Below are 72,089 nucleotides of genomic sequence, written 5' to 3' on the forward strand. Positions count from 1 at the left end.
TTTTGTGATTACTTTGTCTTGCCATAACCTTTTTAACGTAGCCTTGAGTTGTCATGTGGCATTCTTTGTTCTTGCTGACCGGGTAAAACAGGCTTGGGGCTTGTTTGTGAGTTCTAGATGGTATCCGTTTGACACAATAGCCACCGCCCATTTGTCTTGTACTTTTTGAGCCCATCCTGCATTGAATCCCATCAATCTTTCACCTAGCTAAGGCAGTTGGACTCTCACACCTTCATGCCTTGCTTTTATCAGCTTTGGGTTCTCTTTTGAACCCTTGGAAATTGGCTTCTGGCTTTCCATTGTCTGCTGTTGTATTTTCCTGGCCTGTATTGCTTTGCATCCCGAAATGAGCTGTGTTGATTTTTGCCTTGAAATCTTTTATCCCTTCTTTCTTGCGGTAAGAATGGAGATCTTTACCAGCTTTCACGCTATTTAAGCTCTTGTGCATGCACATTACCTTTCCACTGTTGGTAAAGGTCCCGCAGCAGTTTTTTGCGCATGCACCAGAAGAGGCCAGCATTGCGACTTACTACGCTGCTGTGGCAATGGATGGCCAAGGGCTCGCCAGCCCCTCTGGAGACACACACAAGCCCCAGCTCGGTCCTGGAGCCTCAACGCGGGAGATGTTAAACGTTGGCACAGTAAGTGGGGAGTGCAGGAAAAGAAGATGGCGGCTGAGGGGAGCCGAATTTATTATATACTAGTTCTGGTTTCCATCCACATGACAGGAGGGATTAACCCTATTGTGCCCACTGCCATGTGGAAGGAACTGGAAAGAGTTCTATCTTTTGCTTCCATACTTCTTCCTGTTACAGTTAAGAGTTGTATTTCTGGTCAGGTGATAATCTGAGGCAGCAAACAGACCATCATGAAATGGTGGTTCAAGGTAAGAGATGTAAAAGGGCAATATTTACTTAAATATATATTCCAGCTTGTTAAAATTCTTTAATATGCCACTTAATTTGATATAAATTATCTATTGCTGAAAGGGGACATTTTGCATAACCTTCATATTCACATATATGATTAATCTTTCCTCAAACAATGTAATGATGCAGAAAAAAAAAGTTTTGAATGCATTTTACCTGCTAAAAGTGTCATTACATCAGAGCTGCATTGAGAACCTCTCGGGTCAGAAGCTAGGCTGAAATGAAAGATGGGCGTGTCTGTTCATTCTCTCACAGGAAATGGTAACAAGACTGACTGACAGGCTGAACTCTACTGCAGCTTGGAAAACCACTCCCATCTCCCTGCCTGTGTGTCTGTTTCTAGTCTGCAGATAGCTGTCCTATGCTGCTGCCTGATTTTTATATTTGGATTTGTGGATTCTGGCTCACTTACAAAGATATACTAGTTGTTTTATGTATTCTTAGCCATATTAACCTTATCATCCATAACAGATTTCATTTTGTCACATAAATCTTTTCCATATGAAATCCCAAGAAGGACAGAGTAAAATGCCTCTACATTAATTCAATCTGTGTGTATGACAAAGCATAATGACTACCTTTAGATCTAAATATAGAAAACCAGATATTTTCGGAAAGTACACATTGCCACAAATCTAAATTGGGTATGCATGTCTTTGTACTACAAAGTACCAAGTCGTAAAACCATTCCTAAATTTGGAGATTTTGGTAATATTTCCAAAAATCACTGAACAGTTTGATGCCCAATATGTATAGGCATACTCAAGAACGTGGCATATAGGGGCCCCAAAACGAAGACCCCCATATGGTCTGTCATTTCAGGTGCTGCAAAATCAACACATTTACATTGTTTTGGGGGCGGCAAATGTAGAAAAAAGTAAGTTCACCCCAGAAAAACATATTTTTAAGTACACATTCCCACGAATCTAAATTGGGTATGCATGTCTTTCTACTCCAAAGTACCAAGCCGCAAACCATTCCTAAATTTAGTGATTTTTGGTGACATTTCCAAAAATCACCTCAAAATTTCTAACCTGCAGCATCGTATTACCCACATACTTTTAGGTATCAAGAGAAATCACCCCAAATATGAAAGCTTAGGGTCCTCTGAACAGTTTGATGCCCAATATGTATAGGTGTACCCAAGCATGTGGCATATAGGGGCCCCAAAAGGAAGACCCCCATATGGTCTGTCATTTCACGTACTGCAAAATCAACACATTTACATAGTTTTTGGGGGGCAAAGGTAGAAAAAAGTAAGTTCACCCCAGAAAACCATATATTTTTGGAAAGCACACATTCCACTGAATCCAAATTAGGTATGCATGTCTTTCTACTCCAAAGTACCAGTCACCACCTGATTACTGAATAACCGGTTGTTTGATTGTTATGATGCATACACACTCACATATTCTCACACACTTGCACACTCACACATACAAACTCACACACTTGCACACATATCCACTCACACATACAAACTCACTTCCTCACATACCTACTCACACACTCACACATACAAACTCACACACTTGCACACATATCCACTCACACATACAAACTCACTTCCTCACATTCCTTACATCCCCACTTGCACACATACACACTCACACATACACACATAGCCACTCACACATACCCACTCACACACACACATAGCCACTCACACACATACCCACTCACACATACCCACTCACACATACACACATAGCCACTCACACACATACCCACTCACACACTTGCACAGATACCCACTCACACATACCCACTCACACACTTGCACAGATACCCACTCACACATACCCACTCACACACTTGCACAGATACCCACTCACACATACCCACTTGCACACATACCCACTCACACATAGCCACTCACACACTTGCACACATACACCTTCACACATACCCACTCACACATACCCACACACTTGCACACATACCCACGCACACATACCCACTTGCACACTCACACATACACACTTGCGCACACATTCCCACTTGCATACATACCCACTCACACCTACCCACTTGCACACATACCCACTCACACACATACCCACTCATACATACACACTTACCCACTCACACATACACACTTTCACACATACCCACTCACATATACCGACTTGCATACATACCCACTCACACCTACCCACTTGCACAAATACCCACTCACACATACACACTTGCACACATACCCACTCACACATACCCACTCACACACACCCACTCACACATAACCACTCACGCTTACCCACTTGCACACATACCCACTCACGCTTACCCACTTGCACACATACCCACTCACACACATACCAACTCACAAACTTGCACAGATACCCACTCACACATACACACTTGCACACATACCCACTCACACACACCCACTTGCACACATACCCACTCACACACACCCACTTGTACACATAACCACTCACACATACCCACTTGCATACATACCCACTCACACATACACACTTACCCACAAACACATACCCACTCACACACATACCCACTCACACATACACACTTGCACACATACCCACTCACACCTACCCACTTGCATACATACCCACTCACACCTACCCACTCGCACACATACCCACTCACACACAATACGATGCACAAGGGCTGCCCATCGTATTGTGTGTGTATTGTATTATCCAGGGGATAAGACCTTCAACAAACACTGTGTATGTATCCGGAAACACTGTATAAGGAAACTCCTGTCATTGACATAATTGCTGCGGTTGAAGACCCTGTCAGCGCTGCCACAAAGCCCTTTCCCCGCACCTTTGCTAAATGAAACTCCTGTAATTGACATAATTGCGGCGGTTGCAGGGTCAGCGCTGCCACAAACCTCTTTATCTGCACCTTTGTCTTTAACATCCGTTATTAGTACAAGTTGGTTGTCCCACGGACCAGGGAGATGGAGGAGCAGTGCAAACGGGAGCAGCGCTGTATGTGTGTGCAGCAGCACGGCAGGGAACTTGGAACCACCATCGGATCTTTAGCCCGCGACCCCAGTGACAGCATTCACACTTGCAGGCAGGGTAGTAGCGCAGCATGGGAATGTCCTGCCCCAGCACTTGCCCAAGTCTCCCTGCAACTCGCCATTCACTTATACTTGCAGGCAGTTTAGCAGCACAGTAGCACGGCAGGGAACATTGAAACGGATCCGCAAATGGGTCTCTAGCCTGCGACCCCGGTGACAAGGAGAAGACATATGCGGCGGTATATATGATGTATATATATAAAAAGTTCTGCTCCCTGCTCTATGGGAATGCCCTGCCCCAGCACTTCCCCATTCTCCCTGCAACTCACCCTTCAGTCACACTTGCAGGCAGGGTTAAATTATGCTGGATAGTATTCAGTATGTGCACAGCAGACGTCCTCGCTCGCTCGCTCCTGTTGCTGTCTGCACGTGCGCAGGAGAAGCAGCACAGGAACGAGCACAAGCTGCCCTGAGAAGGACCCCAGCGTGATTGACGTGGTGCCGAGATTAGCTCGATAAACAGCGCCTCCCCCTATACACGCCCACTCCTTCTCAGTGGCTGCTGCTTGCAGAGAAAAAGCCAGTGAAAGAAAGAGACGGCTGACGGCCGCCCGGCCAGACTGTACTGATACCAGCACAGGAAATGAAGAGAAAGGGAGGAGCGAGATAAGAAAATCAACGATAACACAGAAACTCTAATCAAAAAGTATCTCAAACACAACGTTTTATTCAATTTTATTACAAAAGGGTTAGATTAAGCCTAAGTTGAAAATGATGGTATATGTCCCCTTCAAGTATTTATTTTGGTATAGTTTTCCTTTAAGTGTGTCTTTTGTGACCAATTATTTTGTTTGTGAAAATGGGTTTTGTGAATATTTCTATGTTTTGCAAATGTTTCTTCAAGTTTTTGTTATGTAATTTATCTTTGTTTTGTGTGTGTCTCCTCAGATTTGTTTTGGTTTGCTGTGAGTGGGTTTTATCTAAATGTAGCTGTGTGTTGTGGGTTGTGCTTGAGAGCCCACATCCCCCACTCAGCACACAACCTGTTCCCGTGCCCTGAATTTACATTGTAACGCTGTGGGTGGAAGGGAGGACTGGGGTTTCCATAGTTAGACCCCTGGTTTTATTTATTTTTTTCACAAGAAAAAAATGGATCAGCACCTATGGCAACAGAGAAAATAGACAACAAAACGGAAATATGGTGCAGTACGTTCAAGTTATTCAAATGGCACCATGTGCTGGAAAAGATAAATCTCTTGCGTGTTAGTTCCCCTTTAAAGAGCCTGTCACCCCTCCTAAGCTTGTTTCAAAAGCCACCAACAACTTTGGCTAAAGTGCCTACTAACAAGATGGTAGTTTTACGTTTTGCACGTAGTATCGAATAGTGTTCTTCCCCTTCTCTGCACAGCTCCTTTATGCTAAAATATAGCAATACAAATATCCCATAGTGTAATACTGTTTTATTCATACAATTAAAATTCTTTAAACCATTACACTCACATTTATCTCCATGAGCATAGTCACCAAATGTATGTTTCTAGCAGGTTTCCCCAATTCAGTTCCAAAAGAAAAATGAAAAGATTTTGCCGATGTCTTTCTCTCCCTCGTGGCTCACCACTGCAGCTCACCATGACGTCACCTCCGCCTGAAGCATGCCGGTGAACCAATCAGCTTCCTCATATGCATAGTTCTGTTTTTTCTGCGTTCCAGCAATGCACTAAATATCTTTTTAAGTCCAGGTTCCTTCAGTTGAGCGGGTTACCATGACAACCGGGTGATCGTATGTAAGTATATATGTATATTTTTGTTTGTAAAGCGCTCCTCGAGGGCAAAGCACTGTACAGCAAAACAATAAATAAGTAGTAACAGACAAGGGGTCATTGGAATAAAAAGTAACAATAAGTGCATTATTAGAAATACAATTCACATAAAAAATATAGTCACAATACAGATTGCATAGTAACATAGTAAGTAAGGTTGAAAAAAGACACACGTCCATCAAGTTCAACCTTTTTTTTTATCTGCCTAACTGCCAGTTGATCCAGAGGAAGGCAAAAAACCCATCTGAAGCCTCACCAATTTGCCTCAGAGGGGGAAAAATTCCTTCCTGACTCGAAAATGGCAATCGGACTAGTCCCTGGATCAACTTGTGCTATGAGCTATCTTCCATAAACCTTTATTCCCTCACTTGCTAAAAAGCCATCCAATCCCTTCTTAAAGCTATGTATCAGCCTGTACAACTGATTCAGGGAGAGAATTCCACATCTTCACAGCTCTCACTGTAAAAAACTACTTCCAAATATTTAGGCGGAACCTCTTTTCTTCTAATCGGAATGGGTGACCTTGTGTCAGCTGGAAAGACCTACTGGTAAATAAAGCATTAGAGAGATTATTATATGATCCCTTTATATATTTATACATAGTTATCACATCACCCCTTAAGGTGCCTCTTCTCCAGTGTGAACATCCCCAAATTTGGCCAGTCTTTCCTCATAGCTAAGATTTTCCATACCTTTCACCAGCTTAGTTGCCCTTCTCTGTACCCTCTCTAATACAATAATGACCTGTTTGAGTGATGGAGACCAAAACTGTACAGCATATTCTAGATGGGGCCTTACAAGTGATCTATACAGTGGAAGAATGACCCCCTCCTCCTGTGACTCTATGCCCCTTTTAATACAGCTCAAGACCTTATTTGCCCTTGATGCTGCTGACTGGCATTGCTTGCTACAGCCAAGTTTATCATCTACAAGGACTACAAGGTCCTTTTCCATAATGGATTTGCCTAGTGCAGTAACATTAAGGGTATAAGTGGCTTGGATATTTTTACATCCCAGGTGCATGACTTTACATTTATCAACATTGAATCTCATTTGCCACTTAGCTGCCCAGATTGCCAGTTTGTCAAGATCGTGTTGCAAGGATGCCACATCCTGGATGGAATTAATTGGACTGGATAATTTTGTGTCATCTGCAAAAACTGATACATTACTTACAACACCCTCACCTAAGTCATTAATGAACAAGTTAAATAAAAGTGGACCTAATACCATGACATGGGGGACCCCACTAAGAACCTTACTCCAAGTAGAGAATGTACCATTAAAGGGGACCCGTCACCCAAAAAAATGATTCAAAATCCTATTTTATCATATTAGCCAAGAAAAATGAATTTTAATTACACTATATAAATTATTTGAATCTTGTTTCCTTCAGTCTGGGAATTCAAAATGATAGAAAGCAGGCAGCAGCCATTTTGTGGACACTGTTATTAAAGGAATTGTTCAGTGTAAAAATAAAAACTGGCTATATAGATAGGCTGTGCAAAATAAAACATGTTTCTAATATAGTTAGTTAGCCAAAAATTTAATGTATAAAGGCTGGAGTGATTTGATGTATAACATGTCAGTCTGAACACTACTTCCAGCTTTTCAACTCTCTTGGTTTACACTGACTGGTTACCCTGGCTACCAGGCAGTAACCAATCAGAGACTTGAGGGTGGGCCACATGGGTCATTTCTGTTGCTTTTGAATCTGAGCTGAATGCTCAGGATCAATTGCAAACTCACTGAACAGAAATGTACAATGTGGCCCCCCTTCAAGTCGCTGACTAGCTCAGAGTTATAGAGCTGAAAAGCAGGAAGTTGGATTCTGGCTGTTTTATTAGACATCTGATCACTCCAGCCTTTATATATTACATTTTTGCCTAACTAACTATATTAGAAACATTTTTTATTTTGCACAGCCTATCTATTTACACAGTTTTTATTTTCACACTGAACTGTTCCTTTAAGACAAGCCTTGTATCATCTCAGAATCTTATTTGTGCACCAGAATGGGGGACCAGATGTCCATCCCCATGCCCTGGCTACACAATTAAATGGTAAAGAGAACGGGGGAATGTGTGGAGAGCAGTGACATCTAGGAAGTGCTGAATGGAAAGTGAAAGTAATTGTCTGCCCCGCCTCTATGCCCATGGCATAGAGGAGGGGCAGACAATAATTGATTGACAGCTGAGATTTTTAAATGAGCTTACAACAGCTATGAATGATTTAATAAAAAATAGAAATTGGATTTCATGTTTAATTTGAAAAGGACTTTTATTATACAGATTTTTGTGTCTGGGTGACAGGTCCCCTTTAACAACCACACTCTGTACCCGATCCTGTAGCCAGTTTCCTATCCATTAAGTGCTCAGTGTCAAGGGAACAAAAGGCTAGAGGACCCTGCCCCGTAGGGCTTACAGTCTTAATGGGAGGGTAACATACAGATAATTCAGAGGTGTATTAAGGTGCTGTGGGTAACAGTTTGTTACACTGTTATATAAGTTCCAGTTCAGGTGTTATCCAGGTAGTCTTTGAGTTTTGTTTTAAAAACACTGAAGGAGGATTCTCTCCTGAGAGATTCAGGAATGGCATTCCTAATGTAAGGAGTCAGAAGAGAAAAGGGTTTGATACGGGAAACAGCAGTAGTAGTGGGGGGTACAACCAAGCGGTTGCTCTGAGAGGAGCAGAGGTTTTGGGCAGGAACATATAGAGAAACAAGAGATGAGATGTAGTTGTAGGTGCAGAGGAATGAAGGGCTTTGAAGGTTATGAGGAGGAAATTATGTTATTCTTTGTTTTATAGGAAGCCATGATAAGGACTTCAGCATCGGAGGGGCCTGTACTCTTTTTGGAGGAGGATAATTATGGCAGCAGTGTTTAATACAGACTGTAGAGGGGAGAGATGGGAGTTAGGGAGGCCAGTTATAGGAAGGTTACAGTAATCTAGTCTTGATAGGATGAGAGCATGCATGAGCGTCTTGGATGTATCAGGTGAAAGGAAGGGATGGATTTTGGCAATATTGCGATCAGAGAAGGAGAGAGAGGAGTCAAAGATTACCCCCAGACAGCATGCTGAGTTGACAGGATTAATGAGCATGCCATCAATAGAGATAGTAAATAGGGGAGAAGGACCAGGCTTAGGTGGAAAGATGATAAGTTCGTATCACTAAATGAACATATTGGAGTGTCTTCTTAAGGGTAGGGACACACTGGGCGATTTGGGGAGTTTTAGTCGCCTGGCGACTAATCGCCGCGACTTTTCTCCCCGAATGCCTCCCCTCGCTCTGCGCCTGGCTAAAATGAAAAATCGCCTGCGCTAATCACACGCGGCGATTCGTTTTCCGAAGTCGCCCGAAGTTTCCTCGTGAGGCAACGAAATTTCGGAAAACGAAAAATACACTAAAGAAAAGGAAGAAAAATGCACTACATATGCACCAGGGATTCAAGCAATACAAAATATTTTAACTAAACATTGGAATGTTTTAGAAGGAGGTTTACAACTAAAAGGTAAACTCCCAAAAATACCTCAGGTAATCTACAAAAGGGCAAGAAATTTAGGACAAATATTAGTTCAGAACTATATACCTGTGGTGTTTATACAAATGGCCTGTAGATGTCACTGTGCACATGAGTTGTGCTGTACATGCATAGTACTTTCTATACAGCTTTGGGTGTTAGAGTAAAGCTACTGTTGATGTGTAATGGCTGCATGAACCTGCTAATAAAGCACTCTACTCATCCTCGGCTACCAAAACACAACAAATTGGTGACAAGATGTCTCTTCTACCGCTGCAGCAGCCTGCACCTTTTCTCCCAAACCCTGGTGAGCCTACAATACCTTTTACTGCTTGAATCCGTATTTTTGAAAATTACATTATTGCTACTGACCAAGGGGAGATTTCTGCTACTAGAAAGCGTGCTTTACTTATTCACTGCCTGGGAGCAGAGGGACAGTGTATATTCTATACATTACCATTACCTGATGAGACTTATGAAACTGCTTACTGCTACAAAGAACTTTTTCGTGCCAAGAGTAAATGTGGTTGCTGAAAGATATAAATTTGGCCAACGTGGACAGCGTAATGGCGTATCCACAGAATAATTTGTAGCAGCTGGTTGTTACCTGTGAGTTTTGGAATCTAACAGATGAAATGCTAAGAGACCAAATAGTGGAAAAACGAATTCACCTCGAATTAGAGAGAGACTGCTCCTAGAGCAGGATTTAACTCTTGCAAAGGCTATTACAGTTGCTAGCCAAAAAGAAACAGCAGTGGCAGAGGCTAAAACTCTCAGTCAGGGAACTGCTGGGAATGTACAGACTGTGCATTCAGCACTGTGGCCTAATAATGCACAGTCACAGGCAAAATAAAGTGCTAAGGAAAGGGATTCACTGCAAAACTGTGCAGCAAATACAAACAAAAAAGACTGCTTTCGCTGTGGTTCAACACAACACACTGCACATTATGCTAAATTTCCTGCAAAAGCTGTACAGTACCGCAAATGCAAAAAAGTAGAACATTTTGCTAAGATCTGCCATCGTTTTGCTAAAGATGTTAAAGAAGTCACTACTACAAATGTCACAGTATTAAGTGTGGATAAAGCGGACACATTTATTCCAGACAAGTTTATATGCACTGTCAGTGTCAATACTGCTTCTGCTGACAAGGGGCACTCCATTAACCTGATGCTTGATACAGGTTCAGCTGTTTCTATACTACCAAAGGATATTTTCTTGAAATACTTTGCAAAAGATCTGCTTGTTGCACCTGCCCTGAGACTGGTCAGTTACTTAAATGACCAATCCCTGTGCTTGGTTGCTTGCCAGTGACTGTACAATTTGAATCAAATACTGCTGCTATACTTGGAAGGGATCTCTTTGCTGCATTAAACCTACAATTAGTTGATGGTCTCATTACTACAGCACAAGTGTCTGCCACACAGCCAGTGTGTCTAAAATTTCTCCACAAAGCAACACTTCACTGGGTTGTGCAAAGAACTTTGTACACAAAGTTAAGTTGAGATCAGATGTAAAACCAGTACGCCAGAAATTAAGGCGATTGCCCTACTATATAAGGGAAAAGAAAGAAAGAAAGAAAAGAAACTGGTAGAGCAAGATGTGATTGAAAAATCAGAATCCTCCGAATGGGTTTCACCAATTGTTGTAACAATGAAGAAAACTGGAGGTATTCGAATGTGTGTTGATATTTGTGAACCTAATAAAGCAGTGGTTATGGATAATCATCCTTTGCCACACATAGAGGAAATATTTTCAGAACTCAGAGGAGCAAAATTATTTTCTTCTCTGGATCTTCAGAGTGCTTATCTTCAAGTATTACTGCATGAGGAAAGTAGAGACCTCACTGCATTTATCACCCATGATGGTTTGTTTCGGTTCAAGTGTGTATCTTATGGACTGGCTTCAGCACCGAGTTGTTTTCAAAGACTAATGTCTTCTATACTCCATGGCATACCTGGTGTAGAATGCTACTTAATAATATAATTGTCTACGCTTCAACTATTGATCTTCATGACAAGTACCTAAAAAATGTTCTGAAATGCATTGATTCTGCAGGACTGAAACTGAACCTTTCCAAATGCCACTTCAGACAAGCTCAGCTCTGGGTCATATAATTTCACAATATGAATTACTGCCTGACCATGTCACGCTGTTACACAAGCACCTACTCCATCTGATTTCCAGACTTTACGAGCTTTCTTAGGTCTTACTTCATGGTATTCTAAGTTTATTCCCAACTATACTTCAGTTGTAGAGCCACCAAGACCATTACTACGTGGAACTTTAAGTCTGGTGTGGTCAGAGACTGCTCAACATAGCTTTGAAATAGTGAAACAGCTAATTGTGAACAGTCCAGCCGCTAGCTTTATTTGATCCTACACTACCCACTATGGTTACTACCAGATGCTTCAGACTATGATTTTGGTGCAGTTCTCACACAGATCCATGCTGATCATATAGAGAAAACTGTTGCATTTGCATCCAGAACACTTACAGATGCAGAACGTAAGTATTCAACTGTTGAAAAAGAAGCTCTAGCATGTGTTTGGGCAACAGAAAAATAGAGAACCTACCTATGGGGTAGACTAGAGAATTTACCTTATGCACTTTAACTAGCCCTTTAACTACACTGCTTACAACAAAGGGACTAGGAAGAGCTGGAATGTTTATAGCTAGATGGTCAGCAAGGCTACTGAATTTCAATTACAAAATGCAATACAAACCAGGTTTGAAAAATGTTGTTTGTCACATTTACCTTTACCTGCAGCATTGGATACACTGGTTGAGGGCATAGAAGTTGTAGCATTGACTGCTTTAGTATCATCTACAGTTAAGCTGGCCATAGATGCAAAGATCCGATCGTACGAATCAACGTACGATCGGACTTTCCCATCTCCCGACCCTCCACTAACCATTCAGATCAAAGTCTTTACCATTCCGATCAAATAAGAACAGATCACCCAATGTTCTGCCCCTGACAGCAATCGTACGATACTTATGTCTGACAACACTAGTGACAGTCTCCCTCTGAAAATCGTACGATCGGCAATACACGCAGAGATATTATCGGCAGGCGACAGAAATTTTCTAACCTGTCCGATCGACCAAACGACCGATCTCCAAAGGACGAAAAATGTCGGGACTCTCCACACACGGTCCGAAAATCGTACGAATCCACGATTCGTACGATCGGATCTTTGTGTCTATGGCCAGCTTTACAGCTGCTGATTTTAAGAAATCTTGCCTCATGTCCAATTCAAGTAACTACGGGACAAATGGCCAAATGCTGAGAAGAAACTCAGTCCTGATCTTCAACCTTACTACAGGATTAGACATGAACTGTCCTTAGTAGATGGCTATGTTGTCCATGGAGCTCGCCACTTATTAGTACCAGAGACCTTGCGAGAAAAGCTCATACAACTTGCACATGAGAGTCATCAATCATACGTACAAGAACTATACTGGTGGCCAGCAATGGATGCCGATGCGGTAACTGCCATTCATTCTTGTGTTACTTGTCAGAATCATGAAAAAACAGCTATCACACATACACCACCACTTCAGCCAGTACCATTCCCTGATTCAGCATGGGAAAAACCTTCTATTGATATTGTGGGTCCTTTTATAGATGCTCCTATAGACTGCAGATTTGCTATAACCTTGGTAAACTATTACAGAAAATGGCCTGAAATTGCATGGTTTCTCATGTAACATCAGCTACAGTAATAAAATGTCTGTCTACCGTGTTCAGCAGAGAAGGCAATCCAAAAGAGTTAATATCAAACAACAGACCCCAGTTTGTCTCATCTGAGTTTGAATTCTTTCTGAGAGAGAGGAATATTGTGCATAAGAAATCTTCAGTGTATTAACCACAAGCAAATGGAGAAATTGAGTGATTCAAAAGTAGCCTGAAAGAAGCACTACAGACAGCAAATCTTTCTGGGAAGTCTTGGAAAGTATTTACAACAGAGTTCCTACAAAGCAAAACCTTTTTGGTTCAATAGAAATGTTGGCGTTGAGGTGGGTAAGAAAAGACGTGCTTTTAAGGCTTTAAAGTTAACTGGGACAGCTGAATCATTTATAAGGTACAAGGAGGCCAATAAATCATGCAAAGAAGCTATACTCATATTTTTCATCTGTCTACATAAATGAGGAACCAGTTAATGAAGGTTTCCTTCTTAATAGTCCCAATGCTAGTAATACAACTAATGATGCATGGTTCACAAATGAGGAAATTAAAAAGAGACTAGAACATGTTAAGATAAACAAAGGTCCGGTGCCAGATGGTATTCATCCCAGGGTACTTAGCAAGCTTAGCTCTGTGATTGACAAACCTCTTTACTTAATTCCTCAGGATTCATTGAGGTCTGGCATAGTGCCAAGAGACTGACGAATTGCTAATGTGGTGCCTCTATTCAAAAAAGATCCTGTTCTCAGCCTCAAAACTATAGGCCAGTTAGTCTGACGTCAGTAGTAGGAAAGCTTTTCGAAGGGTTAACAAAGGATAAGATACTGGACTTTATAGCAAATCATGAGTGTGTGCCAGCATGGTTTTATGCATAATAAATCTTGCCAGACTAACTTAATTTCTTTTTATGAGAAGGTAAACAGGGACCTCGATTCTGGGATGGCAGTGAATGTAATTTACTTAGACTTTGCTAATGCATTTGATACAGTGCCACACAAAAGATTACTGGTTAGATTATGGAATGTTGGCCTGGAACATGGTATTTGTACCTGGATAGAGAACTGGCTAAACGATAGACTACAAAGAGTGGTAGTAAATGGAACATTTTCTAATTGGACCAGTGTTGTTAGTGGAGTACCACAGGGCTCTGTACTAGGTCCCTTGCTTTTCAACTTGTTTATTTATGACCTAGAGGTGGGCATTGAAAGAACTGTTTCTATTTTTGCAGATGATACTAAATTGTACAGAACTATAGGTTTCATGCAGGATGCTGCCACTTTGCAGAGTGATTTGTCTAAGTTGGGAAACTGGGCAGCAAACTGGAAAATGAGGTTCAATGTTGATAAATGCAAATGTAGGGATATGTAGAATAGCCACCCCTAGTGTTATTGTCAGGCAGTCCCTCCATGTTATGGACACCTAATTTGGTCCTAAAATACAGTTGGGAGGGGTACTGTTTGCTCTTTCTGCTCTAAGCTAGGCCCCTGCTACTTCTAACAGTGACCAGCAGATGGCACTGTGCTGGGATATAAAAGGCTCTGAAGCCATGCTTTGAGTCGTCCATTTTGTGTTAGTCCTGGTCTGAGTAAGCAGACAGGACCCCTGTGGAACCTAAACTTAAATAGAGTCTAGTCAGTATAGTTTATATCTTTAATAGGTCACTCTAGGAGTGACAGACAGTTAGATTATTTAGTTGAGCAGTTTGAGGCTCCTACGAGGATTGTAGTGGGATTAGGATCCCAGGGTACTCATTGCCCAGAAGTAGGGACTAAGTGTACAGACCTAGGGTAGATAGATTCCCCTCAGGTTCCACTTAGGGAAAAGGCTGAAAGCTGGGTGTACCTCCTCAAAGCTGCATGTATTGTTCCTATCTCTGAGGAGAATCATACTGACCAAAGGTGTTGTGAGTACTGCCTATTCAATGTCTTGTATGACCCTGCAATGTTCTCATTTATGTACACTCCACTGAGGATTGTATACTGTGCTCAATAAATCAGTTATTTGGTTAAGTTATAAGAACCACTGGCGCCCAATTCTTTGCACCCGGATTACTGTTACAGTTGCACTACACCCGGCTTCCACCTCGATGCGAAGGCTCACTCCCTAAGATTTAAGGTCTCATCCGGAGCATATGTACTAGGAGTGAAGCCCATAATAGAGTAAGGTGCACTCAATTTACTATAGCGCTACACAAGGTTATTCACTTTGGCAAAAATAAAGTTCTGTCTTGCATAAAAAAGGGTATTAACTCAAGGGATGAAAACATAATTATGCCTCTTTATAGGTCCCTGGTGAGGCCTAATCTGGAGTATGCAGTGCAGTTTTAGGCTTCAGTCCTTAAGAGGGATATAAATGAGCTGGAGAGAGTGCAGAGATGTGCAACTAAACTGGTTAGAGGGATGGAAGACTTAAATTATGAGGGTAGACTGTCAAGGTTGTGGTTTTCTCTTGAAAAAAAAAAGAGCTTGCGGGGGGACATGATTACACATTACAAGTACATTAGAGGACATTATAGACAAATAGCAGGGGTCCTTTTTACCCATAAAGTGGATCACCGTACCAGAGGCCACCCCTTTAGACTAGAAGAAAAGAAATTTAATTTGAAGCAACATAGGTTGTTCTTCACAGTCAGGACAGTGAGGTTGTGGAATGCACTGCCGGGTGATGTTGTGATGGCTGATTCAGTTAATGCTTTTAAGAAGCATTATGTATGTAACTAACTACATTACTACAGAGCAATGCGCCATGCAACAACCCAATCATCTCCAGCTGAATTATTACATGGCAGACAGATGCCCACTAAGTTACATGTTGCAGACACAAAATACTGTGCTACTGCTGACATTGTCAAACGTCAACAAGCCAAATGCAAGGTTGACAGAAATCGTGGTGCAAGAGGAGTGCACTTTCAGCCTGGATCTTTAGTCAGAATTAAGAAACCAGGAATACTGAAACAAGGACAATCTAAATTTACAACACCACTTAAAGGACCAGTTACATTACATTTTTTTTTTCAAAATTCGTTAGTATAGAACGAAAAATAATCAAGGCAAATAAAACTTTTAAATTGCAAAGCCTTTATTAAGAGATACTTACCAAAACTCCACTTCCTGTCCTCTTCTAAAACGGCGACCATCCATGCAGCGGTGTTCAACTCCTCCCTGGCTATTCTAGTGACAGTATGTGAAGGAGACAGAGGTCCGCTCTGCAGCGCTTTCCCTATTCCCAGCAGTCGGACTTTGACTCCAGCCTTTCCTCCTCCGGCAAGGAAGAAGAAGAGGAGGAGGAGGGCAGCCTCTGCCTCTCCAGCGGCAAGTGTTGTCTGCAGGCGCACCGATCTGCTGAAGAATATCCCCAGGACTACGGTGCACAAGCGCATGGACAAACCCCTTGTTCCCGTGATATGCCCACCTGAGTGTGCTTGGGGCTGGCAGTCCCCGCTGCTGCAGGAGAAGGCGGCGATTTTAGACTCCAGTAGCGCCGAACCACTTGCTACCCGTCGATGCGCTACGATTGTGGGCTGTGAGCCGGTAGCACTCCTGGCTCAAAGGCGGAGCGGAATGCCACGGTTTGCAGGAGCTGTGCACTTGGAGAGTGCACTTGGCCGCATGGAAAGCCTTGTGTTTGCGCAGCTCCTCCACGTCACACTGATCCATGCGCTTGGGGATATTCTTCAGCAGATCGGTGCGCCTGCAGACAACACTTGCCGCTGGAGAGGCAGCGGCTGCCCTCCTCCTCTTCTTCTTCCTCCCCGGACGAGGAAAGGCTGGATTCAAAGTCCGACTGCTGGGAATAGGGGAAGCGCTGCAGAGAGAATAGCCAGGGAGGAGAAGTTGAACACTGCTGCATGGATGGTCGTCTTTCGCCGTTTTAGAAGAGGACAGGAAGTGGAGTTTTGGTAAGTTCTCTTAATAAAAGCTTTGCAATCTAAAAGTTTTATTTGCCTTGGTGTTGATTTTTCGTTCTATACTAACGAATTTTGGAAAAAAAATGTTTTAATGTTACTGGTCCTTTAAAGTGAGACGCCAGAGCCACATATATGAACTGTCTGATGGACACATAAGGAATGCAAGTCTTCTTGCTCCTGCTAGATATGACTTTGGAGAACCTCCATTTGATGAAGGACATTTTCCTACTCCTGATGCCAACTGCAATAGGCCTGAAGAAATTGAACCTATAAGGCGTACTGAGAAAATCAGTAAACTACCTGCATCGACCAAGGACTATGTGATGTGAAGAATATATATTATTGCTTTAAGATGCATTGTTGTTGTTTATTACATTTGCCCAAATGCTTTCCTACCATAGGGGGAATATGTGGTGTTTATACAAATGGCCTGTAGGTGCACATGAGTTGTGCTGTGCATGCACAGTACTTTCTATACAGCTTGGGGTGTTAGAGTAAAGCTACTTTTTATGTGTAATGGCTGCATGAATCTGCTAATAAGGCACTGTTATACTCTACTCATCCTCGGCTACCAAAACACAATACCCTCTGAAAAAACGAAAAATAAGAAACAAAAGGAAGAATGGAAAGGTTTTATCCATGTGCCTTGTGCAAGGCCTGTAGATATGCTGAAAAAAGAAGAACTTTAAATCTAATGTTACGAATAAGGTATACAACATCGAACATTGCATTAAATGTACTACTAAAAATGTTGTGTATTGCCTGGAATGCCCCTTTGGTTTACAGTATATAGGGAAAACAAATAGTCTAAGGGAAAGAATTAAAAGCATGTTAGAAACATAGAAAAGGGACGGGAAAACCATAGTGTATCAAATTATTTTAAACACTTAAAATTTTGGGGCATTATAGAGATAGCAACAAATTGGAGAGGTAGGGATAGGATTAAAAGAACATTACAGGAGAAAGTAAGTGTATTTATAACATGCAAACCCTGGCTCCACAAGGACTTAATATAGATATGAATTTACGGGCATTTTTATAACTTATTGCACATAAGATCTATTTAATAATATTTATATAGTTAATGTACTTAAAGCACCAAAACATATTGTATAGCACACCAGCACTTTAAGGCATGTGATTACACACACGGAAAAATAAAAAAATATTTTAAGAGAATTCATCATTAATTTTAAGTATATCACAAATAAATTGTAATAAATAACTAGATTTTTTAAAATCTTTTTATAACTTTTTAATAAAAAAATTAATTATTCTAATAATAAATTAATAGAGAAAAACATGAATTAATTAAAATTTGAGCACTTTACTAGTAATAACGTAATGAGGAATACTATCTAAAGGATTAAAATTATTGCCCCAATATAGAGTAACATTTGTGAAAATAGTGTTTGAGGAAATGATCTATGGGGAATTAACAGCCCCAGGATCCTGCAAAATGACAAACGTCTGCTGGTGTATATATAAAAATGAGAATTTATATTTATAAATGTACCCCGGGACTTTGTGCAATGGAAGGTGACAATGTGCAATAATGACAAGGAAGGACTTTGGTAAACACTCCAATATGTTCTTTTAGTGATACGATCGCCCGGTTGCCATGGTAACCTGCACAACTGAAGGAACCCGGAAGTAAAAAGATATTGAGCGCATTGCTGGAACACAAAAAAAACCCCAGAAGCCAGAACGGTTGACAAGGCAACCGAGAGCGATCTGCTTTTTAAAGGGATACTGTCATGGGAAATTTTTTTTTCCAAAATGAATCAGTTAATAGTGCTGCTCCAGCAGACTTCTGCACTGAAATCCATTTTTCAAAAGAGCAAACAGATTTTTTTATATTCAATTTTGAAATCTGACATGGGGCTAGACATAATGTCAATTTCCCAGCTGCCCCAAGTCATGAGGTTTTATTTTGCCGTTGGATTGAGGGCTGCATCTGCACATTGATATGGTTCTTGTTCCAATGGCCTGCAGAGCTTCAATTATGATCCAATCATTGGCCCAAATACCAAACAATTCAATCAGTCTGATATTTCCCACTTGAAGATCTTCATAAGTATGGCCAGCTTACCTTTAGCTACAGCGGCAGTTGCTAGACAAGTACTCTCTGGAACAAACAAAGAACATTTTAGATTTCTGTATGTACAGTTTATTTGTTCTAACTTTGCCACTTTCCCATTTATATTCTGCTTGGCTTTAGCTTACTGTGCACAAACTATATAAACATTGTCTAATCCTTCCAGATATTGATCTATTTACTCTGCAAGACCCTGAGACACATTGGCTAAAGGTTAGCCATCTGCCATCACCACTCTTGTTTTTTTTTAGATCAGCTGACTACCAGAAATAAACTATATTGATACTTTCCACAATATATGGAATGAGCTGCAGCCCAAAACATCGACTGATTAAGAATAAACTCCGATAGATATAAAGGTAGGTGAAATATTTTGAGGCTTACAAAAAATTCTGTATTGCTAAAGCTATAGTATAAAAATACTACAATTCAAAAGATATGTTCATTAGGTGTAAACTTCACAAATAAAATTACTGTATTTATAAAAGTGTCCTAGTGCTTTAGATGCCACATTAATGCTCCGTTGGGCAGTTCATCAGAGGAAGTGTGTGCACAATAGTGTAAGCAGCCTATAAAAAAAATGGAGGTACATTTGTTCTCTGCCCTTCTCTAGGTAAGCATCCATCAGAGTGTTGTAGTCCATCCCACTCCTCATCCACTTAACAGATATCTAAGTTTGTTTGGCCCACTGCTTAGTTCTTGGGCGACTAAAGCACCATGAAAACTTTTGCCTATATTCTTTTCATGTTAATTTTTTTTGGAGCCATCCAGTGTTGGCCCTCCATACCACCCTTATATACTAACAGCCCAGTGTTCCGCACCCCGTAACTCACACCCAAAATAATGTTTAGTGGCCACTTGAAAGAAAGAAAAAGTTGCAGTTTGATATCTTTATGCAGTTCAAGTTTTAGGCATACCTAAATGGTGCTGATATGTCGGGAATGTTTACCCTTCACTGCAGTTGCATAGCAATGCAATTGGCCAGCAGCCAGGGCCACCATCAGGAACCACAGGGTCTTATACTACTGAGTAAGTGGGGCCTCCGTCCTAAGGGGTCCTAATTATTAACCCACTACTTACCTGGGATTCTAAGTTATAAGGCCCTTCCCCTGGGGAGGGGGGGCAATTTGAGTCCCTGGGAGTAGGGCTCTGAGTCTGCCAACAAAAAACGACCTGTGAATGTACCAGCAAATTCCTGATCAACCTCAGCCACATATATTAGGTTAAAGCCCCTCTCATGATCCACCCAATCACCACCCACTCTCTGCACGCCCCATCCCCCTTCCCAAACCCAAATTGCACATTTATGTCTTTTGGAGCCCACTTTGCCACCCATCTCCGAATTGCAATACCTGTTCTGTATCCCCTCCATGGCACCCCTAGCAGCAGAAAACATGCATGAAAGCCAGGAAAAGGCAAAGCAGGGCAAGTTTTAAAGATGTCAGATTACAAAGCTTTCATAGTAGCTTAAAGGGATCAAAAGGACGGTTTTAACATTGTTAAAAACTTAGATAATGAATATGGGTTTATAAATACACTGTATACTTTGTTCTCATTTTAAAACATAGCACTCTGAGACGTTGCCTGGCTATAGAGGGATGAAATATATTTAATTTCCAGGTTAACAAAATTTCACGTCCACATTAATTTGTAACCAACAGTTAATGCCTGGCTTGGAAGGTTCCTTTCAGTCTGACCTGATGCATATTATTCACTCAGGAGCCACAATACTAGCGAGTGATTTAGTGCAACGGACTTATTTATTAATCCTGTTTCTGTTTCTCATATGATGCAGATATAATGGATGCATCTGTAAATTAGTGCGTTAGAACTGTCTCAAAACGCTGCTGTGACCTGTCTGTGGGTACAACGCTTCATGGCAAAGGCTTCATCAATAATAAAACTATCAAGGAGAAATCAAAGGATCGAAAGGGTTCTAGATATTTATTGCGGAGTATTTAATGGGAAATTGTAGCAGTCGGATAGTAGTCTCCTCAGTCTGCATAGTATTGCTATACAATACACAAAAGCCATTAATATACTGTAAATTATATCCTTATAAACGGCTTAGTGATGTCATTTTTGTTACATGACTCACTAAAATCTGTGTATTATAAAAAAAACTAAACCAAATAGCTCTAATTATATAGTGAATAAAGTACCCCTTTTTGTAAAATATAAGGATATTAGAAGTCACCTTGGAGTTCCATGACCATATAAAAACACAAATTGTTTTATACAGGTCATGGAACTCCAAGGTGACTTCTAATATCCTTATATTTTACAATAAGGGGTACTTTATTCACTATATAATTAGAGCTATTTGGTTTAGTTGTATTCAGCACAAGCCAGGTGGAAGCCGTTTGTTTAGATTCCAGTGGTTGAATTGCATGAGTGGTATGAGAAAATTTAAAGGGAACATAAAACTTTCATACTTACAGTATACCCTACCTTCATTAGCCAGCCTCTCTCAAGCAGCTTTTTTTGTTATGAAACATAATTCATATGGATTTATGGTGTGTCCGTACAGACAACATAGTGGGGGTTCAGCACCAGAAAAATGTGAAGAGTTAAAGGGATCCTGTCATCGGAAAACATGTTTTTTTTCAAAACGCATCAGTTAATAGTGCTACTCCAGCAGAATTCTGCACTGAAATCCATTTCTCAAAAGAGCAAACAGATTTTTTTATATTCAATTTTGAAATCTGACATGGGGCTAGACATTTTGTCAATTTTCCAGCTGCCCCTGGTCATGTGACTTGTGCCTGCACTTTAGGAGAGAAATGCTTTCTGGCAGGCTGCTGTTTTTCCTTCTCAATGTAACTGAATGTGTCTCAGTGAGACATGGGTTTTTCCTATTGAGTGTTGTTCTTAGATCTACCAGGGAGTTGTCATCTTGTATTAGGGAGCTGCTATCTGGTTACCTTCCCATTGTTCTTTTGTTTGGCTGCTGGGGGGGGGAAGGGAGGGGGATGATATCACTCCAACTTGCAGTACAGCAGTAAAGAGTGATTGAAGTTTATCAGAGCACAAGTCACATGACTTGGGGCAGCTGGGAAATTGACAATATGTCTAGCCCCATGTCAGATTTCAAAATTGAATATAAAAAATTGCTCTTTTGAGAAATGGATTTCAGTGCAGAATTCTGCTGGAGCAGCACTATTAACTGATTCATTTTGGATTTTTTTTTCCCATGACAGTATCCCTTTAAGAAAGTTAGAATCACTGGGGGAGGGATTGGCAAGCAACTGATTGGCTCCTGAAAAATTTGGCATAACAGGAACCCGGTGCCAGGGCATGCTTAGTGGCTTTTTGCTTAAGGTTCAGCTTTTCACCCTTTAAGCACTGTAAACTGTGGAATCTACAGTGCTGTTACCAGAGTGCCATGATTTTTTTGCTACATTCCTGGGTTTTTGTATGAGGAAACCTGTTACTATCAAAGGATAGAAAGGGTTCTAGGTATTTATTGCGGAGTATTTAATCGGGATTTGTAGCAGTCGGACAGTAGTCTCCTCAGTCTGCATAGTATTGCTATATAATTAGATATATTTGGTTTAGTTGGATTAAGCCCAAGCCAGGTAGATGCTGTTTCTATTGTTCAGATTCCCCTGGTTGAATTCCATGAGCAGTATGAGGAAAATTTAAAGGAGACCTAAAACTTTCATACATACAATTCTCCCATTGCTCCCCTAAGTAGGAAGCCTCTCTCAAGCAGCTTCCTGTTGTTATGAAACATAATTCCTGTGGATTTATTGTGTTGGTACAGTCAACATGTTTAAGTCATTGAACCCCTGGGTAATAGTGACCATAATGTTATATCATTTAATGTCTGGTGCAAAAAACAAATATACACTGGGGCAAAAAAAAACATGAATTTCAGAAAAGCTAATTTTAGTGCCTTGAGGGCTGCCCTTCAGAAAATTGATTGAGGCATTATGTTTTCAGCTAAAAACACAGAACAGAAATGGTTGTCATTTAAAATGTAATTACTATTCTCAATTTATTTCCTTAAGGAGTAAATGTACAAAACTACAAAAGCTGCATTTAATGAATAAAAACACTATAATAAATGTTGTAAATCAGCAATCTGGAAGGCAAAGAAAGGAAAGGAAGAGTGCATTGCGGCAGAGGCTAAGAGTAACCCCAAGAAGTTTTTTTTTTTTTTTTTTAATATTTAATTTTATTGAATGTTTTTTGATACAGTATAGCGTTCGAGAATTGGTTCAACAGAGAAACATCTATATGAGTATTAACAATGAATGTATCTTCCCAGTAGAACATGAAACGTAGGTCTCGTGAACAAGCTAATTCCGTGACAATTCCACAGCTACTGTACTATTAATTGACAAAAAGAGAAAGGGGGAAAAAAGAAAGGAAAAGAATAGTAGGGAGGAAGGGGAGAGAAGAAAAAAGGGATACAGAAAATAGCAAGAATAAGGTTAGCTACTTATGTACTCCATGTGGAAGGTATCGCTTGTCGTATTTCTGAAGTTGTCTTTTTAGTTTTCGTGTGCATGATCTTTGTGTGATACCTTAAGTTGCAACAATGGTCCCCATCTGAAGTGTCGCCAGGTGTTGGGCCCAGGGATGCCACTCCAGCTCCTCCTCATAACTTCTATCCAAAAGTCTGGCTCTTATTGATTCCATTGCTCTGATCCAGTTTACTTTAGCAATAAGTGTTTGCGCTCCTGGTATTTGTGTCTTTTTCCAATTTGCTGCTAGTAGAGATCTTGCTGCAGTTAGAATGCGTGTGGCCGATTTGTGTGAGCTTTGGGATTGGATTGCTCGGATTCTCATGCCTAAAAGAAATGTATGAGGGGACGTGTGAATAGTGTAGTGGAGAACCTCGGAGAGCAGAGTTGCTACCTTCCTCCAGTAGTCCTGGGCTATAGTGCACGTCCACCATGTATGTATGTATGTATGTATGAAGGATCCTTTCTCCCCACAACCTCTAAAACAGCAAGCATGGTCTGGGTTGCCACTAAGTCTACTGATGCGGGTGGGGGTGTAATACCAACGAAATATGATCTTATATGCCCTTTCGTTTGAGACTGCACAGACAGAAGTTTTTTTTGCCATATCCCATATATGTGACCAGGATTTGTCAGATATTGTGAGGCCTAAATCTTCCTCCCATTTCGTCATATAGGGTTGGTTCAAGCTCGTCGTGTCTGAAGCTAGGCTGCTATAGAGGCTGGAGATCAAATGTGTCGGGTATGTTTGGTTATGACAAATGGTTTCAAAATATGTGAGCGAACTGTCCGTTCTAGTTTTAAGTGCAGCTTCCAAATAATGTCTGATTTCTAAATATCTAAAAAAGTGTGAGTGCGGTATATCATATTTCTCTCTACATTGTTGAAAAGAAATCACAGACTGGCCCGACAAAAAGGCATGAAGTGTGATCATATTCGCCGCTATCCAGGGGATGAAGTCTGATGGGGTACAGCCCGGTGTGAACTCTATTATAAAAAATGGTCCGAAATCTAGAGTTGAGGGTGCTTAATTTCATTTTTAGATAAATTGCATCCCACAAGTCTAACGCATGTTGTGATGTAGGTAGGATATCCAGAGAAGTAATTCTGGAAGCCTTCGGTATCCAGAATAAATGGGCTAACTGTAGAGGGCGTATGAAATGATTCTCAATTTCCTTCCAAGGCTCACTAGTCAATGCATGTATATGGATAATTGATTCTAGTCTGCTCGCCAAATAGTATCGATGTATGTTTGGGACTCCCAATCCCCCCATAGCCTTGGGTTTAGTCATGATTGCTGCCTTAATTCTAGGTTTTTTGCCTTCCTCAAATAAAGTCTGATACAGCCTTTTGAAGGGCATGTGCCGTTCTTTCTGGGAAGTGTATTGGTAAAGTCCTGAATAGATATAATAGTCTCGGTAATAATGTCATTTTGATTGCTGCTATTCTACCGAACCAAGAGAGGTGGTATTTGTGCCAGGTGAGCAAGTCTCTTTTAAGCTTGTCCAACAGTTTAGGATAATTGGCCTTGTATAAAGTATCGTATGATGAAGTCAAGTGGATCCCCAAATACGCTTAAGAGTCAGTTTCCCATTTATAATCAAAATTGAGCTGCAATAATTTCAGTTCTGGTTTTATTTTCAGTGGGAGTGCATGAGATTTCGTAGGGTTCACTTTGTAGCCAGAAATACGTTGGAACTGATCCAACGTCTGTATTACATTTGGCAATGTGGTTTGAGGGGATGTAAGTGTAAGAAGGATATCGTCCGCAAAAAGATTTATCTTGTGCATCGTTTCACCCACCTGAAAGCCTTTGATGTTAGGGTTATTTCTGATAGCGTGGGCTAGGGGTTCGAGGGATAAAGCGAACATTAAGGGAGACAATGGGCATCCCTGTCTCGTCCCTCCCTGGATCTCAATACGGTTAGACTGGAGGCCCATGTTCAACACTCGAGCCGAAGGAGCCACATACAATTGTTTGAATCCTGTAAGGAACGGTTTAGGTATTTGTAATTTCTCCAGGACCGCAAACATGTAACCCCAATCCAATCTGTCAAACGCTTTTTGTGCATCCAAAGAGAGGAGAAGGGAGGAGGTTCGCATACTTTGGGCTAGACTTATTAAATTAATTGCTTTACGTATGCTATCGGCTGCTTGTCGCCCTGGCACAAAGCCTACTTGGTCATGTTGGATCATGGTGAGTCTGTTAGCCAGTATTTTTTATATCAGAGTTGATGAGGGAAATGGGTCGGTAGCTATCACAGTTTTGGGGGTCTTTCCCAGGCTTTAGTATCATGATAATGTTCGCAGATTGCATGTGTTGTGTTAAGGGCGACCCTTCCAGAAGCCCTTGAAATAGTTCTTGTAAGTGTGGAATCAGGTGTTTGGAGAATTTTTTATAGTATTTGGCAGTAAAGCCATCTGGGCCAGGGGCCTTGTTTGGTTTAGAGTCCTTTACTACCTGTTCAACCTCCTCTAAAGCTATAGGTGCTGCCAACAAGTCCTGATCTACCCATGACAAAGGAGTAGGGGCCCAGTTGGTTAAAAAATCTGAGCGACTCGCCATCTTTGCATCTGGGGCTTTGTCTGCTGCGTATAATTTAGAATAAAAAGCGTGAAAGGTTTTGAGAATTTGTTGGGTATCTCTTGTTGTTGTCCCTTCTGAAGTGCGTATAGCATGAATAGTCTGCGAGGTCTGTATGGCCTTAAGTTTACGGGCTAACATTGTGTGTGGTTTGTTAGCATATTCATAATACAGGTGCTTAGTTCTCTGCATCACATATGCTGCCTTGTCTGATAGAATTTGAATTATTTGTGCTCTTGTATCTTGTATATTCTTAAGACTATCTTCGGTCAGGTGTCGTTTATGGGATACAGCTAGGTCATGCTTGACAAAGGGGCGTGACCCCGAAACGTTGCAGTCCACGCAATAAACGAGCAGGTAACACTGCAAATTGAATGCCTGTGTGCCGATTCTTTTTTTGTTTTCTGCACAAGGGAGGTTGCCGGATCCTCTGGAATTGAGCACCAGGCTAATCTACTGAAGGGTGTGCGTCGGTTCTCTCCAATTTAGTGAATACAGCTAGGTTATGTAATTTGAGTGAAAGCTGTTGAGTTTTCTCTTCTCTAATCTTTTTCAATCTTGTGGCGTGTTTGATGAATACCCCCCTGATCACTGCTTTGTGTGCATCCCATCGAATTGCTATGGAAGTCTCTGATGGGCTATTTAACCTGAAATATTCTTTGATCGTGCTAACGACGTCCGTGCATGCCTCAACATCTAGTAGTATAGATTAATTTAGCCTCCAACTCCCTGTCCCCCTCAGCACATCCCATTTGTCGAATATGATCTCCACCATACCATGATCGGACCAGGTGATATTGTGAATTTTAGCAGAGTGGACATAATGTACATGTATTGCTTTAGTGAAGATAAAGTCAATGCGGGAGTAAGTGTTGTGGACACTGGAATAGTATGAGTAGTCTATCTATTGGGTGTTTCTCCCTCCAGACGTCTACTAACGTCTCTGCTGTCAGATGCTTAGCTAAGGTTTTGGAGTCTCTATCACAGGTACTGGGAATTTGAGGCGCCAGAATCGTCCGCGATCTATCTAAGTTATTGAGAGTGGTGTTAAAGTCTCCCCCCACTATGACTCTGCCCTCCGAGATCTCTGCGAGTTTGTCAAAGAAAGTTTTGAAGAATGTCTGCTTGGATGTGTTAGGGGCGTAAACTGAGGCTATTGTAGTCAGTTGGTTCTGTAGTAAGCCAGTGACGATAATGTAACGGCCTTCGGGGTCTGTATGTCTCTGTTTAAGTTGGAACTTAATCTGTTTTGCTATAAGGATAGCCACTCCTTTTGTTTTGGTGGGCGAGTTAGCCAGATATACCTGCGGGTAATATTTTGACAGGTAAGCGGGCTAAGATGTTTTGCTGAAGTGAGTTTCCTGTAACAGCAAGATATCTACTCTATTTTTGTGGTAATCTGAAAAGGCCAATGTTCGTTTTTGTGGCGTGTTAAAGCCATTGACATTATGTGAGCCTACCTTTAAGTCGAATGAGGAGGAGCCAGAGGGAGTCCGAGTGTCCATCCTGGTTCCGTTTGGAGTACTCTGGAGTGATGAGGTGTCTAATCGAAGCTACTAAGAAAAGGGATAGGGATGAAGAAGATATCAGTAGAATAGAAGGTAGAGTAGGGTAAGTAACCAATAAAATAGTAAAATGAATTAACAATAATATAAAAATTTTGTCGTCTCTTGTCGTGAGGCGACTTCTGGTTTCCGAGGGGGGGAGCAACTTGATTGCAGCCCTCTGGGAAAGCTCTTTTGATTGGGGGGTCACGGAACTGAGCCGAAGAAGGGAGCCCGTCCATGTGATCCGCCATACAGAGAAGTACATTAAAGTCTCATAGCAGGTTAAGTATAACTCTTTGAACTTTAAAACTCCTGTTAAGAACATATTAGAAAACTATAACTATAGACTCATATAACATTAGAAATTGATGTACAGGTACATGATATAATGTGAAAGAATTATCAACTTGGTATTTGTTAGGTAGGTAAGGGTGGTCTTAGAAGTCATTACGTATCAGCTGCAGCGATCAACTACGATGGTCGCGATATATATGTCCACCATTTCTCTTTGACATCTTTTAATTTGGGGACCCAAAAAGAATAATTGTAGTGTCAAAGTGGTCTGAAGTCACCCCTCCATCTCTTTGGGGGTATCCGCGTCGTCTTGAAGATAAGGTAAGGCTTCCTCAATATCATTAGGATGTCGAACTGTATAGGTAATCCCATTTTGTTGGTAAATGAGCTTAAATGGGAAACCCCATCGATAGGGAATATTTTTTTGACGTAGAACATCCGTCAGAGGCTTGAGTTCTTTTCGTTTTTGTAAAGTGATTTGGGCGAGATCAGCGTATATTTTCGGGTGGATCCCGTCTAATTCCACCTGGGAAGCTCTGGAGGCTTTCAATATAGCTTCTTTAGTTTGAAAGTAGTGGAATCGAACAATTACATCTCTAGGTGGTGAATTCGGTTTCGTTCTGGCCCGCAATGCCCTGTGCGCTCTATCCAATAACAGATATCTTTCCTCAATATCCGGAACTAAGGTTTTGAAAAGTCTAGGTAGAAAAGAGTCTATTTGAACCGTTTCCGGTATATCTCGGAATCTTAAGTTATTTCTCCTAGTAAGATTTTCCAGGTCCTCGTGGGCATCCTGGAGTTCTCTTAGCTGGGTCTTTAGGTCCTGCATTAAAGTATCCATATTAGCTGATGATTCTCGAACCGAGTCTTGTGCTTGTTCCAGGTGCTGGATTTTTTGGTCCATTACAGTGAGGCAGACTTAATCTCTGTAAGGGATTGTCGTATTTCACTCTGAATCTTGTCCTTAAAACAGAGAAGGAGTGATTTCAGTTCATTCATATCTTTCTTGGTGCATGGAGCCTCTGAATCTGATTCCATATTAGCAGTAAGTTGTCTGGTGGCTCTGGCAGTGGATGCCCTGCTTTTAAAGAAGTCCGCTGTTCCGTCTGGTTGATTAGCAGTTTGTTTTTGCTTGCCACTTGCCATATCGAATGGGACTAGGATATGAGGTAAAGCAATAGGTTTGATATTGTTCAGGCTTTATGGTGGGTGTCTTATGTTACTTCAAAGTATTGTCTGTCTGCAAGAATGAGTCCGAGTGAGCGACACTGGCCTGCTTTACTCCTGTGTAGATGGTTTAGGGAAGGAGCTTAAAATTTAATGTCCTACTGTGGCACAAGGTAGTTACGATGCTTTATGGTTTAGTGGGGTTTGAATAGCTTGAAGTGTACCCCAATATGGTGAGGATGTGAGAGCACTGTAAAACTCTGTTTCTCTGGGGTTGTAAAAAGGGGGAGTTCCCCAGCGCTGTTGCAGCCTCAGGTATCTGGGGTAGAATGCAGAATATCCTGGGTTGATCACTTAACAGATAGTAGCTTGTGCTCTGTTTATCTAGAGCCTATGTATTTGGTTAGTGTTGCGGGTACAAGTGGGCCTCAACACGTTTGATCTCTGGACTGGGCCGGTGCTCAGCACAGGTGGGCCCCCAGGGGAGATAGTAATAGCGTAATGATATCCCCCTGGCTTATGGAATATGGTTCCTGATCGCCCTCCGGACTGGGCCGGTACGCGATGTAAAAGGCCCCTTGGGTATGGGATAGGAGGCCCCCCTACCCCAGCCGTGCTAATATAGGCCCGCCTCCACCAAATGGTGTACTTGCCCGGTAAATCAGAAGCAACCGGTACGTCGTCCGTTTAGTGCTCGTGAGCCAGACGAGCAGCCGTCGTTCAGTATGCGCTACCAGCGAAGTGCTGCCGGATGGGATCCCAACTCTCCCCTTACTCTTGCCGGGTGAGCGTTCCGTGACGCAGATGCGCCACGTGTGGATGCTGCGTATCTCTCTCACCTCTCGCCGTCAGCAGTGCCAATGCCTCAGTAGTTTGCTCCGTCCCTGTCACCAGGGACCCACATATGTTAGCGGATCAAAAATTTGGAGAGTTTGAGATACTAGAGAGTGCTAATGTAAGCTCAAGGCGGGTTCAGACAACGGAGCTAAGGTTTAGGCAGCCATTTTCCCCAGCGTCCAGGCCACGCCACCCCAAGAAGTTTTTTAAATATATTGATTGTAAAAAGATGCAAGTTGAGAGTGTTGCTTCATTAAATAATGGTACCAGTATGGTTGTAACAGATACAGAAAAGGCAAATGTGCTAAATCAGTTCTTTTCTTCAGTGTATACAAGAGAGGAGTCTGAATTCACAGACTTACTTCATAGCTGCACTGATGGCTCAGCTCAATCAGTGGCTGACTCAGGATATGATCCATAAAGCTTTAATAAAAATTAATCTAAATAAGGCTCCAGGGCCTGATGACATATACCCCCGGGTTGTAAGGGAGATTAGTTCAGTTTTAGACCAGCCCTATTTCTGATTTTCTCATTCGCTTTCATTTGGTATGGTACCTATGGATTGAAGAAAAGCTGATGTCATTCCAAAATTTTAAAAAGTATTACGATCTCAGCCTGGCAATTATAGGTCAGTAAGTTTGACTTCGGTGGTGGGCAAATTATTTGAAGGCTTGTTAAGGGATCACATTCAATGTTGTCCTAGTGAATGGCATTATGAGCAGCAATCAGCATGGCTTTATGAAGGATAGGTCATGTCAGACTAATTTGATTGCTTTTTATGATGAGGCAAGTAAGATGCTGGACAGTGGGAGGGCAGTAGATGTGATCTATTTAGATTTTGCCAAAGCAAAATCTAAATAGTTCCATTTCATAGGATACATCTATTTTCACAATTTTGAAAACTTAGGATTGCCTTTTAAAGGATGTGCAAATGTGATGGGTGATCAAACTGTTGCAAGACTATAGCACCGTAATACATTAAAGGGGATCTAAACCCAAAAATTAAATTGATGTAAGCTGACTTACAGTCTTTTCCTGACTTTTGCAATTTGTGTTCATTTTCTATTTTTAAAGGTTTATGAGATATTTCAACGTTCGTAATTTTGGCCCAATGTAGATTTAGAAACCCTAGTGTTAACTGAATCCAGGATGTGCATAGATAAGGTCACTGGGCTAGAGGAGTCTGTATGTCAGTCTTATGGGGAGTCGAGTACTGGGATCTTGCCCCAATCCCCAAGGCACTATAAACTATTTATTAACAAATATCCCGTATCTCAAGTCCATCAAAATAAAAATGTATTAAATTCTCATAATAAAAGGTTTTCATACTAACCCACTGGAAAACCCCCAGGGAGTAAGTGTGTAAACCTTTTAATATGGGCATTTAATAAATTCAGATTTTTATGGACATCGAGATACAGGACACACTGACACCCTGGGCCTTTAAAGAGAGAGGCTGAGCTGAAGCTTGTGTAGCAGCATAAAACTGCTAATATCTCAGAAATTGCTAAATACAGAAATTAATGTAAATGACAAAACTGCTCTAAATAAGTTGAAACCAGTTCATTATTTTGAGTTTAAATCCCCTTTAAAATGGATCCTTAACGTAACATGCTGTTCAATAAAACTTTTACCCAGCTCTCCAACAGGATCTGAGTAAACCCGACTTTTGTTTTGCTTTTTGTTTGTGTGACCATTTATTATCAGCCAAACACTGCTATATCCACCTTTATTGGGGTTGGCACCTTTTTAGAATTTACTTACTGGGTGGTTGAGCAAGCAGCAACGACAGGGGAAAATCCGTGACAACAGGTATGTTGTTGTCAAGTTACAGAATACTTTTTTATAAGTTGTTTTTATTTAAAGGTCAGTGGAAAGTGACAGTAGGGTCAGGGCTGTAACACTGAGCGAAGAAAACATTTTCTGGGCCCCCCTCCTACTCTATGTGCGTGTTCCTTAGCTCAACTCATGAGGTAGCTCCATTGACTTGCTAGTGTTGCATTGTAATCAAGAGTTAGATGGATAGACATGCTCAGGCTCATTTATCATCAGTGGGTAAATTTGCACCTCGACTGTAACCCATAGCAACCCATCAGTGATTTGTCTTTTTTCAGCCAGCTGCAGGTACAACAATGAAAGCAACATTTTAATTGGTTGCTATGCGTTACTGTCCAGGTTTATATTTTCCCCAATGTTGATAAATGAGCCCCACTTGTTGTTTAGCTGTTCTGTGGTCATATAAATGTGAGTAATGTTTCTACTAATGCTTGAAGTGTGTGGTTCACTGGCTGTGGACATCCGGATTGTGTCTTAGTATGTAAGGATACTTTAAAGGAGAACTAAACCCCCCCCAGTAACAAAAGCCCCCCTTAACCAGACCCGGACTGGCAATCTGTGATATCGGGCTAATGCCCGAGGGGCCGCTTTGTATTTTGTTCAAGTGGGCCGCTGCAATGTCTCTGCCGCACTATTGACTCGCCCCTTCACTGACACTCGGCACGTAAAGATGGTTTCCTACAGCAAGCGTGACAAGCCCCCCCTTGCAGCCCAGGAGGTGAAGTTGTGAACTGAAGCTGACCCAAGTCGCCCAGGCAGGGAGGGAGGTGCGTGTCTGGCAGCTGCAGAGAGAAGGCAGCCAGGCACGTAACAACAGGGGAGGCAGACGCCGCAACCTCGGGCGGGGAACAAGGGGCTCTATTTTGAAAGGCTCGGGAGAAGTATAGGAGACTTTATACAGGGGTTCCATGTGTTGGGGCGAGCGCCCTCGATCCATCTCCACCCACACGCACAGACGGCACACCGCAAGCTGTGGCAGCGCGTATACTCCGGGACTCAACCATTGGCGCATGCGCAGCCCAGCCTTTCCTGCATCATGCGTGCAAGCTCAGCCCAGCCTCACCTTTTCTACAGACAGCTGCTTCCTTTTTATAAAAAGAAACAAAAAACTTTATTTGGTGTATGGCTACCTAAGACACTGGAATAAACTGATCCAGGTTTATAGCAAAAAATCATATTGAAAAGTTAGTATATAGAATTTTTGCTTTGTTTTGTTATGAAAACGACATCCTAAATTACAGATGTCAGTGGAACATATAACCGTAATGGTAATGACCATATCTTTAAATAACAATAAAACAGACTGAGAGTAAAATAACATTTAAAATAATTACACAAAAAAGAAAAATACAAGAAAATAATTAGCACCTTACTAAAGCACTAGGCAATGTTGGGTTGAAGGTAAGGGCGGGTAGATGGCCTACCTTTCATTTGAGGTTGTTGAGTGATAAAATTCTCAGTTTGCCCACACCTCATCATATTTAGGTCTCGTTATTTTGTTTATTTTATCACTCATGTATTATAAGGGATAATGTACCCCCTACTGTAAATGATAAGAATATTAGAAGTCACTGAGGGGTTCTGTGACCATATAAAGGCACAAGGCTGCAGGCTGAGTTATACAGGGAACTGGGAGTATCACTCATGTATTATAAGGGATAATGTACTCCCTAATGTAAATGATAAGGATATTAGAAGTCACTGAGGGGTTCTGTGACCATATAAAGGCACAAGGCTGCAGGCTGGGTTATACAGGGAACTCTGAGTATCACTCATGTATTATAAGGGATAATGTACCCCCTACTGTAAATGATAAGGATATTAGAAGTCACTGAGGGGTTGTTCTGTGACCATATAAATGGGTATAGAATATTTAACATATTTTACATGAATTACACTTAAGTGAGAAAGGCAGCTCTTTATGCACATATGTTTTGCAGTTTTACTATATATATATATATATATATATATATATATATATATATATATATATATATATATATATATATATATATATATATATATATATATATATATATATATATATATATATATATATATATATGAATGGATGAGTACAAGACCATCGCATGTGTACATGTGGGCTGCTTTGATTTTTTTTGGCCGGGCTGCTTTTTTCTCCCAGTCCGGCCCTGCCCTTAACTGCCTGCCATTGCATCTCTCCGTTCCTACACTGTGAATTATTCAAAAAGGTGCCCCTTTTAAAAAAACAAAAACCCTAAAATGCAGTGCAGTGCAGCACAGCAGAGTTCTGAGGCACAATCTTCTGCCCGTTCACATTCTCTACCAGTCTCACCGCCGACACCAAGCCTGCAGGAGCATGCACAGTTGAAACCGTTTCCTGACTAGGCCTAACTGCGCTTGCATCAGCAGGCTTTGTGTCTTCGAAGAGACCCAAAAAAATGCAACTGGGCAGAAGATGGTGCTGGGGAACTCCGCTGTGCTGCTCTGAATTTTAGGGTCAGGTTTTCAGGGGCACCTTTTTGACTAATGCACAGTGTGGGAAGGGAGAGGGAATGGGGGCAATGGCAATTAGTTAATGGGGCTTTTATTACTGGGGGATTTAGTTCTCCTTTAATGCTTGAGAATATGTTGGGAATGGTAGTCCTGTTATAGGGGTTTATATTATTATACAATACGCAAGAGCCATGAATATCCTGTAAATTATATCTTTATAAACAGTGCTCAGTGACCACATCTATCATAATTGGTGCTTAGTGATGTCATTTTTGTCACGTGACATGTAAATGTGTGTATTATAATAAAGTATCCCCTTTGTAAAATATGAGGATATTAGAACTTACTTTGGAGTTCAATGGCATTTATAAAATATTTTACATGATTATGAATTTCCTCTGTGACTTATAATATCCTTATATTTAATAGTAGGGGTACTTTATTATACATGACTGATACTCATAGTTCCCTGTATGACTCAGTCCACAGCCTTGTGCCTTTATATGGTCACAGACCCCCTCAGTGACTTCTAATATCCTTATTTACAGTAGAGGGTACATGATTTCTTATAATACATAAGTGATACTCAAAGTTCCCTGCATAACTCAGCCTGCAGCCAAATGCATTTATATGGTTACGGAACCCCTCAGTGACTTCTAATATCTTTATGATTTACAGTAGGGGGTACATTATCCCTTATAATACATGAGTGATATTCTGATTTCCCTGTATAACTCAGCCTGCAGTCTTTTGCCTTTTATATGGTCACAGAACCCCTCAGGGACTTCTAATCTCTTTATAGTTTAGATTTTTAATACAGTGTAGCTTCCAACAGCAATTTGGTGGCACAACCAGATCCTGTTCCTCTGTGGAGCACTGAGATTATGCTGCCACCATCTGAAACATCAGCGTTCCCTTAAATCAGTTATTTCTATTTCTAGAGACAAGGCATTCAGTTAAATTATTCAGATTCCTTTTACTGTTTCCATATGATTTCAGAATGAGATATCAATACTGTGTGCCAGTTGCAGTGCTTATAGATTTTGAATATATTATATTGCTGTAACATCGGAACACAAGAACTATGAGCAAGACTTTGACTAAATCCCAAGGTTACCTGACCCCACCTTGTAGCAGGAGCACCACACTAGAGCACTTCTTGTTCTTTGGGTCACATCATGTGTAAGAAGACATTGCTAAACCTGCTCCGACCCCCCCCCCCCACCAATCAGATTGCAGGAGTTGAAATCGAATAGACAGCTTTTCAGTAGTCGTCGCATCCCAACATGTCCTGTTTTGACAATACTTCCCTTGGTGAGAGAGAAGTAGACGCTTAGGCAGTGGCCTTGAGCAAAAGGCACGTGTTGGTTCAAATCCATTATGACAAGACACAGCACTTAAGTTTTCAAATGGGGCATCTATGACCTCTGGGACGAGAGGTCATTTCAGAGGACAACAGGGGGTGAAAAGAGGTGTTAAGCTGAGAGCATGTGACCTTAATTTGCTGTTACCTTTATAGATACAAAATGTTTATGTCATTGTTTAGTGACATTTCCCATCAATACAGACCTCAGATATTTATTATATACTGCCAGTTTTGGAACATTGCACATGAATGCTTGACTTCAGTGCACTCCAAGAACAAGGTCAACTCCATGGAAAAATAATTGGTTTGTTTGCAATAGTGCCAGGGTCGATGACATTGACAACCAGACACCATTTTCAGTTTCAGGGAGAAGAGAAGCACAATAGGAGGCCACATACAAATATTGACCAGCTGGAAATCTGCTTAGAATAGGACAGTCTATAATATACTACACATTAAATTAGAGGTAAACTGCCCCTTTAAAGTGCTAGGAATGCAACTTAGAAGGATTACATCCCCTTTAGTAAAGACATTTTCTCCCCAACTGTCCAGGGCCAACAGCCCACTCATATTAAATTTTGTACCAGGGCTTGTTGGGCTGTAGTTATGTAGTTGTTGGAATTGTAGTGCATCTGCAGGGCTACATACTTGATATATATGTGTGTAAACCTCATAAGAAGCGTGGCGTAACTAGACCCCTAAGGGCCCCGGTACAGAAATTTACAACTGGGGAAGAGGAAGGAAAAATCATTCAAAAACAAAAAATAAATAATGAAGACCAATTGAAAAGTTGCTTAGAATTAGCCATTATATAACATACTAAAAGTTAATCCAAACGTTACATGTAAAAAGGACATGTAAAATGGAGGTTTCACTGTATTATAATGATACTAGACATTAAGCCCGTTAAATTAACGGGCGCTAGAACATAGGCCGCCAGAGACGGTCCGTGGGGCACATGCGCAGTAGCGGTGGGGCACATGTGCAGTAGCGCAATCCCACGGACACAGGGACTGGACGCAGAGACACTTCAACTTTATTATATAGGATAAGGCATAATGTATCAAAATTCCTTGTATCCAAAAGATAGCTGTCCCAAAGGCTTGCTTTTCCGTAAAAAAAATTTCTTTATTTAAATTATCATTAAAAATATTTGGTTACATTCAGTCCCCCCAGGCCCACCTTACGCGTTTCGCACCTTCCGGCGCTTAGTCATAGGTGTATCTGTAGACCACACAACCTCTGCGGGATTTATACCCTATCAGTCCCTCCCACTTTGTTTAAAACCAATCAGAATCTTTGAGGGATTAACCCTATTGTGTTAATTACTCTTCAACCATGCCTATATGGGGTTTAATTTCTTAATATTTTTCTTGCGTGAATATTTATAAATCCAATTACTAAGTATATATAATAGTCATTTGGGACAGCTATCTTTTGGATACAAGGAATTTTGATATATGTGTCGCCTGTGAACTGGGGCGAGTACCTAAGGCTTCACCAAATGTAAATCAGAGGTGGATTCCCAATTTTGATATATATAAGGCATAATGTACCCACTACTGTAAATGATAAGGATATTAGAAGTCACTGAGGGGTTGTTCTGTGACCATATAAAGGCACAAGGCTGCAGGCTGAGTTATACAGGGAACTCTGAGCATCACTCATGTATTATAAGGAATCTTATTTTCTCCCCAACCACCAAGTATTTACACTTATATTGTCCACCCGACATTCTTCCTACATTCTGTTTCTCCCTCCTCTTCTGCTCTCAGGGTTGCCAGGTTTTCATTTCAAAACCAGCCAAAGACTATCAAAAAACTAGCCAAAAATTAGCCAAAAGCCATTTTAAAAGTAGCCCAAAACTAGCCAAATTCGTAAACGGAAAAATCTTAACAAAATAAAGTAAAACATTAAGAGTATCAAACAGACAGACACACACTCACAGGCACATACACTCACACACAGACACACATTTACAGATACAAACTCACAGACACATACACACTCAGACACACACTCAGACAGACACACACTCACAGACATACACTAAGACAGACACACACTCACAGACATACACAGACACACTCACTGAGATTTGACTTGAGTGAGCACTGAGCAGTTAGTGAGTGAGGTAAACGTTACCACATAGAGGAGCAGCGGGCACTGTGAGAACTGTGATGTCTCCAACCAACACACACAGTCCTCAGTCAGCGAATGGGGGGGTTGTGCTGCGGGGCAGCACAGCAGCAGCAGTAGTCTCTCTCTCCTGGAGGCTGGAATAACGGCCGCCCACTTCGGGATAGGCCAATAGGGTTCAGCTGTGGGCTGGGCCAATCGGGTTCAGAAGAAGGTGGAGCCAATTAGGTTTGAAGGCAGGATAGGCCAATCGGAATGGTGGATGGGCCAATCGGTATTGTAGGTGGGCTGGGCCACTGGGGAATGCAGGAAAAAGGAATCTGCTTTACAAGTTTTTTCCTGGGACGCGGCAGGCCCCATAAAGGGTGTAGGCGCAGGGGCCCTGGTGCAACTGCACCGTTTGCGACCCTGGTAGTTCCGCCACTGATTATCACCATCCTGTATGTTGCTAGCTCTGTTAATCGTTCATTAACGTAAATCCAATCGATTTTGTTTTTGAACATAATGTAATTTATATTTGGAGATTTCCAGCATATTGATATAGTTTGTCTAGCAGCTAATAATATATGGTTTAGTAATTTACATTATATTATCGGAACCTCCTTCGGTGGCAACCCCAGCAAGGCCTCATATGGGTTCTTACGTAAATTTAACTGATACACACTCACCCAAAACCAGACCACTTTCGGGCAAAGCTACCAAATATGTCCCATAGAACCGGGAGTCATACAACCATGGAAGCAATTATCATTAGATGTATGATATATCTTTGATATCTTTACCGGTGCTGGGTACCATCTCATGAGTATCTTGTACCCTGCCTCTGTTAAAATTGTGTTAACTGAACTGTGTTTCAAGTTCGACCATGCCCTGAACCATTCTTCTTCTGTTAAGAGTGCTACCCAAGTCTTTTTCCCATTGCTTTATGTAACCCAGACCCAGATTCAAAGCTATCTTAGGAGAGATCATGTTGCGGTAAAGCAGTGAGAGTGTTTTACGAGGAATAGTTTCAAAAAAAGTTTGAGAAGCCATATCAGGGTTCGTCAGCTTCCATCTCTCTGAAACCCAGTGAAGGAGTTGGGTTGCTCTGAATAGTTCCGTGTCTGGAAGGTCATATGTGCTTTTTAAATATGATATAGAACAAGGGCCTCTGACTGTATAGAGTTTAGCGAGTCTTGTTAATTTCTTGGAAATCCACCACTCAAAAGGCTGGGTAAAAATCCCAGGTATAAACATGGGATTTCGCGTGATCGGAGCAACCGGGGAATGTGGGGACACAAGAGCATATTTTCTGGCGTTTTAATCCCAGAGGGTGAGTGTATGTAGCAAACAGGGACTTAATGTCTGGGGTCTATCTTTCTGGGGGGTCCATACCAGAGCATCAGCTGAGTATGGATGTGTCAAGGCATTCAATAACTCAACCTACAATGGGGGTTGGCACTGCACATGTAAAATTGGTATCTGTGATAATTGGGCAGCTATGAAGTATTTGAAAAGATTAGGTAAACCCAAACCGCCTTCTAGAGGTCTTCTGAGTAATGTAGCTTTGTTTACCCTCGGGGGTCTGCCATTCCAGATAAACGTCATTATAGTTTTTACAAATTTTTTAAGATCATTTAACTTGATATTTATCGGAAGCACTCCCAGTAGAGGATTTTTGGGAGTAACGTCATTCTTATTGCTGTGATCTTTCAAATCCAAGAAATATGATACTTCTCCCAGTCTTCAAGCGTCTTTGTAACTTTTTGTAGATATAAGGATAGTTAGCTTGATAAAGTTGGGGGTATAACGAGGTGAACTGGATGCCTAGAATTGTAATGTGTTTCTCACACCAATGAAAGTCAAAGTTACTTGATAATAGTTTAACTACCTCTGGGGAAAGATTAATGTTGAGGGCTTCTGTTTTTGATGGATTCAAAACCAGACCAGAAAGAGACCCAAAAATTTGCAAACTTCTATAGAGATTTGGGAGGGAGGTAAGAGGGTGCGATATCATTGCTGTAACATCATCCGCGAAGAGGCTAAGGATGTGCTCATTAGGACCCATTTTTATCCCATGTATATCAGTATCTGACCTAATAGCTATTGCCAATGGCTCAATCATCAAATCAAACAGGTGTGGGGAGAGGGGGCAACCTTGCCTAGTTCCCCGGGCTATAGGAAACGTAGGTGATGAGTGGGGACCTAGAATAATCCTGCCTAGTGGATTATGGTATAATGCAGCAATCCATTTGATAAATGGATAAATTTATTGCCAAACCCCCATTCCTGGAGGGTACGGTACAGGAACCGAGTCAAATGCTTTTTTGATATCCAATTTTCAATAGCATCGCTGGGATTTTGGAACCATTAGCGTGATTCGTCAGTATAGTGATTCTACGGATTGCATCAGCAGCCTGCCGCCCCCGCACAAAACCCACCTGGTCCCTATGGATCATGCAAGGAAGGATTTCGCTTAGTCTCGCAGCCAGTATTCCTGCCAAAATTTTTACATCAATGTTCAATACTGATATTGGGCGAAAGTTTTTACAGTCCGTAAGATCTGTGTGGGGTTTTGGAATAGGGATAATATTGGCTGTGAGAGTTTGCTGTGGTAAGGAATCTCCCAACAGTAGCTGGTTAAACATGCTTGTAAGATGTTGCGTTAAAATATGGGAATTTTTTTTTTTATAGTATATGGCCGTGAACCCATCAGGACCTGGAGCTTTGGAGAGTTTAAGATTTTTTATGGCAGATTGGACTTCGCTTTCAGAGATCTCAGTGTCCATGGTATATTTAAAATCTTCTGTGATTTTGGGGAGCTGAAGTTCCTTAAAAAAGGAATCCAGTTGGGTTTGGGATATGGAATTTGGGGAGTCGTATAGCTGCTTATAAAATATATAAAATTCTTGGAGGATTTTGGGTATAGCGTTAGTAATTTGTCCTGCAGAAGATTAGTAATTGGGGTATAATCCAGCCTATTATGCAATCTGCTGGCAAAGAGCCTGCTAGGTTTGTTGGAGTAGAGATAAAAGTGTTGTTGAGTCCATTGGTTTGCTAGTTGGGCTTTAGTGGTAAGTACCAGATCTAGTTCTAGCCGAGCTTTATGGATTTGGCTTGAGCGATCTCTCCCTGGATTGTTAGTTTGGGATGTAATCAGGTCTTCTAACTGTTTAGGTCAGTCTGTCAATTTCTGCATTACGAAGTTTTTTACGTAACGCCCCTAGTTGCCTCTTTAAAGTGGCAGCCTAGATGTTGAAATACCTCAGCGTAGTTGTAACCTCGCGGGGCTGTTGACCGGCTGGATCCATGGCCCCAGTGTGGACTGATACCCAAAAGCGTGGAGTTGGACCATACCGTATCTATTGCGAAAAAAAAAAAAAGGGGGGGGGCTGGGGGAAACCTTGGGAAAAGGATAACGAAGAAAAAGAGTAGAGGGGAAAAAAAAGCAAGTATTGTCCAGAGTCTTGGGAGGATTTAGCTACGATTACTCATCTGGTGAGAAATATTGGGAAATTTAGCAATGTCATAATTTTCTTGGAGGTTCTGACTGCTGCGATATCTGCGGGGATTTGTTAGGGCTTGGCATAGATCGTTGCACTTTGGTCCACACCGGAATAATGTGTCGAGGGGAAGGGTGTGGAGATACTGCTGGAGAGCCAGGGCTCGAGGCCTCTGCCAGGCGGAGCTTGCGTAAAATCTTTAGGCCTTCTTGATGGGTTGTAATACGGTATGCCTGGCTGTTATGAGTAAAGGCCAGGCCAAATGGGAACAACCAACGATATCTTATTTGGTGGGACTGCAGGGTTTTAGTGACCTGGGCCAGCGACTTACTTTCAATGGAGCAATGTCTGCATAGATTTAAAACGTAACTCAGTCATTTGCGTGGTTAGCCGATTGGCGCCGGGCCGCCTGTAGTCTCTACTTGCGTTTTGTGGAAATGGAGCCGCAGGATAATGTCCCGAGGTGGATCGTTGGGCCTCGTCGGTCTTAAAGCTCTGTGTACCCGGTCACATTCCAGTCTCTCAAGAGGTAAGTCAGGTATTAAGGCAGAGAATTTTTTTTGCACCAGCTCTGGCAAGTCTGTGTATGACTCCAGTATTCCCCTTATCCATAGATTATTCCTGCGGGATCGATTATCCGCATCTTCGATTTTGTCCATGGCCTCCCGCATTTGATCTTGTATTTCACATATATCTCTTTCATGGTGATTACCAGGAGTTTTTGACAGCGTAGGTGAGGAGCGACCCTAAGCTGTGGCCATCTTGGATCACGCCTCACTAGCACCCCCAGAATGTTGGGGAGTTTTTATTGATTAAGCTCTAAATTCCCATTTTGATAAATTTGCCCCTTAAGCTTACTAATGTGGCCACTGTTGGTTTTGTGAATTTCCTACTTTACCAGAATTAATGTTAATTCTAATGTTACCAGGATTTAAATGGGACTTGTGTAAAAATAAAGAATGTGCAAGTTCAAATACTCTAAATATAGAAAGAATGTGCTTTGAAAAGTTGTGTTTTGAGCTGCTGCAATAATTATTTTTAGTCCTGAGTTAAAGGGGTGGTTCACCTTTGATTAAACTGTAGTAGAACGTCCACTTCTAAGCAACTTTTCCATTGATTTCATACAGTTTTAGAAATATTTGCCTTTCTGACCCTTTCCAGCTTTCAAATCGGTGTCACTGAACCCATCTAAGAAGCAAATATTCTCTGAGGCTTCACATTATTATTGCTAATTTATATTGCTCATCTTTCTAGTAAGGTCCTCTCCTATTCATATTCCAGTATTTTATTCAAATCAATGCGTGGTTGCTAGGGTAACTTGAAACCTAGCAACCATATTCTTTATAATGCAAATCGAAGAGCTGCTGAATAAAAAGCCTTAAATAATAAAAAATGAAAACCAATTGTAAATTGTATCAGAATATCACTCTACATCATACTAAAAGTTAACTCAAAGGTGAACAACCCCTTTAAAACTGACATATTGAGCTAGCGTGATCTTCAATTGAACTATTTGTCCCCTTTAATTAAGGAACTATATGTTCAATATCTAACTAGAGGCAATACACGTATACCTTAAATCTATATTAAAATATATAATTTAGGAGACTTCTACCTGTGACCACCAGATGTCAATGGGGTGCTGGGAGTTGTAGTATAACAAAATCTAATCTGGCTGCAACCCATTCTGGAAAAATATATCATGATTCCATTGCTTGTTCCCTTTTTTTCCTGTTACTAACCATGTCAAGTATTTTTTACAGCTGGGCATAAAAAAATATCAGGCAATAGCAACCAAGCTGGAGGGCTGTACGCTTGACATTCCTGTGGTATTTACTAAACATGTCTAATAATTTAACAGTACCTAATAAGTAATTGGTGCAATTTCTAGCCAAGGGCCCCCTCTTCCATAACACATTCCCTGAGGACCAGCTGACATATACTTCAACATATGTCAGTGTAACCCACCCTGAAATATTGTACATAAAGCCTAGTCACTGAGTCCAGCTATGGGCCAAGACCATTATTACATGGCAGAGGATATTAAATATGTAGCTCTGACACATCTATTAATGAGGCTGTTAAACAAAGGGTTCCACCTCAGTTGGATGACAGACTTCCCTCCCTGAGAAATAAAAACCTTGAAACTGATACATTTTACACTGAGGCCAACAAAAACATCTTGAAATAAAGAATTTCTCCCCCAACTTATGGCAGCTTCCCCCCACCCTTTGCCGAATAGGAGTGGAGGAGGGCAATGAAAACAATTTGGGTCTTAATGAAGGACTGTTTTGCTCAATCCACTGCAACATTCTGTTTTGTTAACCCAATGTAATACCCAAGGAAACGCCAATAGTCACAATGCTCCACAACTCACACTGCACCCACTGCCAATGGGGTCCATGGTAGCTCAGGGGTTAAGAGCTATAAAACAGAACAGAAATAACCACTGGCCTAATGGCAATGTAATGAGAAACAAATGTTGAAGTACAGAAATTCTTTAAAAGACACAAAATGACAGAAAGCAGAGAGCGCAAGGAAAGAACAGGGAGAGCACACAGGCACATTGGTGAAAGAGTGCAGATGGAGAAACTAGGGCTTCAGATGGAGCTCATACATCCCAATGACAGAACGGAGTCACAATATTTAAAGGTTCACCGACATGAACAAAAGATTAAGTTTGAGTATTATTTTAGCCGTTTTATAAATTTCATTGGGAAATAAGCAAACTTGTATGTGAAACTTCTAATGTGTCATTGAGAATCCTGCCCATCAACACTAACAGATATATTGCCTCCCCTGTATTTTCCAGGAGTCTTCTGGACTTGTATACTGGGCACAGGTGGAGTAGGGGACATGGCTGGGGCGAAACAGAGCTTTCATGAGGTGCGGTAACATTTTTCCTCAAATCATCCCAGGACATTGTTCTACAAAAGTATAAGAACACCTTTTCTAATTATTGAAATTGGCCATGCCAATCATTGCCTTCACAGGTGCCGCTATATCATACAATGAGATTCTCAACCATGCTCCCTACTTTTTGGCAGCAGTTTAGGGAACTCCCTTTGCTGTTTCAATGGAAGAACTTGTTTGGCCTGCACAGAGCCCTGACCTCAATCAGGCCCCATCACCAACATTGGTGCCTATGTATAAGTGGAAGCAAATACCATCCATCAGTGTTCCAACATCTAGTGCAGTGGTTGTCGGATTTTTCTCAATTCTAGCCCTCTTGGAGGTCCAACCATAAATCCATAAAATTGCAGATTAAAAAAAAAAAAAAAAAAAAGAAAGCATTGTTGCATTGGTCATTTAGTTATAGTTGCTAGAAAATCTAGTACACCCAAAATTCACTTCAACTAACCTTCATAATGGACTTTTAGGTCAATCTAGTTAAAGAAAATATTAATTTACCAAAATTTCCTAATTATCTTTATGCTGGGCCCTCCTGCCTATGCTTCATGCTCCACCTAGAAAGCCAGCTCCACAATTTGGGAACCTCTGATCTAGTGCAAAACCTTGAAATTCAATAGGCACCACTCAAACCTGCCTACTGTGGAGTGCAATTGGGGTTCTTTATGGAATGTCCATGTTTTGTTTTGTTTTTTTATTAACAATTTTTAAAGTTTTCCATTTCTTTTACAAAAACTTACAGAATAGAAGACAAAAGAAAGAAGCAAGAAAGGGGGAAGGAGAGGGAGAACTGGCATCTGTTCTATCACAAGGTAAATCAGTGGTTGATTGCACAAAGGGAAATATACTGTTTAGTCACTGGAAACCGACATATCTGCAGCGGTCTGATTTCCTGATATCTTAACTTTAAAGTCTAGCATTAAGGACATTGAATGGACTGAGTAAATGTGCAGCTCGCTGTCTGGGGGTAATCTTTGACTCCTCTCTCTCTCCTTCTCTGATCATATTAACACCACTGTCAAAACCTGTCACTTTTTCTTACGCAATATTGCCAAAATCTGTCCCTTCCTTTCACCTGATACATCCAAGACGCTCATGCATGCTCTCATCCTAGCCAGACTAGATTACTGTAACCTTCTACTAACTGGCCTCCCTAACTCCCATCTCTCCCCTCTACAGTCTGTATTAAACAATATGCAAGAATTATCCTCCTCTCATCCAAAAGGGTACAGGCCCCTCCGCTGCTGAAATCCTTATCATAGCTTCCTATAAAACAAAAAAAAAATTATAAACTCCTCCTCATAACCTTCAAAGCCCTTCATTCCTCTGCACCTAACTACATCTCATCTCTTGTCTCTCTATATGTTCCTGCCCGAAACCTCCGCTCCTCTCAGAGCAACCGCTTGGTTGTACCCCCCACTACTACTGCTGTTTCCCGTATCAAACCCTTCTCTCTTGCGACTCCTTATATTTGGAATGCCATTCCTGAATCTCTCAGGAGAGAATACTCCTTCAATGTTTTTAAAACAAAACTCAAAGACTACCTCTGGGAGCACCTGGATAACACCCGAACTGGAACTTATATAACAGGGTAACAAACTGTAACCCACAGCACCTTAATACCCTTCTGAATTGTGTCTGTATGTTACCCTCCTATTTAGACTGTAAGCCCTACGGGGTAGGGTCTTCTAGCCTTTTGTTTCCTTGACACTGATATTTTATATTTATGTGAATTGTATTCTAATAATGCACTTGTTACTTTTTATTCCAATGACCCCTTGTTTGTTACTACTAATTTATTTTTACTGTACAGTGCTTTGCCCTCAAGGAGCGCTTTACAAATAAAAATATACATACATATAGCTGTATGTGCTCCAATTCGGTTTTTATTTCCTTTGTCGCAGAGAGTGAGCTTTTCTTCCAATTTTTGCTAACAGGCTCATACTAGCCAATAGAATTTGCATGGTTTGTCTTTTTGAATTTTGTCCATTTGTTGTGTAAAGTGGCCCAATAAGGCCTTTTTGGTCTGAAGCGAAAGGGAATTACCTGTAGTTTCTTCTATGAGTTGGCCGACTCTGTGCCAATAGTTTTATTGCAATGGGGCATGTCCACCACATATGTATTAAAATGCCCACTTCTCGTTGGCATCTCCAGCAGAGATTTGATGCACTGGGAAAGGCTTTGTGTATCTTCTCTGAGGTCATATACCATCAGTACATAATTTTCATGTTAGTTAATGGTGGTTAACCGCTCGAGAGAATTTGGATGTTTGTAAATATAGATATTCCTATGTCTCCATTTTTAATACTACATTTAAGTCTTTCTCCTAGGCTACCCTTGCTGAAAGTGGTTTACTTGTGATTTTTTTGCACAAGTATATTATATATAGTGGTAGTCCCTTTCTTTTTCCCTTGGGTACTCCAACATTTTAATTCAAATCTTGTTGGCTGGCTTGCTCCTATCCATTTGTTGGTTTGTGTTTGTAGGCTGGAAAAGTTCTTCACTCCATTCTGGTCACATAGGTCTCCTATCATTGCTATGCCTTTTTGTTGCCATTGCTTAAGCCCTAAATCTGGTATCACATCTTCGAGGATTTTTATTGGTGCCAGTGCCAATAAGGGGTTATTTAGATTGCAATTTGTATTCGTTGTATACCAAGTCCTCAATGTTGCTTTGATTGGTAAAGATATATTCTCCAAGACTTTGCAATGGTGCTTACCCATGGTCCAAATGTGTGAAATGCCAGCGTGACCAAAATGAGTTTTGCATATCCAGTGTTCCATGTCCACCCATTTCTTAGTCCCCATGGTTAAGTGCCAATCCACCATTTGATCCAGGATCGTGGCTTTGCAGTACAACGGTAAGTTTGGGCAGGCCAGTCCTGCTGTTTTTTTACTTATTGGTAAATCCATCTTGACCTGGGGATTTGTTCTGCTGCATGTTTTGTATCTCCTGTAGAACTTCCTCTATTTTAAGAGGCCCCGTTAGGGTGGAAATTGTTGAGGCTTGCAAACTAGGTAAGTGTAGGTGTTTTAGGAATGCTTGTATGTCTACTTCTAAGGGCATAGCTGTGGTGTGTTATTTTTTAGATTATAGAGATCACTATAGAATTGGGCAAATGTGTCTACTATATCTGTTGGATTTATTTTCGTATCTTGAGTGGCCGTCTGTATTTTCCCTATTTTATGTTGTGCCTGTTGTGTAGAAATATATGTAGACCTATGTATATATGAACACACATTTCTTAGTACCTGCCTACTTCAAAGCATTGTAATTAACCCCCATTTAGGTAGTATATGTCCTGAGTTTTTATGACCCCTCCTGTCTTGTAATAAAATACAAATAAAAAAATAAGATAGGATGCTTTGTTAAACAGGTGGGAAACCATCTGGAGAGGGTCTTTTATATTTCCAAGAGGAGCTGTTTGTACAGTTGTTATTGGTAAAAGGGACATCTAGAGAAATTAGCTGGTTTTCCTGTTTAACTGGTCATCAGCCAATCAGAAACATTCCCCATTTAGGTCAATGGCATAATCATTTTACCTGGCTGTGGTAAATAGTGGACTCTACATTTCTCACAACACTATATGGATAATATTATAATATTGTGAAATATACAACATATTTGGTGCCTTGACCAGTGACCAGAAGAAGCGTTAAGGATTAGTCTGCAAGCCCTGTGGAGCCCTGAAAAGAAGGAAGGTTGGAACCCTAGGACTGTGGTCTGGACACTGGTGACCGTGAACCTCAAGGGTTGGTAAGAATATTGTATTTTTTATTTATTTCTTGTTAGCACTTTTTTTCTTTATAATGGCATGAGTTGTTGATAAAAGCAATAAGGGAGAAGATGTCAGCATGTGGTTGATAAATTATATTAAAAACCACCAAGGACCATATGAAATCCCACAGGAATGTAAAGATTCATGGGATTTAATGAAAAATTTTATAGCCGACAGTGTTTTTGATAAGAAAACTATGGAATCAAAAAGTAAAGGAATGGTCCTTCAGGGATTATTATCCTGTTTAAAAATGGCAGAGATTATTAAACAAAAGGATAATGATTGTACAGAACAGACAAACAGGTATGAAACTTTGCTGAAAGTCACATGAAAAGATTTCTGAATTAAGGTTACATGCTACTACTACCGGTGAAGCATTAATTGAAAAGGCCAATCTGTGTGACCATTTAACAGTAGCAAATGATGAATTGTCAGTGAAAATACAGGATGTAGAGAAGGAGCTGGAGGAACACTAGTATGCAGTAAATATTGCTTTTGATAAAGTTGGTAAAAAAATGATCAACTTTGTCTAAACAATATTTCCAAATTTAAAGAGCACAAATAAATTTATCCATGGAATGATTTGGATCAGGCATCTAGATTCCCAGCAGCCCCTGTTGTCACTACCACTGTATTAAACACTGACAATGCAGGTGAGGTACAGCTCATATCAAAGCCTCAGGAAATGAATGCTATTGTTAGAGAGATTGGGCAGGTACCACGGTATGACAAATAGATTCATGAAATGGGTCTGTGAATTAAAAAGGGTTAGAGAGACATATAACCTGAATACAGACGATATCTTTCAAAGAGTTGTTGGAAATGGTTTGTGGGTTAGGGTTGTACAAAACTGTGGACAGCAGCGTAGGACAAGGGATGTTTTTAAAAGAAATGCTGAGAGCATTGTATGGCATTACGTTAAATGTGTCCTTATCTGGTAAGATAAAACAAATGAAACAGGAATGTCCATATGAACTATGTTATAGGACAGCCACAGTAATGGATTAATTGCTAACTGGTAATCCAGGATTTGAAAATGGTGGATTACTTCATAGAGTAATGTTGTTGAAGGCTTTAGAAGATGATGTCAGGGAAGGTATATTGTCTGTAACACCTGACCCTATAGATTTAAAGGACCTATTGTTTGTGGCGGAAAAGGAATAGAGAGGAATGTTTTGCAGTTGATGCCGCTAGAATTTTTAGGGTAGAAGGACAACAAAAAGAGTATGCTGGTTTTAGAGGGCCTCAGAAAGGAAATGTGTCTTACAACTCAGACAGAGATAAAGAGGGAAGTATGAACAGGAGAAGATAGATAGGATTCATAGACAATCCTGGATACCTTTTTCCCAACTGAAAACTGAACATGACAAAATAAAAATGGAATATGATAACATAAGGGCTGAGAGAGATCTTTTAAAACAACAAGTTTCTGTGCTGGAGGCAGAATTGTCCAAATTAAGGTGTGTCTCTCTTACAACTTCCGGTGTTACAGACCAAGGGGGAGGTATTCAACACAGTTATAAACCCGTGAATACCAATGCAGAACACTTTAGTCGTTTTTGTTTTGTTTTTTTAAAAATGCACTATGTTGTTTTATGTGGAATACATGGACTAATATGTTTTTACAAGTTATATCTTTCAGGAAAGGTTCTTCCAGCAGAAGGATCAATGTACCTGGATCTTTGGTCATTACTTTTATTTACAATTGTTCATACCACATTTAAGTAGGGCTGGAGATAATCTAATTATGCTGAACTGTTTTTTAATTTTCTTAATGGTTTCCTAACAGTAATTTGATGGGTGGGAGTGGCAAAATCATAGGTCTATCCTGCAAAAAATGCTCAAGGAACCAAAGCTTTCAAGTGGGGGAGTGAATACATTAACATAATAATTAAGGAAAGGTGTTGATGCTGGACACCACAGAACAAGCTTTTGAATGGATACAGTAGTGCAGTGGGCTGGATACTGTTGTGATGTTTTTCTTGTTTTGTAAATGCAACTGTTAAGTGGTCTGTCCACTTCTTATTCCCATTCCTGTGCATTGAGAGGTTAGCTTTAAAGGGATACTGTCATGGGAAAAAAGAATTCAAAATGAATCAGTTAATAGTGCTGCTCCAGCAAAATTCTGCACGGAAATCCATTTCTCAAAAGAGCAAACAGATTTTTTTTTATATTCAATCTTGAAATCTGACATGGGGCTAGACATATTGTCAATTTCCCAGCTGCCCCAAGTCATGTGACTTGTGCTCTGATAAACTTCAATCACTCTTTACTGCAAGTTGGAGTGATATCACCCCTCCCTTTTCCCCCCCAGCAGCCAAACAAAAGAACAATGGGATGGTAAACAGAAAGCAGCTCCCTAACACAACATAACAGCTGCCTGGTAGATCTAAGAACAACACTCAATAGTAAAAACCCATGTCTCACTGAGACACATTCAGTTACATTGAGAAGGAAAAACAGCAGCCTGCCAGAAAGCATTTCTCTCCTAAAGTGCAGGCACAAGTGACATGACATGGGGCAGCTGGGAAATTGACAAAATGTCTAACCCCATATCAGATTTCAAAATTGAATATAAAAAAATCTGTTTGCTCTTTTGAGAAGTCCAGTCGCAGAACATAGATTCTAATTAGTGAGTTCCTTAAGACTGATAACTATTCCAACAGCCTATAGTTATGAATGTAACCAAAAATATGGACCACATCGACTCCAATTGTTGTGGTCTACACGTCCATGTTATAATACAGCAATTGTATAATACCTGACTGCTGTTTGCCATATGCAATATAGCATTGGCCACTATTTTCACACCAACTTTGTAATACACACGGTGCATAATCTGACTTGGCTAGCACCTTTAAGTCAGTCTTGGCTGCTGTTATCAGCAAGCATACGATACCCTATTGGCTTATTTGCAAGAGTACTCCATGCTTATAACCTAAATCGATTTTATTTGAAACATACATGACCCAGGGATACCTGAGCCTTGACTTGTGTTACCATGCTTACATACAAACCTGGAGGCTATATTCTCCGGAAATGCCTTAACCCACCCATTACTCATCAGATTAACATTTACCTTCAGTTTGGTTGTTATATTGATTCGTGTCAAAACCAGAGAGATGTATAGCATGTACATTTATTTTTGGTTATAACTTTAGTAAGCACCAAAGCCACTGAAATGTTTAAGAATATACATACAGTAAGGCTATAGTAGTAACCAGTGGCTGGACCAATTAATGAATAACATGTGCATTAATATGTGGTTATTACAGCCAGCCCCCGAACCACTGATGTTACCCCATCTACATTCAGTTTGGGTAAAATGAAAAAGTGCCTAGACCAAAAATGTATAACATGTACATTCATATTTGGTTATTTAAACCAGCTCTAGAACCACTGAAAAGTTTCCACATATACAGTCAGTTTGGTTACTACATAATGCAGTGACAGGCCCAGAAATGTATAACATATGCATTTGTATTTGGTTATGCAAGCCAGCTCTAGAATCACTGAAATGTTTCCACATATACAGTCAGTTTGGTTACTGCCTTATGCAGTGACAGGCCCATAAATGTATAACATATGCATTTGTATTTGATTATTCAAGCCAGCTCTAGAATCACTGAATGTTTCCATATACAGTCAGTTTGGTTACTGCCTTATGCAGTGACAGGCCCATAAAGATACACATTTTGTTTCCACATATATAGACCTGTAGGGCCCTATAGGGATACAGGCCCTATAGAGTTAATCTTTTCACCATTTCCTTGGGTTATTGGGTAGAATCCCTGTTACAAAATAACCTTTACAGTGATAGGCTGAGAGATTTGATGACACTGCTCTGACACACTCCTCTATAGTGTGTGCAGGGAGTGGCCACTTCCTTTTTTTGCCTCTGGATGTGATTCCAGCTGGATGTGCTCAGGGGGACTGAGTGCAATAGGCCCAGAAGAAGGCATGTGTCCAAGTCGGGGACCAGGCAACCCCGTGAATGAGGAACAGATATACTAGGGCATACTCAGTGCTTGAATTGGGGCGGGATGGGGCGGGATGGGGCGGGATGGGATCCCGTTACTTTTTTGAAATGACCAATTTCCATCCCCTCAGGCGGGATGGAACGATTTATAATACCGGAACTATGTGGAACCGTTTTTTTTTAAAAAACTTCCCTTTGTTTTTGCGCTTTAGTGTAGGTGGGAGCGTGCGCCATGTGGGACGGAGTTCCCTTCCAATCCAAAGTATAGATAGGCATAGGCGGAGATAGGCAGAGAGGAACCCCGCCTGCTGTAGTCTGCAGAGAGGAAGCCCGGTCTCGGAGGAGGAGCCGATGCAGCAGTATCGCGTTGGCGCGGCACAGCGCTGGCCTGTGTTCAGGGTCTGCTGCCTCACCTGCTCCAATTACTTACACGCAGACACCGGCCGGCCATCAAGTCAGTGCTTCACCGGTGACCGGCCTTCTCTGCAATTCTGCAAGTGGTTGCAGAAGAGCTGAGCGAGCAAGGCCCAGGTAGGCACTACGCACATCCACGCCATCCATCCATTCCTGATTCAAATGGAGGTCCTGATCTGTCCCCAGAGACCCTTAAATTAATATTTCCAACTATCGCCCTCGTATGGTCTAGTGTCCCAGTGCCTAGGTAGAAAATTTCAACAGATAGGAATGTTTGGGACAATGCCACCCTTATACTATTTTCCTTTTCTGATCTTTAATTAATGTATTGCTGGCCTCTTAATATTTAAGTTAATTAACTCAATTTTTAATATTTAGTTTTTTTTAAGCACATGCACTTTAATTAATTGATTGGCTTATTTATTATATTATTTACCAAAATAATTGATTAATTTATTGATTGATGTGCTGGCACTGTATTGATTTGGGCATTATTGCATATGATTGAATTGGCACTTATTTATTTATTTAAAATCAATATTTGTAGAGTGTGGGGTTTTACTGCAGCTCTATTTAAAGGATTTCTAGCCATGTTGTCATGTAATCAAGACCTTGAGCATCTTAACAATTTACTATTCCTTGCCCCTGATCTTTGAAGGGGTGATTGAATATTTGAATATTTGAATTATGGTTCACTTTTTAAGGTAGCTTTTTTTTAGTATGTTATAGAATGGCCAGTTCTAAGCAATTTAGCAATTGGTCTTCATTAATATTTTTTAATTTGTTAAAAAAAATTGAATTATGTTGTTATTATATTTATTTTGCCTTTTACTTGACTTTTTCCAACTTTCAAATAGGGGTTGCTGACCTATCGGAAACAATTGCTCTGTTTTTTAGCTTTTCATTACTCCTTTCTAGTCAGGCCTCTCCTATTCATATTCCAGTCTCTTACTCAAAGCAGTGCATGGTTGCTAGTGTCATTTGGGCCCTAACAACCAGATTCCAGAAATTGCAGACTGGAGAACTGCTGAATAAAAAGCTAAATAACTCACAAGTCACAAATAATAAAAAATGAAAACCAATTGCGAATTGTTTCTGAATATCACTTTCAACATTATACTAAAAGTTATTTTAAAGGTGAACAACCTAATGAACAGGGGGGTTCCACTTCCACAGATAAACTATTTAATCAGATTTATGTTTTCTCAGAATTGCTTCTCTCTTGCCACTTCCTTGCTGCCAAACTTTCTGTTCATTGGCCATGTTTTAGTGAGGTTACTTGCTTGTCTGGGATCAATTGAGTGCCCATTGGCCATTTCTACAGTGATTATGCTGGCACAGCTAGGGTTTGCATGACTTGGTTATGTTTTTTAAGTGGTTGTGTTTTTTAGGGGGTGTGGCCAAAAAGTGGGCATGGCTTTGTAGACATTTTTTCGGCGTGCTTAAAATGGTCCTGACTTGCGTTTTTCTCTTGTGTGTGCCATGATGTTGCGGGAGCCGGGAAGGCTTGATTGGTGTGAGCATGTGTGCAGCATCCTGCCAATGTGCCAATGTGACATGCTTACTGCGTATGTATAATGTGTGTGTGTATAATGTGTGTGTGTGTATTTTGTGTGTATTGTGTATGTGTGTGCATAGTGTATAGTGTGTGTATAATGTATGTGTGCATAGTGTATAGTGTGTGTGTGTGTGTGTGTGTATGTATGTGTGTGTATATAATGTGTGTGTGTGTGTATATGTATGGCCACCAGCCTGCCGGGTCTCCACATTGGCCGTTTGTCTGTGTGTCCAGTGTTCCAGGCTCTTCCTACTGCAATCGCCTGTATGAGTATGTGGGCTAGTGACTTGTTTTGAAGAAAACAGGAACCGGCCAGGCAAAACAGGCTCCATGTGTGTGTGTGTGTGTGTGTGTGTGTGTGTGTGTGTGTGTATATATGTGTGTGTACTGTGTATATGGACTCATTGCTCTTATCCTGGGCACAATGACAGTACCTGAAATCTTGCCATGCGCCTAGAGTAGCTTTATGTGGGATTGAGCAGGAGAGACCGACCCACTGGCCCCTGTATGGTTGGTTCTTGCAGAGCAGAGTCAGTATTCTGTTGCAAATGTGCAACATTTTCACATGTTTAAATAAGTTGTGCATTTTTTGTATAATGGCAACTCTTGAGAAGTTGACCCCTGACTTGAGATGAATGCGCATTGTGCAGTTGCGCACTTTAAAAAATGGTGGCTGAGGTAGGCAAATAAATGAGTATAGCAAGGCAGGGCAGATGGCTAGGAAAGTCTGGTGGCAGAAGAAGTACAGAATGTGTGTGAGAAACACTGGGAGGATGGCTTTACTCACTGAAACAGCTAAACGCCTATTAAGGTCTCTTGGAATTTGGCAGATAATGGGAGAGGCCAGAGGGAAAAAACACTTAATCGGCAAATGAGTCTGAATTTAGGGAAATAAAATACAGCAGAGGGTGGAATAAAATTAAAGGAGGCAGAATGCAGATAAGGCCAGGAATGAGCTGAGAACATTAACGTATATATAAATGAATGATAGGGCAATAGAACATCAGGGAAAAGTAGATAATGTACACAGGAAGAATGAGAACATATTTTGCTCTATTAAAGTAGGAAACTTTGAAGCAAGTAGTAGGATGTGGGTGAGAACAGTAAAGAAAAAGAAAATATGTGAGGATGAAATAGAAAAGATTAAAGGGAAAGTTTACCTAGCAAAACTATTTTTTTTTCGGGACAACCAAGGCTTTCACAATCTGCTGATATATTTTGTGTGAGTCCACTTCTGTAACTTTACAAGCTTCTAAATGCATATACTGTATATACATTTCATTTGAAGCAACATAGGGGGTTCATCACAGTGAGGTTGGGGAATGCACTGCCGGGTGATGTTGTGATGCTGATTCAGATAATGACTATAAGAGGGACTTTTTGGACAGACATAATATCAAAGGCTATTGTGATTCTAAACTCTATAGTTAGTCTAGATATGGGTATATAGAATTTAATTAAAAGTAGGGAAGGGTGTGTGTATGGGGCTGGGTTTTCATTTGGAGGGGTTGAACTTGATGGACTTTGTCTTTTTTCAACCAAATTTAACTATGTAACTATGTGAATGTAAAAAATTAGGGTCATTCTATTTCTTGCAATATTAAAAAAAATATTTTTGATAAACATGGAAATAGCTGGTGGGCGAGACCTATTAAAGGTGGGTGTGGCCTAAATTTGTGGGCGTGGCCTAAAAATTTTGCGCCGCGCTACAAACGGCACATCGACCATCCCTCCACCTTTTTGAACCCAATTCAAGCACTGGGCATACTTGTCATAGTCTCTCTAGGAGAGAAAGACAGCTAGGATAGAGAGAGAGCAGCTGAGCTCCAACAAGGATTTGCAGAAAGGGAGTAGCTTCCCAGAGGCTCTGTGTGTTGCCTCCAGTCAGGGACCTCAGTGAGGAGGGATTGTGAGGGTAGAAGCTGCTTGCCTGACAACTTCCAGGAGGGAAAGGTTGTACTGCAGTTGCCTGTGTACTTTCTGTGTGAGCCTGCCTTTGTTCTGTGTGAACTCTCAATATGCTGCTTTCCTCAAGCTACTGCGTGAGTATTAAACCCTGGGTGTAAGTCACGTGTAACCCATGCTCTAGTGTTGCAGCTGGTGGATTAACCCTGAGTGGCCCAAATAGGTGTTACATTCCGTTTGGTTACTGCTTTATGCAGTGACAGGCCCATAAATGTATAACATGCATTTGTATTTGGTTATTCAAACCAGCTCTAGAATCACTGAAATGTTTCCACATATACGGTCAGTTTGGTTGTAATATTCAGCAGTGCCAGGACTAGGAATTCCTACATTATGCAGACTGAGAGCACTCTGTCCAAGAGTAAAGAGGCCCGTTTCTCTGGCTGCCCATCCCAGCTAGCTAGTATCCACATGCACACATATACACACACATATATACTGGCTAAACAGTTTTCTTACTCCCTTACAGCAATGTCTAAGCTTCTAAGATAGCCAAGTCAGAGAGCAGAGTAGAAGAAGTACATGTTAGTTTAGTTCACAAACCTATACAATAAAGGAAAGAGTTGTAACACAGAATCTTACCTGATGTTTCAGATAATCAATCTGAGCTGCTAAGGGAGGGGATCTACCGGTTCATTAACTGAACCTGAACACTGACCTCCAGAGTAATTACCCAATTATCTGCAGCTGCTGTACACCGAACCTGCAGATCAACATAGTATTTTCAGTGCTCAAATAAGAAGGCTAACATTGTATTTGCAACATTCACTTACATATAGACAAGTCTTGCCTTAATGCTGCTTTCAGAACCTGCAGATCATCATTGCATAGAACTGCTCCCAACAAATAGAAACAGTATTGCATTATAACTGCATTACATTATCATTACTCATAGAACATATATATCAGCATTGCAGCTGCACAGTTCTTCCAATGGCCAATATGGCTCATACATGTTTAAGAGTTAGGAGACTCTGGAAACAAGGTGGCATTCTCATCTTAAATATAGCTTTAACTGCCAGTAGATTTAAGACCTCAGTGTTTTGTTTTATTTAACCCTGGAAGCTGCCAATTACCTCAACCATGGGAAAGTCTTTTGAGGGAGGCAGCTGGCTCTGACACCTAAATTCCTCCAGAAGAAAAAAATACCCCCGTATGGGGGAAAAAAGAGAAGGAGGCCATAAGGTTTAGGCCGCTAACTAAATATTGTTATCAGAATAACGTACCTAACTGCCACCTCGCTCTCCCATCCGTAAAAATCATAGTGTGTGGGCCATATACCCCAATGCCACTGGACGCTTTTTAGACATGCCCAGATAGGCATACGGATGGGGGGGGACATGGCACTTGCCACAGACCTGGATATAATCAGGCTGGAGGGCACATGGATCAAGGAAAGCAATGATATTAGCCACAGTAAAACTGTTCCTACCTGATCCAGATGATTAAACACTGATAATGTGCTTAGGGGTAAAAAATCACCAGGACCAACCCCGAGTCCCTAGGACGCTTTTCAGCTAGCCCTACTGCTTCCCCAAGGTTAAAAAGAAAACTTGCTTCTAACAGGAGCAAAAAAAATAACTGAAGCAGAAGGAAAAAAAGACACCGGACTTGGGGGTGGGGTTGGGCTTTTAAAGCTTTGGGGAGGGTCCTTCTGACTGGGGCGGGGCTATCCCGGTAAGTATGACATGGAATTGTCCAGGAAAGAGAAGGGGGTTAACATAAACATAACAGGCAGTACTGTTATAACTTACATACAGTTTAGCCAGCTTTTGTGGCTGATCTCTTGTTGCATACATGCCCTACTTGGGCTGACAGTCTTGCAATGGGAGAGAAAAAACAAAATTTGTTTGGGGGTTGTTAGGTACAAAGAATGGGTAACACAGGTATTCATGTTCCGCTGCGTGGAACGTTGAGTAGAATAGGTGACCCAGGGCCCGTGGGTTGTTGTTGAGAATTTGTGAGGATTCAGGTTTTGGCTTTGCTCCACTCTTTTTCTGTTGCTAAATGCATTTTCCCTTGTTGTTGTGGCTTAGGTGGTGCTGTGTTTAGGATGTTCCACTGTGCTAGTGCTGACTTCCCTTCTTCCACGTTTAAAATTATTTTTGTGGAGTTTTGCCAGTGAACCAATAATTTTGTAGGGTATCCCCACTTGTATGGTATTCCCTGCTCGCCCAGGATTTGTGTGATTCCAGATAGCTCCCATCTCTTTCCCATTGTGGCTGCAGATAGGTCAGCAAAAACTTGTATTTTTTAATATGGCTGTTCGAGAGATTGGGTGCTGTCTTGCATAGTGCATCAGATCTTCTTTTATGTGTCTTTTATTGTGTCTCTGGGTTCTCCGCCTGGTGCGTTTTTGGGCTTGGAGATCCACAGGATCCTAGATAGGATCCACAGGATCCCCAATCCCAAAAACGCGCCAGGTGGTCAGCGGGGTGTTCTGGGAGTGCTGACAAGGTCTTGTGCATACTGACCTAACTGTGGTTGCAAACTGTCCTCCGGGATCCCCCTCAGCCTCACATTGTTTCTCCTTGAGCGATCTTCTATATCTGCTAATTTATTTTGCAGCGCAGCAATTACAGACTCTTGTGAGTCTACTGTGTCAGCCATATTATTATGAGCTTCTACCATCTCGTCCATCTTAGATTCAATGTGGTCAGTGCACTCAGTTTTAGTTTCCCACTCAGTTTTCATATCCTGCACTGCCTTCTTAGTGTTAGTATAAGGGGCAGATTTATTAAGGCTCAAATTTCGAAGTACAAAAAACTTCGAAATTCGACCATCGAATTAAAAAACTTCAAATATCAAATTTGAAGTTTTTTCAACAAATTTGGCCATCCTGCGGTCGAATAAAAATCGTTCGATCGATTCTGTCTATGCGACCAAAAAAAACCTAGAAAAGTGCTCTGGAAGATCCCCATAGGCTAACATTGCACTTCGGTAGCTTTAATTTGGCGAAGTATGAAGTCAGTTTTTTTTAAAAGACACAGTACTTTGATTATCGAATAGTCGAACAATTTTTACTTTGAATCGTTCCAATCGAAGTCAAATGGTTGAATATAGCCTATTCGATGGTCGAAGTACCCAAAAATGTACTTCGAAATTCGAACTTTTTGAAATTCAAACCATCCCTGTCATTCACTCCTCATATCCAGTCACTTATTAAATCATGTCACTTCCACCTAAGGAACACATCCAAAATACGATCATTTATCACCCAAGATGCTGCCAAAATTCTTATTCACTCTCTCATCATATCACGTCTAGACTACTGTAACTCTCTTTTAATTGGCCTTCCCCTCCAGAGACTGTCACCTCTCCAGTCCATAATGAACACTGCTGCGAGGCTCATACACCTCAGCAACCGCTCCTCCTCTGCCTTGCCATTCTGTCAATCCCTGCACTGGCTTCCATTACCTTTCAGAATCAAATTCAAATTAATGACACTGGCTTTCAAAGCACTTCATAACTCTGCCCCACCCTACATCTCTGAACTCCTCTCTATATACTCACCCAATCACTTACTACGCTCCTCTACTGACCTGCTACTCAACTCTTCTCTCATTACCTCCTCACCTGCTCGCATTCAAGACTTTGCAAGGGCTGCACCCCTCCTCTGGAACTCTCTCCCACGGTCTGTCCGACTTTCTCCCAACCTTTCTGCTTTCAAGAAATCTCTTAAAACGCACTTCTTTCGAGAAGCCTACCCTCACTCTGCTTAACTACCAAACGCAACACCACATACAGTACCACATTTCTCACCCACTTAATTCGATCTTGCCCACTCCCACACCTTGTGTATTACTCTCTTCCCTTTAGAGTGTAAGCTCTTTCTGCATAGGGCCTTCCTCACCTTTTTGTACCTGTATTGATTGTGATGTATGTAACTCCATATGTTCTATGTAAATAATTCATGTGATTTAGTTGTATAATCACATTTACTTTACAGTGCTACGCAATATGTTGGCGCTATATAAATACATGTTAATAATAATAATAATAATAATTCACTCGAGCTTAGTAAATCTGCCCCTAAATGTCCTCTCTTAATTGCAAAAACAGCGCCTTTAAATTTGATTCAGTTATGCCCTGCGCATTTTCTATGTACTTAACTGTCTGTCGTTCCATTTCAGCGTCCTTGCACGGTGGCGAGGATCTGCAGGAGGAAGACTGGGCAACATCTTGGCTGTCTTCCTGAAGCAGCTGGGATCAATAAAATGTGGTAAGCCGCAGTGGTTGTTGCCTATCTTTTCGCGTAGGCATGTTGTGTTCCCCTTTCGTTTAAATGCCTTGTGCTGCTATATGTCACACTATGTCGGCACTGGGTTAGGAGCTGTGTAGAAACACGTGCACTTATACGCCTGCATTGGCCATGCCCCATCCATGTTTCTTTACAGTGAAAACTGCAAAGTTATGGATTTCTCTCCATGAAGTGATTGTACTGGTGGTTTCAATAAAAATTTAGGGAATTGTTTCTAATTACAGTCAGTGGGAATTACTTTTTGTTTTACACACAGACATATTATACCTTGAAAAAATACACTTGTGGTTCTGCCAAATCCATGCCTGTGCACAATGCAAGAAATCATTCCCCTTGAACTGTTATTATGGAAAGTGATCGTCCCTTTGACATGTACTGGGAAAAGGGAATGTGTTCTCAAGGGTTTCCTCCCCTTTTTAGGAAGAGGAATCAGCAATAAAATCTTTTTTTTTTTTTATCTTGCAACAGTCCCAAATAGTCTCAAAGGGTCATGTGAATATGTGAATTAAAGTAGGTGTTTCAAAGGCATCCTACACCAGTCTAATAGTAACTACAGGGCCATTGCAGTCATTGGCTCTAAACCTTTGAAGACCTTTGGGTGTGTAACGCTTTCTTGGGCTATCCTGCTAATGAGGAGTTAAGAGTGTCCAGCTAGTGGAGTGAGCATGGGTTACATGTGAGTCTACATCCAGGGCAAAGCCTTCGCCAAATGGAAGCTTCCCCTTTAAGATGTTGTAAAATTACAACCCACAGGCTAGTTAGTGCAAAAGTAGATAAATTGGACGCCAGGAAGTTCTTGGATGGTAAAACAGGTGCACAGATTTATTATGCACAAAAGCAAATTACCTCAGTTTTACTCACAATACTTGTAGGATACAGCAGATGGAACCAGAGTGGCCCACACAGTCAGATCAGAGCATAAGGTATCAGCAGACAGGGGTAATGACTTCTCCTTTAACCGACTTTGCCAGTGAGGGGATCGGGATCGATCAGGTAGGGTACAGGCAGTCCTTTGCTAACCTAGATGCCTATCGACGGAGTTCCCTGCTCTAAAGACAAACAGGCCTTGTGGGAAGCTACTCCCTTCTACAAATCCTTGTTGGAGCAACTATGCTAGCTGTTCCTCATTCACGGGTTGCCTGGTCCCGACTTAGATCTCCAAAGGTACAGGTCCCTTTGGGGTAAATGGCTTTACTGGGCCTATGGTGATCCCAGGCTCAATGGGAATCACCTAGAAGCACAGGATCAGGAGCCAAAGAGGAAGAGGCCACTCCCTACACAGCACTATATAGCAGTGTGGCAGGGGAGTGTCATTACACTCTTTGTCCAATAGATGTGGTTGTCACATAAGAAATGTTACAAATACTTATATCCAATAGCAAAGGCTATAACTATAACACAGGTAGGGGATTAACTCTATAGGGAATGTAGATCCTATAGGTCCCTACTGGTTTTTTTTTTTTGCTATGCCCCATCACACATGGCCATACCCCATTATACCCAGGCCACACCCCTGCTTAGTAAAAATCCAGGAGACTACCATGCATTTATTATTACAGCAAAAAGGAAATAACTTTTAAAAATTTGGATTACGGGAGATTGTCATTCAGTAATTCGGAGTTTACTGCATAACGGGTTTCTGGATAATGGATTCCATACCTGTATTATTAACATTTTTAAACTGTCCATAGTAAGTGCAAAGAGTGAAGCCTTTTACTGGTTCCTTTTCTTGGTTGCCAATAGGGCACTGGCTAAATAAAAACCTGCATATTTTACAAAAATGTTTATTTCATAATACATTTACTCCCAGTGTCCCCTTAGCTTGTGTTCCTTGTGATACATCAGCAAGTGGGGACATCTTCCTCAATGTACCTCCTTCCAAAGTACCCCAACCATCACCTTTCTGAGAGTCACTGATGTCTCTTACTCTAGCCAAAATATCAGCAGATGGTAATAGCCAACTTCTTTGAAATGTACAACCCATTTCCTGAATACACTTTCCTTTATTTTTCTTTACTCAAGTATTTCCTTTATTTTATAATTTATCTGTAGTTCGCACATACACCTAGGGTAACATTGTGCCAGTAAAGAGAACTATTTCTGTTCTGACTTCCTGAAGTTTTGACCCTGAGATGATTGAAGCAACCTGTGACTTTGAAGGAACTGGGCCAAAATGAGCAGTAGAAGTGCAACATACCCAAATTAGTAAAACATTAATGATTTAACATACTGTTTCCCCAGAACTCTGCAGTGCATTAAAATCACTTTTGAAGGCTCTCATGTTTCCCTCCTGGCTTCCCAATTAAAGCATTTTTTTGGTTTCTCTCTTCTTGGCATGCCTATCCCTCTGATTAGCCACAAATTAATTTCTGGAACTGTAAGAAAATCTTGCAGAAACCCAGAAAAACTGCATACCTCACAACAAATTCTTCCTTCCTTTATTGTGTTCTGGTTCTTTTTCCAAAAATATGTTTGTAACGTTCAATAGCCGAGCGTATAAAGCGCTAAACATTCTCGGTTGACTTTTTCTTTGTTAGTGTGTGGTTGAAATACAGATCATTTTCCTTCAGGCTTTATTTGAGTGTTCATTAAAACATAAGTAAGAACCTAGTACTTCATACTTCTATCCATAGAAATAAATTGACTTCTAATAGTGGCTTGGAAGCATTGAAACTGCATATGTTGAACAAAGTGGTAGTTTTATACTTGTGGCTACATATCACAGGAATGCACAGGTAAGGGTACCACTTTGCGTGGCTCTCTCTGATGACTTAAAGTAGAACTAAAGCCTGACTAAAGAAGTAGGGTAGAAATGTTGTGCATTATGTTTTGGGCTTCTGTACCAACCTAAGGCAACCACGGCCTTTTAGCAGGGAAGATCTGTGTCGCCAAAGATGCCCTAGTAACTCACCATCTTCTTTTCTGCTGATTCACTGCACATACTCTGTGCTGCTGTCACTTACTGAGCTTAGATACTCACTCACAATATATAGTACACAATATAAATGTAACAGTATTAGTAATTAATATACATATCACTACATTGCAGCACAGAAGCCAGCACAATTAGCATGAGAATTTAATAATCGACCTTGTAGCATCAGCTTATATTACAGGCGAACCTAATTTTCTGCTTGATAATATACAACGACCAATAAGCTTAGTGTCACGGCCGGCACCCGATACCAGAACAAATGCCAAGCACCCTGGTCTCGGCTCGGCTTCACCAGTGGTGTGACCACCGTTGGGCTTCGGGAGGAGCCCTCAGCTTACTTGGGTGGCACCTGGACTTAACGAGGAGTGCAAGGCGAGATGTTCTGGCTGGCGAAGGGGCACGGCTGTTAGCAGAGTCTTTTAGGCCGAAGGTCACGGTACAAATGGAGCAGGCAAGAGAATCGTCAGACAGGCAAGGTTGAGGCAGGCAGATATCAAGAATCGTCAGGCAGGCAAGGGTCAAACCGGGTTGTCAATCAAGGGGTTAAGCAGGAAGAGTTGTCGTAGGCAGGCGAGGGTCAGGATACAGAATGCAGAATAGTCAGGAAAAGGCTGGATCAAACACGGGTAATCAAACGGACTAGATACAGAACAGATCAGACGCACAAGGCTCAGGAACCACTAGAAACAAGTTCTATCACGGGCACTGGCTGGGAAACTGAATGGGCCTTAAATAGGTTCAAATTTCGCGCCAAACAGCCGTCAGAAACGTGCTGGCGCAAATGCGCCAGCGTGCCTGCGCCTTTAAGAGGCCCGCAGGCGCGCCGGCTCGAGGACCATGCGGCGGGTGTCCCCGACGCATCGGTAAGACTCGTACACCTGGGAGCAGAGAGACAGCGTATATGCTATACATTACCATTACCTGATGATACTTATGAAACTGCTCTTACTGCTATAAAGAACTTTTTTGTGCCAAGAGTAAATGTGGTTGCTGAAAGATATAAATTCTGCGAATGTGGACAATGTATTGGCGAATCACCAGAACAATTTGTAGCAGCATTCAGAGAGCTGGTTGTTACCTGTGAGTTTGGGAATCTAACAGATGAAATGCTAAGAGACCAAATAGTGAGAGAGAGAGAGAGCAGGATTTAACCCTTGCAAAGGCTATTACAGTTGCTAGTCAAATTGAAACAGTAGTGGCAGAGGCTAAAACTCTCAGTCAGGGAACTGCTGGGAATGTACAGATTGTGAATTCAGCACTGTGGCCTAATAATGCACAGGCAGTCACAGGCAAAATACAGTGCTAAGAAAAGGGATTCACTGCAAAACTGTGCATCAAATACAAATAAAAAATATTGCTTTCGATGTGGTTCAACACAACACACTGCAAATTATTTTACATGTCCTGCAAAAGCTGTTCAGTGCCGCAAATGCACAAAGGTTGGACATTTTGCTAAGATCTGCCATCGTTCTGCTAAAGATGTTCATGAAGTCACTACTACAAATGTCACAGTATTAAGTGTGGATAAAGCTGGTACATTTATTCCAGACAAGATTATATGCACTGTCAGTGTCGGACTGGCCCGGCGGGACACCGGGAAAATACCCGGTGGGCCCCGACCCTCATGGGCCCCCGCCGGGCCAGAACCCCTCTCTAAATATTTATATTTAAAAAAAATAAATTATCGGCGCTGAGCAGCGCCGCCTGCGCATGCGCGCCAAGCACCAGTGCCTGCCACACAGCCAGTGTCTAAAATTTCACCAAAAAGCAACACTTCACTGGGCTGTGCAAAGAATTTTGTACACAAAGTTAAGACCAGATGTAAAACCAGTACCATTTTCTGATTCAGCATGGGAAAAACTTGCTATTGATATTGTCGGTCCTTTTACAGATGCTCCTATAGATTGTAGATTTGCTATAACCTTGATGCAGTGGCGTAAATAGACCCCTAAGGGCCTGCGTACGGAAATTTAAAACTGGGCCCCCCACACATTGGGCTGGAATACAGCATTACTGGGTTGGGAAAGCAAGTAGCGAGCAAGTATAGGCACCATCTCTCCCTTCTATACCTGCTATCCCACAGTCACACTCCCTTCCCAGAGACTATTATCCCACTGTTACTATAGGCACCATATCTCCCTACTATACCTGCTATCCCACAGTTACACTCCCTTCGCAGAGACTATTATCCACTGTTATTATAGGCATCATCTCTCCCTACTATACCTGCTATCCCACAGTCACATTCCCTTCCCAGAGACTATTACCCCACAGTTACTATAGGCACCATCTCTCCTTACTATACCGGCTATCCCACAGTCACACTCCCTTCCCAGAGACTATTATCCCACTGTTACTATAGACACCATCTCTCCCTACTATACCTGCTATCCCACAGTCACACTCCCTTCCCAGAGACTATTATCCACTGTTACTATAGACACCATCTCTCCCTACTATACCTGCTATCCCACAGTCACACTCCCTTCCCAGAGACTATTATCCACTGTTACTATAGGCACCATCTCTCCCTACTATACCTGCTATCCCACAGTCACACTCCCTTCCCAGAGACTATTATCCACTATTACTATAGACACCATCTCTCCCTACTATACCTGCTATCCCACAGCTGCAGTCCCTTCCCAGAGGCTATTATCCCACTGTCCTTCTCCTTTAAGGTTGAGCTTGATGGATGTGTGTCTTTTTTTTTTTTTTTTTATAAATTCTTTATTTTTCATTTTAGAAATAAAACGACTGGAGGGGATACAGAAAAAAGAAAAGGGGAGTGGGGAGGAAGCAATAATAATAACTAATACAATTAAACGCCATCCAACAAGTGCAAAGCTGAAAATATAGAAGAGCCATATGAAAGAAGACTCCTCTGCAATTTATACAGCAATACCTAGCAATATCGTTGAATACAATTATAGAGTACGGAATTAGAATTGAAGTTCCAATTGTCTATGTTATCCAAACTCGCAACATTTGAGTTCAGCAAAATACCTCATAGCATAATTCACAATCTGCAGAGATACATGCATGCATTCTTATATTGCTATCTAGTATTAGAACAAAAACATATGAATCCACTGAAATTGGAAGGCTAGTAAACCTTAATGGAGAGAGAAAGAGAGAAAAAAAAAAAAAAAAAAGGGGGGGGGGAGTGAAGAAAATTCCGAAAAAACACAGAGTAACTTCAACATAGTCAGAGTGAAACTAAGGATCGTGATCTACACAGTTTATGCCTTTTGATTGCTTAAGCTGCCTAGCTGATCGGTATGAAGGCGAAGTGAGAAGTGTTACTCTCTATAACTCAATATCACTTATATGGCATCGGGTCTAGAACGTCTAAAACCTGGGATTGTATGAAATGCATGGTAGGAGGGAGGAACGCCAAGAGCACCCGAGGGTGTACAGACATGGAACCCAACACCCCAATAGGTGAACACATGCCTCATAAATGTTACGAGGTCTAGGAGAATAATGCCTTATACTCCGGAGTTTCTGTATAGAGCAGCCAATGACACCATTTTAGTCTGCATCGAGTCCCAAGCGTTTGCTCTCCAGTATCCTTCAGTTTTTCAAAAAGATACAACTCTTGTACTTTCTGAGCCCAGTCTTTAATACTGGGAACTTTCTCCGATCTCCAATATCTGGGTATGAGTGCCTTCGCAGCATTGACCATCGTTGAGATACACGAACGCCTATATTGTGCCGTAGACATATGGTTGTTATGTAATAAGAAAAAAGATGTGGAGTCAGTAATCTCTAGATCAGTAAATCGAGGTAAAAGCTGCATAATGGCCGTCCAGTATGGTTTGATCTTAGGACAGTCCCATAAAATGTGAGTAAGTGTCCCTCTTCCTTGGTTACATCTCCAACAGGTTTCAGGTAGATTTGGGAATATCTTGGACAACTTGGTAGGGACTCTATACCACTGTGAAAAAATTTTGTAGTTGAGCTCCTGTAGTTTTGTGCATTGAGCCGATCTAAACGTTTTCTCAGAACAAATGCCAAGCACCCTGGTCTCGGCTCGGCTTCACCAGTGGTGTGACCACCGTTGGGCTTCGGGAGGAGCCCTCAGCTTACTTGGGTGGCACCTGGACTTAACGAGGAGTGCAAGGCGAGATGTTCTGGCTGGCGAAGGGGCACGGCTGTTAGCAGAGTCTTTTAGGCCGAAGGTCACGGTACAAATGGAGCAGGCAAGAGAATCGTCAGACAGGCAAGGTTGAGGCAGGCAGATATCAAGAATCGTCAGGCAGGCAAGGGTCAAACCGGGTTGTCAGAACAAATGCCAAGCACACTCCCTTCCCAGAGACTATTATCCACTGTTACTATAGACACCATCTCTCCCTACTATACCTGCTATCCCACAGTCACACTCCCTTCCCAGAGACTATTATCCACTGTTACTATAGGCACCATCTCTCCCTACTATACCTGCTATCCCACAGTCACACTCCCTTCCCAGAGACTATTATCCACTATTACTATAGACACCATCTCTCCCTACTATACCTGCTATCCCACAGCTGCAGTCCCTTCCCAGAGGCTATTATCCCACTGTCCTTCTCCTTTAAGGTTGAGCTTGATGGATGTGTGTCTTTTTTTTTTTTTTTTTTATAAATTCTTTATTTTTCATTTTAGAAATAAAACGACTGGAGGGGATACAGAAAAAAGAAAAGGGGAGTGGGGAGGAAGCAATAATAATAACTAATACAATTAAACGCCATCCAACAAGTGCAAAGCTGAAAATATAGAAGAGCCATATGAAAGAAGACTCCTCTGCAATTTATACAGCAATACCTAGCAATATCGTTGAATACAATTATAGAGTACGGAATTAGAATTGAAGTTCCAATTGTCTATGTTATCCAAACTCGCAACATTTGAGTTCAGCAAAATACCTCATAGCATAATTCACAATCTGCAGAGATACATGCATGCATTCTTATATTGCTATCTAGTATTAGAACAAAAACATATGAATCCACTGAAATTGGAAGGCTAGTAAACCTTAATGGAGAGAGAAAGAGAGAAAAAAAAAAAAAAAAAAGGGGGGGGGGAGTGAAGAAAATTCCGAAAAAACACAGAGTAACTTCAACATAGTCAGAGTGAAACTAAGGATCGTGATCTACACAGTTTATGCCTTTTGATTGCTTAAGCTGCCTAGCTGATCGGTATGAAGGCGAAGTGAGAAGTGTTACTCTCTATAACTCAATATCACTTATATGGCATCGGGTCTAGAACGTCTAAAACCTGGGATTGTATGAAATGCATGGTAGGAGGGAGGAACGCCAAGAGCACCCGAGGGTGTACAGACATGGAACCCAACACCCCAATAGGTGAACACATGCCTCATAAATGTTACGAGGTCTAGGAGAATAATGCCTTATACTCCGGAGTTTCTGTATAGAGCAGCCAATGACACCATTTTAGTCTGCATCGAGTCCCAAGCGTTTGCTCTCCAGTATCCTTCAGTTTTTCAAAAAGATACAACTCTTGTACTTTCTGAGCCCAGTCTTTAATACTGGGAACTTTCTCCGATCTCCAATATCTGGGTATGAGTGCCTTCGCAGCATTGACCATCGTTGAGATACACGAACGCCTATATTGTGCCGTAGACATATGGTTGTTATGTAATAAGAAAAAAGATGTGGAGTCAGTAATCTCTAGATCAGTAAATCGAGGTAAAAGCTGCATAATGGCCGTCCAGTATGGTTTGATCTTAGGACAGTCCCATAAAATGTGAGTAAGTGTCCCTCTTCCTTGGTTACATCTCCAACAGGTTTCAGGTAGATTTGGGAATATCTTGGACAACTTGGTAGGGACTCTATACCACTGTGAAAAAATTTTGTAGTTGAGCTCCTGTAGTTTTGTGCATTGAGCCGATCTAAACGTTTTCTCAGAACAAATGCCAAGCACCCTGGTCTCGGCTCGGCTTCACCAGTGGTGTGACCACCGTTGGGCTTCGGGAGGAGCCCTCAGCTTACTTGGGTGGCACCTGGACTTAACGAGGAGTGCAAGGCGAGATGTTCTGGCTGGCGAAGGGGCACGGCTGTTAGCAGAGTCTTTTAGGCCGAAGGTCACGGTACAAATGGAGCAGGCAAGAGAATCGTCAGACAGGCAAGGTTGAGGCAGGCAGATATCAAGAATCGTCAGGCAGGCAAGGGTCAAACCGGGTTGTCAGAACAAATGCCAAGCACACTCCCTTCCCAGAGACTATTATCCACTGTTACTATAGACACCATCTCTCCCTACTATACCTGCTATCCCACAGTCACACTCCCTTCCCAGAGACTATTATCCACTGTTACTATAGGCACCATCTCTCCCTACTATACCTGCTATCCCACAGTCACACTCCCTTCCCAGAGACTATTATCCACTATTACTATAGACACCATCTCTCCCTACTATACCTGCTATCCCACAGCTGCAGTCCCTTCCCAGAGGCTATTATCCCACTGTCCTTCTCCTTTAAGGTTGAGCTTGATGGATGTGTGTCTTTTTTTTTTTTTTTTTTATAAATTCTTTATTTTTCATTTTAGAAATAAAACGACTGGAGGGGATACAGAAAAAAGAAAAGGGGAGTGGGGAGGAAGCAATAATAATAACTAATACAATTAAACGCCATCCAACAAGTGCAAAGCTGAAAATATAGAAGAGCCATATGAAAGAAGACTCCTCTGCAATTTATACAGCAATACCTAGCAATATCGTTGAATACAATTATAGAGTACGGAATTAGAATTGAAGTTCCAATTGTCTATGTTATCCAAACTCGCAACATTTGAGTTCAGCAAAATACCTCATAGCATAATTCACAATCTGCAGAGATACATGCATGCATTCTTATATTGCTATCTAGTATTAGAACAAAAACATATGAATCCACTGAAATTGGAAGGCTAGTAAACCTTAATGGAGAGAGAAAGAGAGAAAAAAAGAAAAAAAAAGGGGGGGGGAGTGAAGAAAATTCCGAAAAAACACAGAGTAACTTCAACATAGTCAGAGTGAAACTAAGGATCGTGATCTACACAGTTTATGCCTTTTGATTGCTTAAGCTGCCTAGCTGATCGGTATGAAGGCGAAGTGAGAAGTGTTACTCTCTATAACTCAATATCACTTATATGGCATCGGGTCTAGAACGTCTAAAACCTGGGATTGTATGAAATGCATGGTAGGAGGGAGGAACGCCAAGAGCACCCGAGGGTGTACAGACATGGAACCCAACACCCCAATAGGTGAACACATGCCTCATAAATGTTACGAGGTCTAGGAGAATAATGCCTTATACTCCGGAGTTTCTGTATAGAGCAGCCAATGACACCATTTTAGTCTGCATCGAGTCCCAAGCGTTTGCTCTCCAGTATCCTTCAGTTTTTCAAAAAGATACAACTCTTGTACTTTCTGAGCCCAGTCTTTAATACTGGGAACTTTCTCCGATCTCCAATATCTGGGTATGAGTGCCTTCGCAGCATTGACCATCGTTGAGATACACGAACGCCTATATTGTGCCGTAGACATATGGTTGTTATGTAATAAGAAAAAAGATGTGGAGTCAGTAATCTCTAGATCAGTAAATCGAGGTAAAAGCTGCATAATGGCCGTCCAGTATGGTTTGATCTTAGGACAGTCCCATAAAATGTGAGTAAGTGTCCCTCTTCCTTGGTTACATCTCCAACAGGTTTCAGGTAGATTTGGGAATATCTTGGACAACTTGGTAGGGACTCTATACCACTGTGAAAAAATTTTGTAGTTGAGCTCCTGTAGTTTTGTGCATTGAGCCGATCTAAACGTTTTCTCTTGGATAAGGGACCATTCAGCATCAGTAAAGGTAGTACCAAGTTCAGATTCCCATATATTGCGAAATTTACTAGCAGGGGATTGGTATGTGTCCATGATAATTTTGTACAATAGAGAGATTTCATGGGGGAATCAAGTACGACTAACAAAAAGTTGTTCAAGTGGTGTGTCCATTGGTTCTTGCGGCTGCAATGTCCCCTCTGAGAGGAGAAAATGTCGAATTTGGCATAGTCTGAGGCGATCCATGGAGGTGATTGAATCTGGTTCTAATATCTCTTCTATTCTTTTGAGGTGTCTTCCATTCATAAGCTGAAACGCCCATAGGGAGTCCGAATGGGGCCAGCTTTTGAAGTTAGCTGTTCTCAGCCCCGGGGGGAAATCCGCATTTTGGAGAATTGGAATCAGTCTGGAGTGGATGTTAGTCAAAGACATTTTAAATTTTGCCTTGTCCCAAACTTTGAAAATGGTGGAAGCAATTGGGTTAAACAAGATGTTCTGTGGACGATGATGTTGTGATATCCAAGGTAGTATTTCTAAGGGCACACTGGAGTCGAATTGTACTATAGGGATCCATAGTTTCGTAGAGTGAGCATGTTTGAAGTCCAGCAGACGTTGTAGTATCGCTGCTCCATAATAAGTGAAAAGGTCTGGGAGTCCCGTTCCACCTCTGTCTCTGGATTGAGTGAGAAAGGCATATTTCTGTCGGGCTTTTTTCTTCTGCCAAATAAATTGTGTAATCATCCGCTGGAGCGTGTGGAAGATGTGAATCGGGATTTGGAATGGAATAGTTTGAAATAGGTAAAGGAAACGGGGTAAAATATCCATTTTAACAATATTAATGCGACCGAACCAGGAGAATACAGGCCTATCCCACTGAGTCAGGTCCTTCTGAGCATTTTTCAGTAGAGGGAGTATGTTATCTGACACACAATTCTCCAGTCTTGCAGATATTTTCAAGCCTAAGTATGTGAAGGACCGTTCTTCCATTGCAAATGCAAATGAGTGCTTTAGAAGGGCTACTTGGTCCGGAGTGAGGGATATGCTCAACAAACTAGATTTCTGGTAATTAATTTTAAGATTGCTAACTGCGCCATACAGTTCAAATTCTCGCATCAAATTCGGTAGGGATATATGTGGTTTCGTTACAAAGAACAGCATATCATCAGCGTATGCCGCAGTTTTGTGTTGGAAGGCTGCTATACTTACTCCACTGATATCAGGGTTCAAACGAACTCTGCGCAGGAAGGGTTCCAAGGTGATTATAAAGAGAAGGGGAGATAAAGGACAACCCTGGCGTGTCCCATTATTGATCG

The 72,089-nt window shown here is 41.3% G+C and overlaps 1 protein-coding gene and 1 pseudogene across 2 annotated transcripts in view; one reads left to right on the forward strand and one right to left on the reverse strand.

Moving 5' to 3' along the window:
- clint1.L (clathrin interactor 1 L homeolog) overlaps positions 1-4,398 on the reverse strand; it is a 79,985-nt gene extending 75,587 nt beyond the window's left edge. Inside the window, exons 1-2 of one of the 2 annotated variants that reach the window (XM_041585234.1) lie at positions 4,257-4,348; positions 1,086-1,144 (exon numbers count right to left, since the gene is read on the reverse strand). The gene's annotated coding sequence lies outside the window, so the exon portion shown is untranslated. Of the gene's footprint in view, positions 1-1,085; positions 1,145-4,256 lie in introns of both variants that reach the window. The other variant, XM_018251202.2, reaches the window with a different exon arrangement.
- Positions 4,399-47,883: 43,485 nt separating this feature from the next.
- On the forward strand, positions 47,884-59,966 carry LOC108710186 (annotated as a pseudogene).
- The last annotated feature ends 12,123 nt before the right edge of the window (positions 59,967-72,089 follow it).

This window comes from Xenopus laevis, chromosome 3L (genome assembly GCF_017654675.1).
Source record: "Xenopus laevis strain J_2021 chromosome 3L, Xenopus_laevis_v10.1, whole genome shotgun sequence".
Taxonomy (NCBI): domain Eukaryota; kingdom Metazoa; phylum Chordata; class Amphibia; order Anura; family Pipidae; genus Xenopus; species Xenopus laevis.